At 39.8% G+C, this 72,089-nt stretch overlaps 3 protein-coding genes across 18 annotated transcripts; 2 read left to right on the top strand and 1 right to left on the bottom strand.

The window, feature by feature from the left end:
- The first annotated feature begins 18,926 nt into the window (after positions 1–18,926).
- Positions 18,927–23,511, top strand: ARMCX2 (armadillo repeat containing X-linked 2). 9 transcript variants are annotated; one of them, XM_032257846.1, is made up of 6 exons: positions 18,927–19,058; positions 19,306–19,383; positions 19,664–19,723; positions 20,276–20,339; positions 20,650–20,722; positions 21,083–23,511. In XM_032257846.1, the coding sequence occupies exon 6, from the start codon at positions 21,210–21,212 to the stop codon at positions 23,100–23,102; it is 1,893 nt and encodes a 630-aa protein (XP_032113737.1). In that variant the 5' UTR covers positions 18,927–19,058; positions 19,306–19,383; positions 19,664–19,723; positions 20,276–20,339; positions 20,650–20,722; positions 21,083–21,209; the 3' UTR covers positions 23,103–23,511. The 9 variants fall into 9 exon arrangements, with proteins under 9 accessions (XP_032113737.1, XP_032113730.1, XP_032113734.1 ...); XM_032257839.1 differs by having other exon boundaries at positions 20,232–20,339; XM_032257843.1 differs by having other exon boundaries at positions 20,188–20,339.
- A 25,331-nt stretch (positions 23,512–48,842) lies between these two features.
- On the bottom strand, positions 48,843–53,616 carry ARMCX3 (armadillo repeat containing X-linked 3). 6 transcript variants are annotated; one of them, XM_032257830.1, is made up of 5 exons: positions 53,429–53,616; positions 52,811–52,890; positions 52,486–52,546; positions 52,154–52,224; positions 48,843–51,859 (listed from the first exon to the last, which is right to left on the bottom strand). In XM_032257830.1, the coding sequence occupies exon 5, from the start codon at positions 51,711–51,713 to the stop codon at positions 50,574–50,576; it is 1,140 nt and encodes a 379-aa protein (XP_032113721.1). In that variant the 5' UTR covers positions 51,714–51,859; positions 52,154–52,224; positions 52,486–52,546; positions 52,811–52,890; positions 53,429–53,616; the 3' UTR covers positions 48,843–50,573. The 6 variants fall into 6 exon arrangements, with proteins under 6 accessions (XP_032113721.1, XP_032113722.1, XP_032113724.1 ...); XM_032257831.1 differs by having other exon boundaries at positions 52,811–52,918; positions 53,429–53,588; XM_032257833.1 differs by having other exon boundaries at positions 52,811–52,918; positions 53,275–53,587.
- A 5,043-nt stretch (positions 53,617–58,659) lies between these two features.
- On the top strand, positions 58,660–61,580 carry LOC116536160 (protein ARMCX6). 3 transcript variants are annotated; one of them, XR_004262503.1, is made up of 5 exons: positions 58,660–58,795; positions 59,130–59,223; positions 59,566–59,649; positions 59,934–60,028; positions 60,940–61,580. XR_004262503.1 is itself a non-coding variant. In XM_032257837.1 (4 exons), the coding sequence occupies exon 4, from the start codon at positions 60,080–60,082 to the stop codon at positions 60,980–60,982; it is 903 nt and encodes a 300-aa protein (XP_032113728.1). In that variant the 5' UTR covers positions 58,660–58,795; positions 59,130–59,211; positions 59,566–59,649; positions 59,934–60,079; the 3' UTR covers positions 60,983–61,580. The 3 variants fall into 3 exon arrangements, 2 of the variants coding, with proteins under 2 accessions (XP_032113728.1, XP_032113727.1); XM_032257837.1 differs by having other exon boundaries at positions 59,130–59,211; positions 59,934–61,580; XM_032257836.1 differs by having other exon boundaries at positions 59,934–61,580.
- The last annotated feature ends 10,509 nt before the right edge of the window (positions 61,581–72,089 follow it).

Genomic DNA, 72,089 nt, shown 5'->3' with positions numbered 1-72,089 from the left:
TTCCACATCCTCACCAACAAAGGTTGTCTTTCATCTTTTGGATAATAGCCAACTCTAACCGGTGTGAGGTGATATCTCATTTTGTAGTTTTAATTTGTGTTTCACTGATAATTAGGGATGTTTCACATATCTACTGGCTATTTGTATGTCTTCTTTTGAGAAATGTCTTCAGATTCTTTGCCAATTTTAAATCAGGTTATTTGTTTTCTTGCTATGCGGTTGTTTGAGTTCCTTATATATTTTGTATATTAGCCCCTTAGATGCATGGGTTAATTAATATTTTCTCCCATTTTGTGGATTGACTCTTCATTTTGTTAACTTCATTTTGTTTTCCTTGCTGTGCAGAAATTTTTAGCAACCCCACTTGTCTAAAGAGTAATTTTTCAAGTATATTATTGACATAGTATATTGTTTTTAAAAGTCAAGCAAAAATATGGTATTTTCAACATAATTTCAATGTCATGAAAATATGTGTGGCAGGTAAGTATATTGAGGGATCAATTTATTATTTTGTGTTGTGTTCACTGTATTTTTCTTCTCTTTCCAATTTCCACCCCCAATTCCAACAAAATAATCAGGCCCATTGTACTCCTTTGCCACTAGGGAAGTTGGTGCTATAGGGCTGAAAATAGATGTTGTCTGCCAACAAACTCCCTTCCTGGCTTTTGTTTTCTAAAAGCCAGAGTTCCTAGGGAAAATTATGCTTCAGGGAAAGGGAGAGGAATGATCAAGAGAAAGAGGGAAAGCAGCCAGATGGGGAGGGCTTCCAAGATTGTGAAAAAGGATAGAAGCCTGCAGAACCTTTGTTAAGTGAAAATTCTACTCCCAACTAGTGCCCAAGGGAGATAGCAGGAGCTCAGAAGAGAAATCTCTATGATACAGTTAAACAGGTTAGATCTCAAACATCAAAACTTCCAGTCTCAGCAGAATCCTGGAACCAGTCTTCACACAAAACCAGTACAACTCCCTGCTTTCCAGGCTTGGACAATGAACATAGCCCCGGCGACCACAGGGCCCCATTTTGTGGGCACTCTTCAAATCGGTGACACAAAATAACCAACTAAGACTGAATTTTCCACCACTCAAGTGGGATGGAAGCTTGAAGTCAGATTTAATTTTGATATTTAAAAACTAACAATGTTGCATTTCTTACACACCCAAGTTCCTGAAGTGGAATTCATATCTGCTACAATGTATATATGAACTGAAACAATTCTGAAAAGTTAAACACCAAAATAATTATAATAACTATCTCTGGGAAATGAGGTGTTTGCATTTTTTCCAATTTGCTTATCTTTATTTCCTAGCTTTTTGTAATGAATAATTAATTACTTCTATAGATTTATATTCTAATTATACAGAAAATCATGTTTAGCAAAATCATGCTTATACTTTTCTTTACATTTTATATTTATATTTATTCTCTACATGTGTATTTATATGAGTCTTGTTTCCTAAATGGCTAAGAGCAGAAAACTGGACAAACTAGCCAAGATCATGGACCTAAAACTAATACAGCACCAAGTTTCACATAGAACTCCACAACTTACTACCTGTCTCAGGTCATGTGTGCTGGAAGCAAACCTGACATAAATATTCATGTGCAAGTAATTTTTTAAGGAAGTCCTACCAAGGGAAATCAGAAAGAGGGTGGTTTTTAAAGCAGGACAGAGAAAAGTAAGAAGCCAAGCATGGGTAAGATTTCGAACAAAGTGGAAGCCTCAGCCTGATTTTGAAGGACACTTTGAAGTGTAAATTATGCCTCAGAGTTTTGGCCTACCTTGAAGCAAGGGAGCTAGGCTTTCTTAAAATTTCCAAACCAGTCAGTCACTCCCTATGGGGCCACCTTGGGGGACAAAAACTTCCAGGATTTCTGGCTTTCTGTACAGGCAAGTGAAACAGCTCCAGTACCCAAAGGGCAGAAGGGTCACAGGCATCAGCCATTAGAAGCAAAATACAATCTTGGGACAGATGCACAGAGCCATTAGGGATGAGAGGAGATCTGGGTGTAGCAATAACCGCTTCCTCTCTACTACCTGAGGGCTTTTGCCCTGTCTGTTGCTTCTACCTGGAATCTTTCTTTACCCACTTATCTACATAGCTTAATCAGTCTCCTTTTTCAAATCTTTGAATAAATCTCTACTTCTCAATGAAGTCTACTCTTTTCTTTTAAATTTGCAATCCCTTCCTAACCTTCCAATCCCTCTAAGATATTCCATTTTTATTTCATAGTTCTTATCATCTTCTAATATATTCTATAATGTTCTTATTCATTATATTTGCTGTTTAATGTATGTCTTCCCAAACTACAATGTAAAGCTCCATGAGGGCACAGATTTTTGTGTTTTGTTCCCTATGCATCTTCAGCACCTACAATGATGCCTAGGACATAGGAGGCACTAAAAAAATTTTGTTTAATGAATTTGTGGATGAATCTAAGAATTTATCCTTAAAAATAATTAACAATTTAGAAAATCCAAAGTGCACAATGAATACCTGCAAATCTGTCACTGGATAAATGTGGTTTGGTTGACATCTATCAATATTGATATACCTATTATTAACTTCCTATTCATGAAGAATAGGCAGTGATTAAAAAAAATAATAATCCCACAAAATAAAGTGGTGTTCAAGCTTTTATATCCTTACTGATCTATTTTGTAAGCAGGGGGAGGGTCTGCCTGTACTATCAATTACTAAAAAGCATATTAAAATCTCTCACTATTATTGTGGATTTGAGTATTTTTTATTATGCATCTGTCAAGTTTTGCCTATACTTTTTAAGGTTATATTATTAAATGCAAACAAATTTTAAATTTTTATTTAAACATGGTGAGTTGAATCTGTTATTCTTATGAATGTTCTTCTGTATCTCCAGTAATTTTTGTTTTAAAGTCTACTTTGCTGATAGTAATATGAAGTTTTTCAACTACAAGTTGTTAGATGTTTGGGTTGCAAATTTCATGAAGGGAACATCCCAAAGTCTGCAACATCCTAAGAACCTCTCATCTCTTCAGTGCCAAGGCAACCCTAGTTGGAATGGGAAAGATCACCCTTCATACTTTTAGCAACACCGCTTTATTGGCAGATGTCTCCTTTGAGGCTATTCAACTGCTCATGGCAAGCAGATTCTGAACTTTGTCTTCTGTCCCTCAATCCTCACTAGCCCATGAAAATTTGAGTTACAGTTCACCAGTTTGGTAAATACCCTCACAGTAAAAAGAGTTTCTGTGCTTTACCTATTGGGTTTTTGCTTTCACTTAGATTTTGGCCTGGCAATTTCTTAAAATATTATCAACTCTTTAATACATTTTTAAATAGTTTAAAAATATTTTATCCAGCATTTTTCATTGTTTTTAGCCAAGAGTAGTCTGAATAATTGGAAATTAAACTCCACCATATCTCTTTCTTTGGCACAAACTTGAATTTTTAGAATATCAGAGAAACCCCAAGTGCAACAATGAAATAGCAGGAAGAAAAAAAAAAACAGGAAGTTGTCTAAACAGAACATTTTTTCCTGTCAGTTATATAGCACCTCCCCAGGGATTACAATAAAATTTGATTTGGAAGTATGTACAAATGTATGTTAAGAACTTTGCACTTGGCATTGGAGGCTTTGAAGAGCAAGAAGACAGTACAGTGTTTCAGAGATTAGGAAAGTGAATTAACTAGGGAACTGCAGTAGGATGGCCATGCAGTGTTCATTGACCACTTGCCAAAATTTAAAAGAGGGAACAGTTAGTAGAATTGTGTAATTTTAGCTGGCCAGTAACAGAAAAAAAAGTAAGAAGAGAGTTAGCTTTAATGAAGGTCCAGATTTACCCAGATATGTAAAGACGGAGGTAAAGAGAGATAATGGAATATGCAACAGTGATTATGGAATCAGACCGTAGATATAAACTGGCTATGGAGGGAAGCATAAGTAAGAGGAAGGTGATGAAGAGTGAAACACAGTACTGGGGTCAATGGATTAAAGTTGGGGGGTAAGGATAGAAGAGCAAGTAACATGGAAAAATAGAACTGCTGATTGGAGAAGGAAATCTTGAAATCAGTATTTCAAAGACAGTGTCATTAGTGGTTGTAATAAGATCTGCAAGTATGACAAACAGGAGTAGTTAGGGGACGTGGAGTGGAGGATAAGACCCATGGAGATGAGACGTGTTTGACGGACTGCTTACCATAAGTTGAAGTCACTAAGAATGAAAACAAAATTAATATTGTAGAGAAAAGCAGACAGTGAACCAGTTGCTAAAGTCTTCAGTGAATGAGAAGTAACAACCAGTATAATTACAGATGAGTAAAATGAAAAGGGGTAGTAGGTGGTTTGGTTGAATAGCTTAGGATTCAAAGGAGCTAGGATGAGTAAACTATGAGAAGAGATATTGTCTGAAAATGTTAAGAAATAGCAAATAAAGAAAAATAGCTTGCCTCCAGGCCTGGTAATGCCATGGGAGTAGGAGGTAAAAAACAGAAAAAATTGCTATAATTCTTTCGCTGTTTTATTTATTCATTTAACAATGTACTTACTAGCTACTATATGATAAGTGATTTTCCAGATCACAGGGGGTTAATGAGACAAAGACACAGTGATAATTGGCCAATGACTATATCTAATAGAAGCTAAAACTGATTCTCCTTTTGTGAACAAATAATTTGGTCTAGCCCACATGCTATCATGCCTGGTTGAGTTGTCTCTGGATTTAAAATATTGCTGCCTAAGGATAAAAATAAGAATGGATTTGGCAACTGTTCAGTCATAAAGAAAAGCAAGTAAGTTATCGTCATTAAGCACAGCTGAACCTGATTTTAAAATTTAACTATACAGATACAGTAACCAAAATAATGTGAGGTTGGTATAAGTATGGAACATATTAGAGAATCCAGAAATGAAAACACACTTACATGGTCAATTGATTTTCCACAAAATTGTGAAAATAATTCCATGAAGGACAAGATTTCTTTTCAAAAAGTTATGCTAGAACAATTGAAAATCCATATGCAAAAAAACAGCACCTTGACCTTCATTTTATACCATACTTAAAAAGTCAACTCAAAATGGATCACAGATCTAAATGTAAAATATAGATTCTAAAATTCATAGAAGAAGAGAAAATATAGAAAAAAGTATCGACTTTGGGTTGGATAAAACATTCTTAGACATGACACCAAAATTATGCAATTCATTTAAAAATTGATAAATTTTACTTTATCAAATTTTAAAACTAAACGACTATAATTACAAGACTACCAATACTAAATGTCAGAAAGGAAAGGGAGCAACTTGAATCCTTATTCACTGCTGATGGGAATATACAATGGTGCAACTGCTGTGGAATACAATTTGGCAGTCCTTTAAAATGTTAAACATAGAGTTACTATATGATTTAGCAGTTCTACCCTAAATATATACCCAAGAGAAATAAAAACGTATGTTCACAACACAAAAACCTGTCCACTAATATTTATAGCAGCATTATTTACAATAGTAAAAAAGTAGAAGCAACTCAAATGTTCATCAGTTGAATGGATAAACAAAAATATGGCATATCCACATAATTGAATATTACTTGACAAAAAAAAGGAATAAAGTACTAATAGAGGCTAAACACAGAAGAACTTTGAAACATCATGCTAAGTGAAAGAAGTTGGGCACAAAAGGCATTGTATTGTATGATTCATTTGTATTAAATATGCAGAATAAGCCAATCAATACAGAAAGAAATTAGATTGGTGGTCACATAGAGTTGGAGGGTGGAGGTGGGAGAGAAATGGGGAGTGACTGCTAATGGGTTCCTTTTGGGGTAATGGAAATATTTTATATCTTGATTGTGGTAGTCTTTATATGACTGGATACATTTGTTGAAGTTTATCAAACTGTATATTTAAAGATGGCTAACTTCACTGTAAGTAAATTATACCTGATTACTTTTTTTAAATGATTCAAAAGTAACCCACTTTAACTAATAAATAATGGCCCATCATTTTGCATGACAGCTTTTTACTACACACATCACAAACCACCTTAGAGAATAAAATGAATTGGGCTATGGCATTTTTTTCACATCTACTGGAATATTCTCCAAAAGACTACCACCTTTTTCATCATTTGGCCCTCTTTCTAAGAAACAAAATATTTGTCCCTCAGGAAGCAGTAATTGGAGAATTTGAACTAATTGTAATCTCCCAGTGGGAAAACCAATGAATGCTATTGAGGCATATTTTGAATGAATAAAGACATCTTTTCACAGTATGATATTATCATTTCTACCTATCTAAATAGTGGTTACATGTGGTTCAATCTAGTAGTTTTGAAATGTCAGTGTAACTGGAAATATACCATTCAACTTATAATTTAGAGAAATTAGAACTCCAATTTGGTAAAATGTGGCCTTGGAATTTTAATAACTACTAGTGGTACTACTACTTGCTACATTTGTTTGGAGGGCAAATAACTGTAAACCCATCAACCTGAGAACAAACTTATATTACAGCTGGAAGCTGATAGGATAGATAAGGCCTTCTATTTGAGTAAGTTTAACAATCATTTGCTTGAGTACATCTAGCCTCCGTTAGTTTGATTTCCAAAATTAACTCATTATTAAGGACTTTTCAATATGCTGAGGGTCTTACTATCTGGTAAATTAGAATAATTATTTGTCATAGGCAATGAAAATTTTTAATTGCAAGTTTTAGTATGAGGCCCAAAAGTCAATGTTAATGAAACAGTTTTATTATGAGTTTAATTAATAATGTAGAGCTGTGATACTAATCATGTACTGATGAATTAATTATATGTGCAGTTCATCAGGCAAGATTTGATATGGTATGCTTTGGGCTATGAAAACTCCAGAATTTATGAAAGGTGGATGAGAACATTCAGTGGAAAACATTGAACACTTTATTCAGAGAGACTTCAATTCCTTCTAGCCTGTAGTGTCTGACAATACGGCAAATTGCTGTATCTTAGCATATGCAAGTCTGCTGGCTAATATTCTAAGTCAGTAGTTTCCAAATGTTTTTTTATTATGGGCCCCTACTGGAAAAAAAAATAGTACTTATATCAATGTATGTATACAGTATTTATGTCTTCAAAAATAATAAAAATATAACATTGTACTAATATGATATGTACATTATAAAACAGGAAACTTAATCATCTGAAAGGTGAGAATAAAAAATAAAAGCATACATCTATTAGGGACTATGCAGCTCACTTGGAAGAACACTGCTTCTAAATAAGAGAAGTACATAGAGTTATCCTTGCTTGGGAGCAAGAGACAGGCATTAGTCCATGTGGAGAGACAACACAGAATTTAACATCAAATCTGGAAAATGAGGAAAACAAATATTTAGATTTGAATTAAGCAATCACCAAAGAAATAATGCACTTTAATCAGAACTAAGAGAACCAGTATATTAATCAGAATAGTGTTTTATTGGCTTGCGAAACCAAAACATTCTGTTTAGCACCATCTAAAGCAGATAAGGATATAATTGCAGATAAAGAATGAATTAACTGGGATTTGACCTGAAAATAAATATTTAAGAGGTGGAATTTAACTGGTAGCCAGCCTAAGATGGCACCAAACTTGCTTTATGAATGTGAAAAACTACAGAAACATAAAGATGAATTTGTGCTTAATAGCATTTCCAACACGAAAATCAGATTCATAAATGATGTCATGTGTTTAGCAAGGTATCTGAAAGAGGAGACTCCTGCTTGAGTACCTATTGGAAAGCAAAAAAGAAGGGGGTTCAGACATAAAAATAAAAAGCTACACAAAGATGCAACGATCAAAGCTTCTAAAGGTAAAATTGCAGAAAAAAAAAAAAAAAAAACAGCATGAGTTCTTTAAAAGTGACGTCAGCTGGAGAAAGCGGCATCCAGGCTGACAATGTTGATACAGTGCAGGCATGAGTTATTAGATCTTACCATCCCCTTGAGTATCAATAATAACCAGTAATGAGAAAGCACACTGAATAATTAAAGGAATCCTTGCACGAAGACAACGAACTAAAATCTGCCTCTGGCAATAAATTACAAAATCATTTTCTCACCTAGTTTGCTAGGACAGATGATACACCTGCAGTCAATTTTTTAAGAACAGAAAGTAGATGTATAACTTTGGTAGATAGGAGTTTCAGTGAGACACACACACACACACACACACACACACACACACACACACATACACACACACACACTTCAAGAATTTAGAAATAGGATTTTCCTCTGAAAGTTAAACCAGTAAAAGCCAGCCACAATGGATGTCACAATTGGATTGTAGGACACAATCAAAGGACCGCCTGTTCAGGTATGACAGCAAAATATGCACACAGCCAACACACCAGTCAAGGTTGAGCAGGGGCATGACCTTTCTTCCCTTTCCTGATGAAAAAGAAACACAACATATGCAAAAGCTAGGAGGTAAGAGAGGGAGAGCAGTATGTATTCTGAGATGTTAGAAAAGTTCAGTAGGGTCAAAGCAGAGAAGATAGAGAGGTAGGCAGGGGCAGGGCAGTGGAAGGTCTTGTCTGCCACATTAAGGTTGATTGGACCTTGTCCCCAGTACAGTGGGAAGCCAGACATTGAGATGTTCTCAGTCAGACATGGAAGCACTCAGATTTTAGGAAGTTCTCATTGATGGCAGTGTATCAAAGCTGTCCCCACTCCCACCCCACAGCAGAGGAGACTGCTGCAGATATCCAGAAGGGAGATGGTCTGGCCAAGGTAGGCAGGAGTGGCATCTGGTAGGAGTGGACTGATGAGAGATATCTCAGAGGTACATGGATGCTGTCTTAGTCTGCTGAGGCTGCTATAACAAAATGCCTTAGACTGGGTAATTTATAAACAACAGAAACATATTACTCACAGTTCTAGAGGCTGGGAAGTCCAAGACCAAGGCACCAGCAAATGCACTATCTGGTGAGGGTTCCCCTACTTCATACATGGTGCCTTGTTACCGTGCCCTCACATGGCAGGAGGGGGTAAGGGAGCTTGCTCCAGCCTCTCTTCTAAGGGCACTCATCCCATTCATGAGAGTGGAGCCTTCATCTGACTTAACCACTTCTCAGAGGCCTCATCTCTTAATACAATCACGCTGGTTATTAGGTTCCAGCATATGAATTTTGGGGAAGCACCAACCTTCAGACCATAGCAGATAGAATGTGGGGGTGACACAAAGAAGAGAGTCTAGCTTGGGCAGTGAGGTGCACTGATGGTGTCTTTCATGGAGAGTGAGAACTCTTTGAGGAGGAGCAGGAAGAAGAGGAGGAGGAGGAAGAGAAACAGGTATTTGAGAGAAAGTGGAGGAGTTCAGGTTGAGAAAAGTTGAGTTGTGGGAGGTGTGAGTTACCCAAAGGGCGCTCTTCAGTGACCAGCTGATCATATGGACCTGGAGTTTGGGTGTGAGGCCTGCACTGGGAGATGAAGATGTGAATGTCATCAGCCTTCAGAACCGCGAGGGAGGATCAGCTGGTTACAGAAAACCCAATCATGAAAATGGAGAAGAGAAATGAGAAACAGGGAAAACTGTGAGGCACAGACAGCAGATGCTTAAAGTTTATCACATGGTGTGGAAAAGATGGGGGAAGTAATCCCTCAGAGGCAATATTATTTCTTTCGTTACTGTGGTGGTTTCCTGCTAAATGTGTGTCTGTGTTTCTGGGGGTCTAGGAGTTGCCATTCTTTACTACCTTTGTATTCTTTAGGCCTTTGAGGGCTCTTGGCCTTAACAGGCAGCATAATCCAGTGGTGAAGAGCACAGTTCAGACTACCTCCACTAATTTCTAGCTATATGCACACTGGCAAAGTTGTTTAACTTCTTTGCATCTCCATTTCCTCATCTCTAAACTAATACCTATTTCCAATTACATTTTGTGAAGATTGAAATAGATAGCTCATAGAAAGCTTCATCCCATTTGTTATTATTATTATTATTATTATTCATGCTCAAAAAGAATGTGGAGGCTGCAACCCTAGGGTTTTATGCCAGGCATTTAGAGTAAAGAAGAGTGCCTAAGAATCATACTGTCTCCCTGATTTATAACAAATATTGTACTTTCTAGATGAGTGGGAAGCCACAGGGTTAGTGTGAGATTGATGAGGCATTTCTGGGTGTTGATACCGGTGGTCGAAGGTAAGAGTTCCCTTTCCCAAGATACCATCTGATCTACTGCAACATATAACATGGGAAGTTCATCCATTACAAGAGATTGGTTTGAAGTCCCCAAATTCTTCTTGATTTGATTTTTATTGTATCATCAGGCAGTGAACCAATTCTAGACTCACCCCTTAAAGTAAAACTAAAAGAGGTGAAAAACATGTTTATGGATTCTCAAATTCCTTGGGGGCTGTAGATCTAGATAACAGAAATGCACTTCTCCACATAGTAGTCAGGATTGTCATGGTTACTTAATGGTTCACATGATTCACAAATATACCCTGCTGTCCTCTAAGGCAGTATTTGCACTTCAAAGAAACCGACATTTTTTTAATTCCCATCTAAAAACATGTTTCAGTTGAGAAAATGGAATTAAGGTCTAGAGAAGTTGAAACTTGCAATAGCAAAGTTATATTTCCTGCAGAAATTTCAATAATAAAGGTTTTATTAGAGCTCTAAGTATATAACTGTAAAATAGACTTCAGTGAACAAATTCAGAAATATTTGTTCAGGAGTGATGTCTTTTATTTTCCTTATCACCACAAGCTCTATAACTAACACAAAGCTTCTTACACATTCTTATCAATTTTTTCCACCTTTATAACCCACTGTAAGGATAAACAAAACTGAAAGGCATCTTGTGGTGTGTCTCAAGGTTGTTTTATTTAAAGGCAAGTGATAATGGCTTCTGGTTTTAATGACATTATTACCAACTACTCTTTGCACAATGTGAACTACGTTTTCTAATTGATCAATTACACTGTATCCAGTTTGAATTGTGAAAACATGGTTGTGAAAGAAATGCTCATATTGAATAAAGTCGACAATTAGCTGAGAATTGTAAACCTTTGTTATGGAAACTTTTTATTATATTTTAAGTTATGGGGTACATGTGCAGATCATGCAGGATTGTTACATAGGTGTATACACATGCCATGGTGGTTTGCTGCATGGAAGGATAACATTAGGAGACATTTTCTATAGACTCTCACATTGTATCCTATAATGTTCTATAATATTTAATTATATTATGACATTAGAAGGTATAACTTAATTATAAATGAAACTGGTTGGGGACAGGAGAGGAAAGTAAATTGAATAATAGTACTATTTCTCAGTATTTAATTATTTTAACTGGATACATACTTTTAAAATGAGAAAAATCTTATTTAATGACCCACCACTGTCTATAGAGTCTTGGTTAATTTATTTATTCTCTTCTGGCCTTATCTGTGAAGTTGAGCAAGATAACTTGTGTTTTAAAAGACAGGAATTTCTCCCCTGTTAAAAAAAAAAAAAAAAAAAAAAAAAACTCCTCTGTTCTGGGAACGTATTAGTGAGGATAGAGCAATGGAGGGCTCCTGAATAAGGAGATACCTGTGCCCTACTCCAACAGTGTCTCAAAGATGTTGCAAGCCCCAGACAGGACAGCCATGAAATGCACCAGGTAGACTGGATCCTAAGCCTAGCAACTCCAGCTTTGACAAAGATTGCTGTTCCTTTAGCATAGCACAGAAGCACCAGAACCATTAAGCCTGAAATTAATTTGCAATCTGGGACAATATGTGTCTCAGCAATAACCTTTGTGGAGGGGTTTGCTTTTCTGATATCTTGGCTCCCAAATTTTGACAACACTCAATGAGCGAGGGAACCACAAAAATAAATAAGGCTAATTTTTCTTCATATTAGCAATATGGAGGCTCAAAGTTTATATTTCTCCAAGGCACCTTCTATCCCCAAGAGCCCACGGTTACTATATGGATGTTAGATTAATGGGCAGTCCATTTATCAGGGTGGCAAGCTCCCTTTGCCCTGATACCCTTCCATCTTTGCTTGGCTCACCTTGAATTGTATAAGTGAATGATGCCTGCCTTTCCTTTAACAACTTCTCTACTAATTTAATGAAATTCAGAGGCAAGTTGTATGGTGGTCACTTTAACATTTGCTAAAATCTGTTTTAAATTATACAGAGCCAATCATCCTATGTCTAAATTTCCTTCAAACTTTGCACCGGCCATTAATCTTATTACAAGCAGAACACATTTTCACTAGGTGCTAAATTACATGTTATGTAGTCCCTTTCTGAAATGTAACACTGAAGGAGAAGATTTGATTATAGGTTAAAAAGAGAAAACTAGCCTCTGAGGGTAGTGTTTTTGAGACAACCACTAGAAGATTAGAGAAGCACAAGCATTCTCTTTTCTTTTGTTAATGGAGAAGTTGGTCATTTCCTAGTAGACTGAACACACGAAGAGATTATACAGCTAGTAATGCTACAATTAAGTCCTTCTGGTGGGAGATGGGACACATAGATCGGAAGTACATTTTCATTGCAAGAATTCAGATGGGCGAGTTACAGTGGTCGCTATTGATGGCCTGTCCAGATTTCATTTACTGGGCCAGTGCATCCATCCCTTAGCTGCCCTTGTCAGATCCACTATGTCTAAAAAACCTGAGGAATTAAAACCGCTCTCCTCTCACCTCCCCCCTACCCACTCATGCATCCTGTCTTGCAATCAGTGGATATAAAAGCCTGGCACCCTGGTATCAAGGTGCGTTCTTTTGCTGGTGCCCTTCACATTCCACAGTCCCCTGGGCTCAGGTTGAGGCTAGTCTTCAGCTGGATTATAACTATGCTAAGTTTCTTCCCCTGTTCTATGCTGCTCCCTTCACTTCCATATAGGTTTCATCTAATGATAGTCCCTCAATAAAACACTTTCACAAGAATCTCCATTCCTAGTTCTGCTTCTGGGGAACCCCACTTAAGACACCAAGGTACTAATTTATATTTCATCTCTGTGTCTGTTTATGCTTTCCACTTTCCCTTTCTCAGCCAAGCTAAATCTGTACTTCCTTGCCTCAGAGAAAATTTGTCAGGACTTCCCAGAGTTTCTTCCCCAGAAACCCAAGTCCATTGTGAAGAACAGAGTTAGAGGAATGAAAGATTTCTCTCACACTAAAAAGAAAATGCCCCACCACCACCACTGAAGGGGAAAAGAAAGCGGTCTTTGAATTCCTTGAGCAAATGGGACCTCTGGCCTACTCCCCAGCAATCCAGAGAATACAGGAGCAATTCAATGCTGATGGCCATGTGATATACCTTGGAGGCTGAGTCCTATCCAGGATGCCCAGTCTTACCAAATTCCTGTCCCCTCTATGCCAAGCATGTCACCCAAGGTGCTTAACTGTCCGATCAAAAGGCTCATGAAAACCTGGATGACCCGTATCACAGTTATAACAAGCATTGAAAGACATCCCCCTATACCTTGGTAATGGATAATCCCAGGGACCTGGCATCACCCCCAAATCCCTGTGATAGGATATTCTGCCATCCTGGAATCTACAGGGGACTGGGTTTTTTAAGAAAATAAAGATGTTTAATAATTCTTTCACACAAGTTAAATTTCATACCTGCTTTATGAAAGGCAGCAAAAGGGTAAGGTTATGATTATTATGTTTTGTTATTATGAAACATTCATTAATATAATGTTTATGAAGCATTTTCATTAACTAATAAAAGTAACACCTTTCGATGCACCTGAAAAAAAATAAGTTCAGGGCAACATATACAGTATGACTGCAATAATGTTAAATACACATATCCACATTCTTACACAGGCAAGGAATGGTAATTATTGGTGGCTTATTTTTATTTTGTTTCTTATAGTTTTCTGTATTTTCAAAACGTTTGTAGACATGATTAATGTTTTTCAAAGCAGCTGGTCTCTTCATTTTCTGCTGTTTACCACAGGCCAGTCAGTATATGTTGTACAAGGCACCAGCCAAGTCACCAGTTCCACTGCCATCAAGTCCAAGTTCTAAGCTCAGCCCATGCAACAGCACTGTGAATGTCTCAGGGGTGCTCCCTTAGGCAAGTAAGAACACGTTGAGGGCAGGATTTTGAAGCTGCAGTCAAGTTGGATGTAGGGACTGAGTGTTTAGGGGGAGGGGATGGAAGAAGGAAATGATGCTTTGAGCTTCTCCTCCTTTTGCATGGCCAACCCACCACTGATGGACAGAGCAGCAGACACAGACAGACAAAAACAAAAACCAGACAGGGACAAAGAGGAGACAATTTGGACTTAGTGCTCAGTGGCTGTGCCAACATCTGAATGTGGGTCCAGAACCAGACCTTTCCCTGTTCAGAGTCCATGTTGTCAAGCCTGTCTCTTATTTCACAGTCCTCCATTGCTCTGCTACATGATAACCAATTTCTCCCCTCCACCTTGTCATGTCACCAATGTCAACTATTTCTGCTGCTGACACTGCCCTGCCTTTGACAAGTCACAAAATGAGAACAAACCTGGGTTCGGGTATCCCCTTGGAGAAACAGAGAAGTGCCTCCTAACTTTAAAATTGTGAAAAAAAAAAGAAAAAAGAAAAAGAAAAAGAAAATTGTGTTGCTACCCTCCACCTGGACTTCAGGAGTCTCCAGTCAACACCCACCTTCACACCAACCTACAAAGATCTATACAGGTTTCCTCCCTGTCCTTTTCCACCTTCTTTGGCCACAGTCACACGGCCTTTAAGGAAGTAGGGAGCTGGTAGCTGATCAGGAACTGCTAATTGGACCAACACACCAGCTCGTGGTCACATGAAGCCACATCACTGGTGAGCCTGGGTCCCAAATTTCCCCTCCCATTATTTGCAGAGCGTTTAACTCCCTGCCTTCCATCCCACCACCTCCACCATTCAAGGAACTGTCACTCATGTTGTTTTTCATCTTTGTGAACACAACAGAAGTGTCATCTTTCTGATTACCATAAGAAACAGTATCTTCTCCTGAGCTACTAGTCATTTCTACTTCTCTGGGAAACAGACTTATCATCTTCTCTGCTCCTTCCACCACTTCTGTTTGGAATCACTAATGTTCATCTCTACAGTCCTGAAAATACCTGGAAAGGAGGATGGGGGAGGGAGGGCCAGGAAAGGAAACAGTAGGAATGGATTATGTTACTTTCTTGTTAACACTTTTCTATTCTTTGTTATACAAACATGTATTTTTATCATTGAAAAATGTTATAGAACTATTTTCATTCAAGAAGAAATGATTCACTTTTATTAAATGGCATATATCACAAACAACAATTCTCACTGCATAATGAGTTCTACACATGTCACTCAAAGCAATCTTAAGTTTTCTGCATCTTTTCCCATGACAACATCCTGATTAGGTAATCGCTTATTTGAGAGTTTACAAATCTGATGATATGCCACAACCAGCTAGGTTTATTTCTCTAGTGTAAAGGTGGTTCAGCTTTAGAAAACCATTCATTCATTTATTCATTTATTCAACACATGTACTGAGCACCCTACATGCCATGCATTGTTCCTGATGCTGTGGTTACAGTCATGAATAGAGCTGACCTAAATTTCTAATCTCATAGTTCTTACATTCTAGTGAAAGAGACAAGCAACCAACAAAATAAAACATATAGTATATTGTTTTTAATAAGTACTAAAGAAAGAATAAATGGCAGGAAAGAGGATATGAAAAGTCAAGATAGGGTAAATTTTTAGAATGGGTGACCAATGAAGCACTCGATAAAAACGTGACCTTTGAGTAAAGATCTGAAGTCAGTGAGGGATCTAAGTGTGGTGATATGGGGTGGGGGTGAGGAGAATACATCCCAGGCAATGAGACAAGCAACTGCAAAGGTTCTGTAAAGGGAACATGTCCAGTATATTCCAAGAACATCAAGAAAGCCAAGATGATGGAGTAGAGTGAGCTAGATAGAGAGAGATAAGTAGATTAGGCAGAAAAGTGGTAAGATTGAATAGGGTAGGGCTTTGTCAGAGGTAATAAGGACTTTTGTATTTCCTCTAAACAACACAGGAAGTAGGTGGGGAGTTTGAACAAGGGACATGTGTCTGGACTTGTTGAGAACAAACTATAGGAAGATAAGAGTGACAGGGAGACTGGCTTGTCTACATCATTCATGGCAACAGCAAACCAAAGAAGAAAAGAAACCTCACATGAAAGCATTTTATAAAATATATCACCATTTATAATTTTTATAAAACCATTAGTAAAATAGGAATAGGAATAGGAGGAAACTTCATTTGTGTAACAAAGAATTATATGTAATTCAGTTAGTCGTTCTTGGATGAATTAAATTAGATTTAAAAGAAAACATCCTTAACCTGATGAAGAGGATATTAGAAGCTCGTCTGATCTGGCAAACTCATCCTCTCTCTGGTCTATCAAGATTACAGAACTTAATGACTTGCCTCCATTCACTGATAGTATTTCTTTGTACTACGTGTGGTGGTGGGGGGGGGGGGGTGGTGCATGCACCTGTGCGCACAACAGACAGAGAGAAAGAGAGAGATTGGCAAACATAAGTTAAATTAGCCTTGAAAAAAAAGAGAATATATCAGTCACAAACAAAAGTTATATTAAATAATGAAACAAAAGAGGCATTCCCATTGACTTCAAGAACAAGATCAGGAGGCTCTTAAGGACATTCTAGTCAATGCCAGTCATTAAGTTCTGTGATCTTGGTAGACCACAGAGAAGGACAAATCTGCCAGATCAGAAGAGCTTCTGATATATTCTTCATCAGGTTAAGGATATTTTCTTTTATGTCTACAGTAATTTAACCGAGAATGACTCATACAGAAGAAGAAAGAAAAGGGGGCATAATTGTTGGAAAGGAAGAAATGAAAAATCATCATTTACAAATGATTATATATAATACCTAGATAAACCAAAGGTATCACCTTAAATTAGAATTAATAAGACAGATCACAAAAATTTGGAACTTGATTAATAAGCATAAGTGCACTTACTACTATGCGTGTAAAAAGAAAGTTTAAAACTGTTGACAGTGGCTGGGAGCAGAAAAGATAAAACAAGGTTCTTTCCCTTCTACTTTATATATTTCGTTATTGTTTTGAATATTTTTAACCAATAGTATATATTACTTGTATTACCAGAACAAAATGAAAGATTCCTAATCTGGACTATTATATATATAACACAGACCCTCTTGGCCATTGTATTAGTGCTTAACTTTGGGGGGTGAGTTACAGATCCCTTGAGAAACTGAGGAGGTCAATGATCTCTGTTCCTGAAAAAAAAAATGCATTTAACCACACATATAATCCCCAACAAAACTTTGCAGATGAATACAATTTCAGGTGGTCCACAGAGTTGAGCAGGTGAGAATACCTACTGTGGGTTCATCAGCAGGGATTGTTCCCTGGGCATACATTTCATTGAGAGGGCGCCAAGGCAGATGTGTACTGGCAGGCAGTAACCTTGCAGCAAAGCTAGATTCTTCCTGGGTTCCCTGGAGCTAAGGAGGCCAGAGGTGAGAGGCCTAGGAGGCTGCATCTCTTAGTCCAGGTGGTAGTAGCAGACAGTGTTTGGAGCAAGGTTCACTGGTAACCACGAATAAGGATAGACAGCAGTCAGGCCTGGGAGCTTCCCCCAACAATCACTTCTTCAGGCTTCACAAATCCTCAGCTGCAGGGACAGATGAGAACAGCAATCCTTTCTATGCATCAGTGGGTTACCTTTGAGAACCTGGGGAAGGAAAAGAAGTAACCAAAGACATTTAACCAGGTCTGCATCTTGGTCACTGTTCCAGATATATTTTGAGAGTGAGCAACTAACCCAGGTGCTGGAATGAAGGAGATGAGGCAGCAGCTCTGGCATATGAGGGAGTAGAGGGACAGCACCTGCCTTCTCCTCCTGACAGGGCAGGGAGGATTTGACCACCCTTCACCTGCCACAGTTTCCTTGGCCTCACAGCTCTTCTTTGGCCCAGAGCTGAATCATTAACTGGAACCTAATGCAAGGACAGGTGTTCAAAACTGTCATGGTTACAGCCATTAAAGTACAGGAGGTTCACACACAGCAGTTAGCAGTGGTTTGAGAATATTAAATAAATGTGTTTCTCTAACAGGACAAGACAGGATCATTTATTCATGCAACTTAAAAGCTGTCCCAGAAGGAGAAAAAAGTAGCATATTATTTGCCCAAAATAAATAAGATTGGACAACTGAACATCTCTCTGTGGATCAATTTACAGATCATATGGAAATATGCTTATCTTATTGAGAAATATTCCATTTTAGATATTCAAATACCTTAGCATATTTAAAAAACTATTTCCTATGTGGCCAAAAGAATTCATTTTCTATTCGGTAAAAATTAACCAAAATTAATGGTGCATTCCAATGGACGCAGGAAGTCGTTTTTCTTTACAAAACATGCCCACCCATTTTCGTTGCTATTTCCCACATTGAATTCTTGTTTTACTGAATTTTCTTACTATAAAAATAAAGCATGATGATAGTTTTAAAAACAAAACAGGAGTATTCGAGAAGTACAGACCCCACTCCCAATCCTTATCTCCTTTCTGACACTCTGCCCCTTAGCTATATTGGAACAGGGAATCAACTGCAGTGAAAATCCTGGGGGCTGAGGAACTAGAGGTGGAGCAAGGGAAGAGTGTCCAGTAGCCCAGGAAAGGATGAAACAATTCCCCAACAAAAAAGTAAACATTTTCAATAGCTCTCGGAGAAGATGCAGCCCCTCCCCGGTAACCAGAGAAAGGCAATTCTGAAAGCAGGGAGAAGGGGCTGCTTTGGGCCTACAGGACTGCAAAGACAAAAAAATGAGTGACAGAACCTGATGTGGTGGGGTGAGATGGGAGTGAGGGTAAAGGAGGGGGCTCGTAGTCTTGGTGGGAGTGGAAATTGGGGACCCAAGCTTACTGGCGATGCAAACCTCACGTGACCAGGAGCTGACGTTGGCAAAGGTACTTAAAGCCCTGACCGCCGTTCTCCGTCCTCCTCTGGGTACCAACTCTATTGCGCAGCTCGCTGCCCTGTGATTAACCCAGGCGAGGAGGAGAAGGAGAAAATATCCCCAGATCCGGGCAGGTGGGTGTGAGGGTGGGCATAGCTTGGGACCCCTAAATAGGGGTAATCTAGGGATGCGGGAGCCCGAAGCCGCGGGTGCCTCCGTGTCTCCCACTCCTGGCCGGCTTTACAGACCTGAGGTGCTCAGACGCGCCTCATTCTGGTGGGCGGCGGGGAAAGGGGGAGGGGAAAACGAAAAGACAGAGTTTACGAAGAATCCGCTGACTTTCTTTCCAGGTAATGTTTTTTGGTTTTGTTTGTAACACAGGCCCGACCCCACATCCAGTCCTGCGTTGTGAGAGGAGGGAAGAGAAATAAACGTGGCAGCGGACAGGCCAGCGGGGAGGTTGGGAAAGGGGGCGGGGGTGGGGCATGCAATTTAGTAACAATCTGATCCGTTCATTCCTACCCTGACCTCCCCCACCACCACCCCCGCACCCTCCCTTCCCCCAGCCGGGCCCTCTGTGCTTTGGGGGTGCTGGGAAATGGGTGTACTAGCTGCTGTTGGAGAGATGGCGGGTTTGGCGCTATCTGGGCTTCACGGGGAGGCGGGGGGGGGGGGGGGGGGGGGAACCTGAGAGAATCTGGTATTAAACCACCTTGTTAACTCGCAGACTGCTTTCCAGACACCTCCGGCCCACACAGCTGTTCACCCCCGTCTTTTCAGTCCTGGAAAAGGAATTCGGGTATGCAGGCGGGAGAAATGGCGGTTATTGGGGGGATTTGGTTGGGAAGTGGGAGGTAGAGCCCATAGCAGAGACATCGGGGAAAATGTACGACCCTGAACCCGAAAAGGCAGACATTGAGGCCCCTCTTCTGCAAGCTAATGCTAAGCCTAGGGGCTGGGGAGTGAAAGACGGGTGCTCCTAGGAGGGGAACACTAGATTTTTTGGCAGGAATCCCCCATGCAGCGTCCCATCCTGCTTTTACTGCACCCTCGCCCCGCTCCCCTCCCTCTTGGAGCCAGGAGAAGGGGTGTGGCGGTTTGTCCCGGAGAAATGGCGGACGGGGCGGGGCAAAGCGAAAGGAGGGATTGAATGCTTGCGGAGCTTGCGCCGGAGGAGGATTGAGTTGGGAGGGGTGGGATGAAAAGAGTTGAAAGAACTGAGAGGTAGGATCATTTTACATTCTGGTATGCGAACACGGAAAGGCTATTACTGAGACGCTTGTTCTGGGTGCTGATCCATCCACCAGGCTTTCACTGTCTAAAATCAGCAGTCTACATTTCTGCTCTGCAGTCCGTCCTTAGGATGAAGCTCTAACTGAACTGAAGTAAGGAGAAACAGCCTTGAATCCTTGGAGGTCAGTGTTGGGATTGAAATCCTCTGGGGCCCCGTGGTGTGAGTGTGGCAGAGACCAGAGCAGAGTATGGGAACAGAGGCTCCTCCTGAGTCTTCTCTCTAAAATACACCCTTCCCCTGGGCCCTTTCTTTTTGGTGCAGAGAAAGGGGCGTGGCATCTGCCTTAGTTAATATTTGAGGGAGGAAAGGCTGAGGAGGAAAAGAGGATACCTTAGAGGGGAAAACTTTTGACTCACGGGGGTTCAAATCAAGAAAGGAACCAGAATTCGTCCACCAAAGGCTCAAAAACGCCCTTTCTGATCTGTCCTCAGGTCTGTCTTCCTTTTGGCCTCTGTGAAACTACAGCTACAGTGGGAAAAAGCAAACCGATCTTGATCCCAGGAGGTTGGTGTATGCGTGGGCACCGTCTAGGGACCTTGGGGGTAGGGGTGGGCATCATAGCCAAATCTAAGATCACTACTGTTTTTCCAGCTCTCCGCCAGCTTTGCCGATGTCTGTACTGACTCTCATCCCCTCGTTTAGATGCTGGGAAGTTGTAGGCATTGGTAGAGCAGGCTAAGGTTGAAGATATAGATATAAAATATTAAACTAGGTCTGTGAATCAGCAAACGCAGGCCTTGACACCCGTGTCTGGGTGCCAGCCCACCCACCAAGCATTGTGTCCCTAAACTCTTCCCTAAGTAGGACTGGTTAGACATAAAGTGAACCAGAGCCCTAAGCTTCATTTTTATCCTTTACCCCTAGGCCCTGCCTAAGCCTCAGCAGAACTTGTAAGCCTAAACTGAAGAGCCTCATCCGGAGGAGCAGGCATCCCTTAACCTTAACCAAGCCAGTTCCACCCTCTGGATCAGTGAATAACCCCAGCTGCACAATGAGCCGCGTTCGGGATGCTGGCTGTGTAGCGGCAGGGATAGTGATCGGGGCTGGTGCCTGGTACTGTGTCTACAAATACACCAGGGGAAGAGACCAGACCAAGAAGAGAATGGCCAAGCCCAAAAACCGGGCTGTGGCTGGGACTGGAGCCAGGGCTAGAGCCGGCCTAAGAGCCGGATTCACAATTGACCTTGGGCCAGGATTCAGTCCCCCAACCCCAGTCCGCGCTGAAGCAGAGGACAGGGCCCAGGATGAAGCCTCTGCTCTGGACACAGCTGGAGCTGAGGCAGTGGCCCCAGCTACATCCGGCGCTGAGGCTCAGAGTGGGACAGGAAGTCAAGCCCAAGAGGCAGATGGAGTCGGGGTTGGGCCTAAGTCCGAATCAGTAGTTGGGGCTGCAGTGACTTCTACAATAGCACCACCTCCCGTGGTGACAGAGGCCCTTGCAGCTTCAGAAGCCCCTGCAGTGGCAGGGGCTCCCAAAGTGGCAGAAGCCCCCATAGAAGTGGAGACTCCCAGGGCAGCAGTGCCTCCTGGGACAGTGGTGCCTACCGAGGCAGCCGCACCCACTGAGGTGACCGAGGGTCCTGGGGTAGCAGCACCTACCAAGGTAGATGAAGCTCCCAGGGTGGCATCGCCTACCAAAGCGGCTGAGGCTTCTGTGCCCCCAACGCCTACTGCAGCTGCAGCGCCTGCTGGAGCTGCAGAGGCTCCTGGAACTTCTGGTTCCCCTAGAGCAGCCGCAGTTCCTGGAACAACCGCTGCCAAGAAAGCAACCCCTGGGGCTCACACTGGGGCTATACCTAAAGCCACATCAGCGACTGGAGCTGTACCCAAAGGTGGAGCCAAGGCCAGGTCCCGGAATGGGGGCAAGGGCAAGGGCAAGAAAAGCAAGGTTGAAGTAGACGAATTGGGGATGGGCTTCCGTCCTGGAGATGGGGCTGCGGCAGCTGCTGCGGCCTCTGCTAATGGTGGACAGGCTTTCCTGGCAGAGGTCCCTGATTCTGAGGAAGGGGAGTCTGGGTGGACTGACACAGAGTCAGATTCAGACTCTGAGCCTGAGATTCAGCACAGAGGAAGGGGAAAAAGACCCGTTGCCATGCAGAAGCGCCCCTTTCCTTATGAAATTGATGAGATTCTGGGTGTCCGCGATCTCAGAAAGGTCCTTGCCTTGCTTCAGAAATCTGATGATCCTTTCATCCAACAGGTAGCTTTGCTCACTCTGAGCAACAATGCCAATTATTCATGCAATCAGGAGACAATCCGCAAATTGGGAGGCCTCCCAATTATTGCAAACATGATTAACAAAACTGATCCCCACATTAAGGAAAAAGCCTTAATGGCCATGAATAACCTGAGTGAGAATTATGAAAATCAGGGCCGGCTTCAGGTGTACATGAATAAAGTGATGGATGATATCATGGCCTCTAACCTGAACTCAGCAGTTCAAGTAGTTGGACTAAAATTTCTAACAAACATGACTATTACTAATGACTACCAGCACCTGCTTGTCAATTCCATTGCAAACTTTTTCCGTTTGTTATCTCAGGGCGGTGGAAAAATCAAGGTTGAAATTTTGAAAATACTTTCAAATTTTGCTGAAAATCCAGATATGTTGAAGAAACTGCTCAGTACCCAAGTGCCAGCCTCATTTAGTTCCCTCTATAATTCTTATGTGGAATCAGAAATCCTTATTAATGCCCTTACTCTATTTGAGATCATCTATGACAATCTCAGAGCAGAAGTGTTTAACTATAGAGAATTCAATAAAGGTTCCCTTTTTTACTTATGCACTGCATCTGGAGTGTGTGTTAAAAAAATTAGAGCCTTAGCAAATCACCATGACCTCTTAGTGAAAGTGAAAGTTATAAAGCTAGTGAACAAATTCTGATTGGCTATGTGCTGTCAAAAGACTTCAAGAAATTTCTTGGTTTTGCAGTCTGGAAGCATTGAAAATTGAAAGTTACTGCTTTTCCACTTGCTCATATACTAAAGGAATCCTTTCAGCTGCCAGTTTTGAATAATGTATCATCCAGAGTGATGTTGTCCGTGACAGTCACCAGCTTTAACCTGAACCATTTTATAAATACCAAATAAATAGACCTCTTGTACTGAAAACATATTTGTGACTTTAATTGTGCTGCTTGGATGGAAATATTTTTACTGGTTCCTCTGAATTGACAGTAAACCTGTTCATTATGAATGGCCTACTGTTCTATTATTTGTTTTGACTTGAATTTATCCACCAAAGACTTCATTTGTGTATCATCAATAAAATTGTATGTTTCAACTGACAAAAAGTTGTTCTAATGCTTGAATTTAAAATCCAGCTGGAGAGATAAGGTACATAAATACAAAAAGTTGTATACAAAGATCTGTGAAAAATAATAATAATAAATACAAAAGGATAATTAACAGTATCTGGGTTTATGCTCTTTGTCAAATATACACTATCTGTTTAAATGAAGCAGTGGTTGCTGAGAAAGCTTCAAGGAGTAAGGGCACATTTAAAATGAGCCCCGAATGACAACATAGAAGGGCATTCCAGGAGGGGGAAATGCTTTGGAGAAAGACATGGAAGTGAGAAGTCTGTTCCTGTGATAGTAGGTAGCCAATTTGCTTGGAATGGAAGCCATGGAAAGAGGAATGATGAGAGATAAATGTGAAAATTCAGAGTGAGGAAAATTTGAGGAAGATCCTGAACTCCAAACCAAAATACTGAAATAATATCCTGTCATATTATTTGAGTTGCTGAACATTTTTGACAAAAGGAGAAATAATATGATGGCAATATGAAAGATGGATTGGAGCTATGTTGGAGACTGGACATTTATTAGAAATTTAGAATAAACCAAGCAAGAGATAATGAGGGGTGAAATGCGGTGGTGACTAAAGGAACTGTTAGTGTATGATGGTAATAAGAGACAAAACAAAGCAAGAAAGACGAAGATCTGCTGCGTGACGCCGGTCTGTGGATCAACAAAGAGGGAAGATTGTATAACCTCATGCAGGTCCTGACAGGGAAGAGCCCTCTTTTGGGGGCCGCTGTGGAGACAGCACAATGACAAAGTAAGTCACCATTTGGGGTGAGAAAAAAAGCACTGTGGCAGAAAGAATGACTCTTGGCACAGACCAGTGGTTGGCTTCCTAGGGTTAAAGGGTCAGGTCTGCTCTCTTTTATATAAGAGGGGCAGTGGTGAGGCCCTGATGTGGGGCCCCATCCCCACTCTCAAGTTCACTTATCAGCAGGTATAACTTTCTCCCTCCCCTCCCTGGCCCAGTGAAGCAATTAGACAATGGGAGGTTCCCAGAGATTTTTCCAAACCCAGCCTGCTTTTCTGACACCCTTTATAGTCAATAACACTATATTGTTAACTTGAAAATTGCAGAAAGAATAGATTTTAAGTGTTCTAACCACAGAAGATAACTATATGGGGCAGATGCATATGTTAATTAGCTTGGTTTAGCCATTCCACAATGTATACATATATCAAAATGTCATGTTTACCCCTAAATATATACAATTCTTATTTATCTATTAAAAATAATTTTTAAAACTCTGATATACTTCTATATTGGCATGAAAAGACATTAACTACATGTAAGAGCCTGTGTCATCAGTTAAAATGTCCACACAATTAAAACTGGGTGAAAATTTTTTCAGATGTTTATTATATACATCCCTGTGTATTTTTTTCATTCAATTGGAATCATATTGTATGTCAGCAGTTCTCAACGTATAGTCCATGGACTACTGCAGTTCCCTGAAACTGTAAGGTCAAAAATCTTTTCAAAACAATAGTAACATGTTATTTGCTGTTTTCACCAGGTTGACATTTGCACTGATGGTGCAAAAGCAATGGTAAAACTGCTGGGGCCTTAGCATGGATTATGGCAGTGTCCCCAAACTATACTAATAGTGAGTGCATTCTTTAGAACCACACGCTCAAAATTTTTTAAATCCAAATTCATTTTAAAATGTCTTTAATACAGTTCTTATTTACAAAAATTATATATGATAAAATCTCAGTGATTGAGTGCATGTCTTTTTAATACTTCGTGTGATGAAATAGGAAGTACGCACAAAGCACATCTGCTGCATAGCTTAGGACAATGGTTGTCTCTAAGGTAAATATTTGCATAATGATTTGAGTTGTGCACTGAATTAGCTGCTTTTTTCATGGAACGTTATTTTTACTTGAAGAATGACTGGCAGAAAAACTACGGGTTTTCAGACTTGGGTATTTAGCCGAGATTTTTTTGAAAATAAATGAAGTAAGGCTTCAAGAAAAGCTATTGACAGGGTTCGTCACCAATAATAAAATTTGAGCTTTTAAGCAAAATTAGAATTTTGAAAAACTTGTATCCACAAATGCAAGCTTGACAGCTTCTAATACTTGAAAACTTTTTAAAGAGATCAGTAGTGATAATAATGGCGGAGATGGCATTTTTCCTTTTTCTCCTTCTTGGAGAGACTTGATGAAGGACCCTAGAGCCTAATGTTGATCTTACCCAGTTTTACTGTGATCATTGTAACCCATATGACATTGAACCCATGGCTATTTAATAAATAATATCATTGCTGTGGTAACAACATAACCCTGAGTGAGGTTAGACCCAAGAATTTTTGAACTCTTACTATGGAGAACCTGAAAATATGTCATGCCTGGAAAAGGACTTCTTCTGGGTAAGATAGAGGTAGTATTTGAGTTCATATATGGAAGATGGATGCATTAGCATTTCCTGGCTTGATCCTTACTATTCAGGTAGTCCAACCAGCTTCATCTGCTCTGATTAACAGTGGAAACTTCCATAACCTTCAGGTGAAACCTGTTACAATACGGAGATGTGTGGTCTGGCCTAATGAATAAGCTACAAATCACACAATAGGGAAGTATTTTATTTCCTAAGGTCAGGGTTTTTGTGCCTTAAATCACATCACATGTGAAAGTACGAGCGTAGTTCAGGTGTGGCTAAATCTTAAAAGAGTAGTTCTTTGAAAGATTTAACTTAGTAAAATTATAACAATAGGTACCAGGAATTGAGCATCAGCTATGTAGTATTCTATTATTCCTGAAATGTGACTGTTGAAACATTTCTTAAATATTCTGTACTATTTTTATTATCTTTTATATTGTGTGTCCAGGACTTGAATGAAGAAATACGGTTCTAATAACTGTTTGCACTGAATATTCCTGCTTTCCTTGCTTTAATTTGTTAATCTGGGTAAACAGTCGGGTCAAGAACATTCACGTTCTCTCTTTTTAGGAATACGGCCTAATAAATGCAAGGACTGAGGATATAGGGCTGTCATTTTAGTGGCAGAGCGCAATGATAAAGTGATACAAACTCTTACTCTTGGAGTTCTAGGAGCTGCATTTGTTTTCACCCTTTATCAGGGTGGAAACCTGATATATGTATATATAAAGAAAAATGTTACGGAACTATAAAAAGAAATGAACAAATCAATAATCACATGGAAGAATTCAATATACTTCTCTAAAGTATTTAAAGAATAAGGAAAACAAAATTCTATTAATATATCTTGATAGTAAAGATAGAGGATAGTGAGCAATTTGGTCAACAATCTGATTTAATGGACATATGCAGAATTCTGCACCAAATAATAGGAGAATACACTTTCTTCTCAAGTATAAGGGACTGTTTATAATAATGATCATGAATTTGGCCATAAAAAAGATCACAACAATTTCCAAGAATCAGTGTCATAATAATCACTTTATTTGACCAAAATGCAATTAGAAAATAAATAACAAGATAATGTTTTTTTAAATCATGTGTTTAAAATTTATTTAATTAATTTATTTATTATTTTGATATGGGTTCTCACTCTGTCGCTCAGTCTGGAGGGCAGTAGCATGATCATAGCTCACTGCAACCTCTGCCTCCCAGGCTCAATCAATCATACCGCCTCAGCCACTCAAGTAGCTAGGACTACAGGTGCACACCACGTTGCATGGCTAATTTTTTGTATTTTTGGTAGAGATGGGTTTCTCCATGTTGCCCAGGCTGGTCTCTAACTCCTAACCTTATGTGATCCTTCTGCCTCAGCCTCCCAAAGTGCTGGAATTACAGGCGTGAGCCACCACCTCTAGTCGTTTTGGGAAATTTTTTTTTTTAATCATTTTTTGTAGGTTATGGGTTGAAAAAGGAAGCATAATAGAAATTTTGAAACACTGAAAACTGAATAATAACAAAAACACTAAATATCAACATTTGTAGGATTCAGTAAAAACACTATTACTATATTTTCTTTTTTTTTTTTTTTGTTTCTTCTAAAAGAAAAAAATGGGATATACATGCAGAATGTGCCATAGTGGTTTGCTGCACCTATTGACCCATCCTCTAAGATCTCTCCCCTCACCTCCCACCCTCCAACAGGCCTGGGTGTATATTGCTTCCCTCTCTGTGTCCATGTGTTCTCAATAAAAACAGTATTTCAAAGGAAATTTATGGTCTTAAGTTTTTATGTTATATGAAATGTCTAGAACAGACAAATCTATAGAGACAAAGTTAAGTGATAGTTGAAAGGAGTGGCAGAGGCAACATGAAGAGTGACAACTCATAGGTGTAAGGTTTCTGTTTGGAGTGATGAAAATATTCTACAATTCATTGTGGCGATGGTTGCACAACTCTGGAAGCATACTACAGAAGGTTAAATTGTACACTTTAAGTAGGTGAATTGTTTAGATGAATTATATCTCATAGAACTGTTTTAAAAATCTTAGACTAGAAAAAAAGGTAAGCATTAATGAGCTAAGCATCCAAATCAAAAGTTAGAGATAGATCAATAGAATAAACGTAAAGATAATAAAATGAAAAATACAAGCGGAAATAGAGAAAATAGAAAAAAAATATTTGATAGAATTTTAAAAAGCCAAAAGTTGATCCTCAAAAGATATAATTTAAAAAGCAAATCTTTGGTAAGACTAATCAAGAAAAAAGGTAAAAATAAACAATATTGGCAATGAACAAGAGGACATGAAATGAATAAGCAGTGATTTTAACAGATAAGAGAATACCATAATTAACTTTATGACAATGAATTTGAAAATGTGGATGAAATAGATACATCTTTTTGAAAAATAAAACTTGCCAAAATTGGCTCAGAAAGAAACAGAGAATCCAAAGGGCCCTACAACCACTGAAAAAATTAAATCATTAGTTTAAAAGTTTCCTGCCCCTCTCCTCAAAAAAATAGATCCAGATGGAACAGATAAAGTCCAATCTTGTACAAACTCTTCTACAGCGTAGAAACAAGAAATGTTCTCCATGCATTTTATGAGACAAATATCTTTTATATTAAAACTGACAAGATCAGTATAAAAATGAAATTACAAACAAGTCTCAAAATATAGATGTGAAAATCTTAAACAAAATACCAGCAAGTAGAATCCAGCAATGTATTTTAAAAAGTCATGATCAGAATGGTAACACTGAGTTTGCTTAACATTTTTTCAAATCTATCAAAATTTAGTTGATACATTCTAACACTATATGGAAATATAAAGATCTAACAAGAGCTACATCAATTTGAAAGGGAAGGATAGAGTGGAGACTTACTCTACTGGATAGTAAGATACGCTATATGTGTCAGTCAGGGTAACAATAGGCTACGCTGAAGTAGCAAACGAACCTCAAAATCTCAGTGAAGTAAACAAAGGCTTATTTCCTATTTACATAAAATTTAATGATTAGGCAGCTCTCCAGTCTTCCATGCAGTTACTCAGGAACCTAGCTAAGGCTTCTTGCATCTTGTGGTTCCTCCATCTAAACACATAGCCTTTTACACCAGTTTTTAATAACTTTGACCAGTAATAATAAACATTGCTTTGTTTGTAGTACCTAGTTCAAATAGTCATATGACCTCAATCTAACTGCAAGGCAAGCTAGGAAAGTAACAACAAAAATCACTTGGTGAATACCAGCTATCCCTGTCATATCATAGTAACAAAAGTAATATGGAAGAGATAAATAGATAAATGGAGGAGAGAGATCCAAGATGGCTGATCACCAGCAGCTCGGGATTGTAGCTCCCACTGAAAGCGCAGAGAACCAGAGGATGCCACACTTTCAGATCAATTTTTGTTGCTCACGCACCAGGAGATTCCCAGCGGAGGAGCCCCACGGGTCGCCAGCACGACTCTTGAGGCCGGTGAGGCGGTTTTGCTGCTGCCTTGGTGCGGTGGTTCTTGGTACAGAGTCAGAAAAGCACCATCAATCTTAAAGCTGCTGTTTTGGCCGGCGCAGTGGGTTGCTCAGATTTTAGCGCCGGGAATCAACAAGTTGGACGTCCATTCAGAAACCCAACTATAAAGACGGTAATTATAAAGACCACAGATGGATAAATCTATAACGAAGGGAAGAAACCAGCCTAAAAAGGCTGAGAATACCCAAAATCAGAACGCCTCTCCCTCTACAGGGGATCACAGTTCCTCATCAGCAACGGAACAAGGACTGATGGAGAAAGACTGTGTTCCATTAGTAGAAGCAGGCTTTAAAAAGTAGATGATAAGAAACTTCTGGGAATTAAAAGAACTTGTTCTAACCCAATGCAAAGAAACTAAGAACCTTGAAAAAAGGTTTGACGAAATGTTAACAATAACACACAATTTAGAGAGGAATATAAGTGAATTAATGATGCTGAAAAACACAACACGAGAACTTCGCGAACTGTGCACAAGTTTTAACAGCCGAATTGGTCAAGCAGAAGAAAAGATATCAGAGGCCGAAGACCAACTTAATGAAATAAAACTAAAAGACAAGATTAGAGAAAAAAGGATAAAAAGGAACGAGCAAAGTCTCCAAGAAATATGGAACCATGTGAAAAGACCTAATCTACGTTTGATAGGTGTACCTGAATGTGACGAAGAGAATCAATCCAAGCTGGAAAATACGCTTCAGGATATTATTCAGGAAAACTTTCCCAACCTAGCAAGGCAGGACAATATTCAACTCCAGGTTACACAGAGAACACCACAAAGATATTCCTCAAGAAAACCAACCTCAAGGCACATAATTGCCAGATTCACCAGGGTTGAAATGAAAGAGAAAATACTGAGGGCAGCCAGAGAGAAAGGTCAGGTTACCCATAAAGGGAAGCCTATCAGACTCACAGCAGATCTCTCAGCAGAAACCCTACAAGCCAGAAGAGAGTGGGGGCCAATATTCAACATCCTTAAAGAAAAGAACTTTCAACCCAGAATTTTACATCCAGCCAAACTAGGCTTCATAAGCAAAGGAAAAATAAAATCTTTTGTGAACAAGCAAGCACTCAGAGATTTCATCACCCCCAGGCCTGCTTTACAAGAGCTTCTGGAAGAACCACTAGAAATAGAAAGGAACAACCAGTATCAGCCTCTCTAAAAAATACCAAAATATAAAGAACGTCAGCATAATTAAAAACTTGCATCAAATAATGGGCAAAACAGCCAGCTAACATTAAATGGCAATATCAAACTCACATATATTGTTATTAATTCTAAATTTAAATCGACTAAATTCCCCAAGCCAAAGACACAGACAGGCAAAAAAAGCCAAGACCCATTGGTATGCTACATCCAGATCCATCTCACATGCAAGGATACACAACGACTCAAAACAAAGGGATGGAGAAAATTTTACCAACCAAATGGAGAGCAAAAATAAATAAATAGAAAGCAGGAGTTGCAATTTTTGCTGATAAAATAGACTTTAAAGCAACAAAGATCAAAAGAAGCAAAGAAGGATATTACATAATGATATAAGGATCAATGTAACAAGAAGAGCTAAAGATCCTAAATATATACGCACCCAATACAGAAATACCCAGATATATAAGACTTATAAAGAGACTTGGACTCCCACACAATAATAGTGGGAGACTTCAACATCAATATTAGACAGATCAATGAGACTGAAAGTTAACATCAATATCCAGGACTTGAACTCAGATCTGGAACAAGTAGACTTAATTAACATTTATAGAACTCTCCACTTTAAATACACAAAATATACACTCTTATCAGTACCACATCACACCTATTTATAGGTTTAAATGAAATATTGGTTGGCTGCTTGTTAGTTATTTTCTTTCCTCATTTTTTTTATTTTTTATTTTTTTTTTATGTCTCTATTATTAAACACAATTACAGGCATACCCATCCTTAGACTGCATTCTAGCCCGGGCAATAAAGCAACATCCCTGTTCCCTCTCCCACTTCCTCTTCCTCTTTCTTCCTCTCCTTCATTCTTTTTTTTCTTTTCTTTTCTTTTTTATTATTTCTCTTTCTTTCTTTCTCTCTTTCTTCCTCTAAAAAAAAAAAATAGATAAATGGAAAGGCTTAGAGACTGATTTAAGAAGATACAGAAACTTAATATGCTGTAAAATTGTCACCACAAATCAATGGAGAAAGGATGGACTGTTTAATATACGGTATTGAAAAGATTCGCTCACTATTTGAAGAAAAATAAAGCTGGAATCCCCCTTAGCACAAAGCGTAAATCCAGACTACAGATAATAAAATGAATACGAAAGCTAAAATTATGAAGTTAATAGATGATAATATAGGAGAATATATTTGCGGCCTAGAATTAGATAACAATTTCTTAAACAAAACTTCAGAAGTAGATGCCATAAGACACAAAAAATTACTAGATTTGATTACATAAAAAAATAAGAATTTCTATTCAATAACGGGCATCATAAAGTTAATAGATGACAGCGAAAAGTTATATGCAGTACCTTTAACAAAGGATTAATAGCTAGCATATACAAAGTACTTCTGCAAATCCAAAAGAAAAGGACAGGAATACACTGCCCTAAAGAGACAGAAGAGGACAGATGAGGTGGCTCCTGCCTGTAATGCCAGCGGTTTGGGAGGCCAAGGCAGGTGGATAGCTTGAGGCCACGAGTTGAAGACCAGCTTAGACAACATGGCAAGATCCTGTCTCTAAAAGAAAAATTATTTTTAAAAATATTAGCTGAGTGTGGTGGTGCATGCCTCTGGTCCCAACTACTTGGAGCAGCTAGGCAGAAAGGATTGCTTGAGCCCAGGAGGTCAAGACTGCAGTGAGCCATGTTCATGCCACTGCACTCCAGCCTTGGTGACAGAGTGAACCCTATCTCAAAAAATAAAATAAAATAAACTGAGAAAACATGACAAATATACCCAGAGAAGAGGAAAACCAAAATGTTCAGAAATACATGAAGAGATGTTCAAACTCATTATTAATCAGTTAATTGCTAATAAAATTCAATTATAAATCCATTTATACCTATTTGGCTAGCAAAAAATTTAAAACTGGGACATTCCAATTGTTAGTGAGGGTACAGAGATAGAGGAATTCTAACACACACAGCTGTTTAGAGTTTAGACTGGAGCTGCTATTCCAAAGGGCAATCTGACATACATAAATGAATTATACATATGCTGTGTGGCTCAACAATTCCATTTATTATATATATATTCCAGAATACTTTTCACATAGGTCCATAAGGGGACATGCATGAGAAAACAGAATGTTGGAAGCAGTCTAGATTTTATTTCCAGGAAAATGAGGAAGTAAGTTAGAGTGGATGAACACCATGGCACATTACGCAACAGTGTGAAACTACAGACAATGTACACAGAGTGACATAGATGGATCTTTCAAAAAATATTACTGATTGGGGGAAAAAGCCAGAATGAGATCCACAGCACCATACTACTCTCTAAATTCATGCATACAAAATAATGTAAGTTTTTAAAAGAACTCAAACAAATAAAAATATACACATCAAATATATTAGAATGGTTTGCCTTTGGGGAGGAGCTGGAAGTAAAGAATAGAGAAGAAAGGAAACAAATAAAGTAGTAAATGAATTAATAAAGAAAAAAATGAGTTTTGATTAGACCAATGTAGATGGTATGCTACAAAGGGAGGAATATGGTAAGTATAATCCTTATCACTTAAGGTCCAAAAACAAGGAAACAAAGAAATCTATTAATGTTGTAGTAGTATAAAAGTTTAAACTGTTGTAATGAAAGATTCAAAAATTGTATGACTTAAAAAATATACTTCTCATTACCAAAAGAGTCTGAGGTTAATGTTCCAGGTCAGCTGAGAGGCTCTGCTACATGTGGCCATTCAGGGTCCTAGGCTCATTCCATCTTGTAGCTCCAACCTTCTCTAGGTACACAAAGTTCTCTCCATTCAGCTGATAGATGGGAAAAGAGAGAGCACAGTCAAGCATAAGGAAGTTTTATGAGGGAAAATCTGGAACACATCACTCCTGCCACAATCCATTGGCCAGAACTTAGTATCATGGTTGCACCCAATCATAAGGAACAATGATAACTATAGCTAGACCACTATTGACCAGTCTAGCTGATTCCATGGAGGAAGCAGAAAAGATGGATATTGGGGAGCACTAACAGCCTCTACCACAGTTTGCAAGAGCTTTGTTGAGGGAGTTATACAATGTTTTTAAAAGATATTAATCATCCACAATGCTGGTCTCAGTGCCTGCTTCCTGGACAATGGTTTACAAATGTTTTCAACCTCATTGGTACATTTCGCAGGGCTAATTTGATGCCCAAGTTTCTCTCTCCACCCTCGATGTCCATGATCAGTAATGTCTTCCATTTCCCCTGCAAATATGTCCATCCCCCAAAATGTGAGGGTGGAGAGGCAAGCAGGGATTGGAATTAGCGAATGGACAGGATGTCAGTAACAGAGGCAGAGAATGAACATGAGATTTGTACTTCCTCATGTTTTCATTTCCTCATGTACTGTTACAGTCTTAAAAAATAAGCATCAGTGGCCAGACATGGTGGCTCACGCCTGCAATCTCAGCACTTTGGGAGGCCGAGGCAGGTGGATCACTTGAGGACAGGAGTTCAAGACCCTCCTGGCCAACATGGTGAAACCCTGTCTCTTCTAAATATAAAAAAATTAGCCAGGCATGGTGGTGCATGCCTGTAATCCCAGCTGAGGCAGAAGAATCACTTGAACCTAGGAGTTTGCAGAAAGCCAAAATTGCACCACTATACTCTAGCCTGGGCAACAGAGTGGGTGAAACCCAGTCTCAAAAAATTTTTTTAAAAAGCCAACTTAGGCCGGGCGCAGTGGCTCAAGCCTGTAATCCCAGCACTTTGGGAGGCCGAGGCGGGTGGATCACGAGGTCAAGAGATCGAAACCATCCTGGGCAACATGGTGAAACCCCATCTCTACTAAAAAAAATACAAAACATTAGCTGGGCATGGTGGCGCGTGCCTGTAATCCCAGCTACTGAGGAGGTTGAGGCAGGAGAATTGCCTGAACCCAGGAGACAGAGGTTGCGGTGAGCTGAGATCGCGCCATTGCACTCCAGCCTGGGTAACAAGAGTGAAACTCGGTCTCAAAAAAAAAAAAAAAAAAAAAGCCAACTTAAGAGAGAGGCAGTGCTTTAGCCCAATTAAGTTTTATGAATGTATTGCTTTTCTGAAGAAGAAGAAGAGTTTATAAACATGCTAAGGTATTTAATAAGGTAATTGGTACGGTTTTTGATAAAGTATTTAGAAGGATTAGACTGAATCCTTCTAAACAATGAGATTTCACTCTAGGCAAATGGAAAAGCTGTGAGATTGATGCTGAGAGGTATTAGGAATGCAGAGATTGTCCTATCCTTTCTGCCATAGGGTGAAGGTGCTGCCCCCCATCCCTTCTCATATTTCAAAACTTCTCATCTCCTTCATATGGGCACCTGACTCTTGCTGACTCCAAAAATATACTTGGACAGGTGACCAAGGTGGTGATTTGAGTGAATGCTTTTGGACACTTCCTTCCTCCCTCCCTTAAATTCCCATAGGGTTAACCCAGCCCCAGCTAAGAAATGTGTCACTGGAAACCAGAACACATGCCTTCTAGACCACTGCAGCTGAGGGTGTCCATAAGGCCTGGAGAAGTGATTGCTGGGAGAGTGTCCCCAGCCATCTGCCCACTCTCTGCCCTTATTCACAGTGCCTGAATGTAAGCCTCCCTGGACTCTATCTGCTGCCTCCCACCTATCCCGAGCAATGCAGTCTAATGGGCCTTTCATGCCCAAACTCTGCATCTCCAGGGAACCTAGGGAATCTAGCCTTACTGCAGGGTTGCTGCCTGCCAGTCATCTTCCTGTCCCTCAGCCAGGCTGAGGACAGTGTCCAAGAAACTCTCACTGGCTGACCATACTGATTAACCTAGACCAAGTGTTCTCAACTGGACAAGTCTGTAAATTCCTGGAAATTGTATACGAGGCTGTGTATTGGGAGTGAGGGGAAGTGCATGTGAGTTTTGCAGGTGAGAAGCTATAAGCTATATTATTAACATGTTTTTAATTGGAAGTATAACCCAAAATATATTAAACACCACAGTCCCAGAAAGTTTATATTTGTTCTAAATAGGATGATTTTTATTTTTTAACAGTAAAACTAATATAGTCATTGTAAAAATTTCAAACAATGCAGATAGATATTGTATACATTCATTCACTTAGCAAGTCTTTATTGAGCGCCTAGGTCTTTATATTCATGAAGCTCACAGACTAATGGGGTATATACATTAATCAAATAATCACATGAGTGTACAAATAATTATAATTCCACATAAGTACAAAGAAGGAATGGAACACAGGTATGTATATAAGAGTATATAGCAGAAGATCAAGACATGCTCTGAGGGGCTAAAGAGGGAACAAAGAAAACTTCCCTAAGGAATTAAAATTTGAGAGGAAATAAGGAAAAGTATAATTAACTAGGCAAAGAGGATTCATAAATGTCTTGTAATCACACATCCTGCACAATGCCATAGCTAACACATACATGTAACTGGAATAAATCACAGTCCACAAACTCAAGTGTATAAAACATCCAGCTTTTATTTTCTGTAGCAATACTCATAATTTATATTTTGTCTTCCTATCCCATTGTGATGCTGAAATGGAAACAATTTAGGATCTGCTGTATTTTCCGTGGTGTGTCTAAGTTCAAAGATGCTTATGAAGCACCTTAGAGTTCTTGGAAGAGGTCCAAGTGATTCTAGTATTATCGTTCTACATAATTCACCATTCTCATTCCTGCCTCATGACCCCTTCAGATATTGCGGCTTTCTATTTTGTTTGTGTCAACCTTGAATGATCAAGACTTTCTGTGCTGCTTCCCTGCCTTTGCTATGCTGAGATACAGAAAACCTGGTTAGACTCTATACTGTATGTCTGGAAGCAATATAAGGCAGTCATGCTTCAGGTATCTCTTAACAGGTATAACATGTCACCTACACAATCTAATCCAACAAAACTGTCCAGCAAACTTCCAGTCAATAGCAGACTGAACTGACTTAGAAAGTTTCCCCCTCCCCACTTGAAACTCACAAATATGATAGAATGCTCACCTAATCTAAAAACAGTAATATCGTCAATATTTACATTTCACAATCATGAAATGTAAATCTCCAAAAAACAAAGAAGGAGCTAGCAACAATAAGCTAGAGATAAAGACAGATGGCTATTGGCTTTAAGATCAAGAGACCAGGATTTAATCCCACATGGGGACAGAAAACCATGCCTTTAGGCAATGGAAGACAGGAAGCTGGTACTGAGCTGCTATCTAAATCTAGACTCCACAGAAACACAACCAGTACATGAAATGATAACTAGAAAACTTTATCCCAAGCAAAGAAACATGAAAAGAAAGTTCATCTTTTATGGGAGGTCATGGGTGAATACAGAGTCCCCTGGGAGCAATCAGAATCCAGGCCAGCTCCGTTCATAGGCTGAATTCATAATCTGTACATGTGAGAAAACCCAAAGGACATGCCCTAATATAAAACTTAATCTGGCACTGGTGAAACTTTTATATCCCTATCAAAGACAAACTTAAAAGCAAGGAGAAAATTAGGACATTCAAATACAGATCTCAATAAATCACCCAGAATGCAGCACACAAAGATAAAACAGTACAAAATATGAATGAGAAGCTAGAAGACATGGAAGAAAAAGGGAAAGTTTCAAAATATACCTAGAATGAAGTCCATAAAGAGAGTCTACAGAAAATGAGGAACAGGCAATATTTGAAAAGATAGTGGCATGAAGTTTTCAACAACTGATGCAAGACATGAATCCTTGACAAGCATAAATAGAAATAAAGCCATAGTTTGATACATCTTAGTGAGAGCACCAACTATACCTAACATGATATCTTCATGAGTTTAGGTTTGAGAAATCAAAAAGCCCTTCCACAAACCTTTCCTGAAGCAAGGAATGGGAAAATGGAAAAGTAAGAAACATGGGAAAAATAAGAACATAAGTTTACATATAAATCATACTACTCTGTCACATATGCACATGTGTAAATATTTACAATCTCCAATGAAATGGTAAATCTCTTTTTAAGAAAAAGTAAGAAACTTGACGTGATTACTGTCAGGTGTTTACTGTTAAAAAAAAAAAAAATAAGAAACTATCTTCAAGGAAAGGAAGATATAGCATTCTCTTTCCAGGATTCCAGTCAGAGGGTACGTGGCAATGTTTAACAGTTTTCTGTATCTGTCATCCCATTCCTCTGGAAATCATTGTACATTTTCTTCCTTCTGACTATTCAGAGGTTTCCCTTGGGGACATATACAAAATGATCCCATTGAGAAATGGTATCTGCTGTTAGTCAAACCAGTCTCTACTCAACTTAATTGCTTGTATCCTGCTTTCTCCTGACACTAAATTCTGAGCATAGTTATTTTTAAGCTGCAACTAAAGTAGTCAAAATACAATAATGGTAGCTGGATCAACATGCCAATGTGAAATATCAGAGACTGCTAGGCTTGGTGGCTCACACTTGTAATCCCAGAACTTTTGGAGGCCAAGGTGGGTGGATCACCTGAGATCAGAAGTTTAAGACCAGCCTGGCCAACATGGTGAAACCCCGTCTCTACTAAAAACACGAAAATTAGCTGGGCATAGTGGCAGTGCCTGTAATCCCAGCTACTCGGGAGGCTGAGGCAGGAGAATCACTTGAACCCAGGAGGCAGAGGTTGCAGTGAGCCGAGATCGCACCATTGCACTTCACCCTGAGCAACAAGAGAAAAAACTCCATCTAAAAAAAAAAAAAAAAAATTGAAAAGAAAAAAGAAACATCAGAAACTTGGAAGAGATGGGGAAGACAAATTGAGAGAGTAAGTATATTATGAATTACATTCTAAAGATACTTTCTGAAAATCTTTAATCAATAACAGGCAGGCCTCTCTAGGTACATCTAAGAAACAGTATATGAAGTAAAACGTTGATAGAGTGAAAAAATACAGAATCACAAAATTGATTTCAATCAATGCCAGTTCTGCCTATCCCCCAAAAGACCTTCCTTGGAGTTTTCCATTTTCCAAATTTCTCCAGTCTCTTGTAGTATTTCCATAGGTGACAATTCATATCCATTGTCTGTGCATTTCAAAATTTATATTATTTCTGACTGAAATAGAACTATAGAAAGAGTCAAATATCATATTTAGCAAAAAAATAATAACACTGAAAGACATACAATTAAAACAGGAAAAATAATTTCTGGAATTGAGAAACATGATTTTCAAATTTAAAAACTCAGACTAAATGAAAGAGAGAGCATCACTGTTGAAAAAAAATAAACAGCCAAGATAATCAAGTGAAAATCTAAATAATAAATGAAAATGATGAAGGAAAAAACAAATCTTGGAGGATGGATCCAAAAGGTCCAATACATTAATGAATTTCTAGGATGAAGAAAACAAACAGATGGAGAAGTGACAGGTAAAGAAATTATGAAGAAAAATTTCTCTAAAGAAAATCTTGAGGCAGAACAATCAAAAGATACCCCAAGTTCCAGACAGCATTAATTTTTAAAACTCCAAATGCCTAGAAGTATTATTATAAAATTCAAAACTTCCAACGATAGATAATATTATAAAAAAGTTACATAAAAAAGAAAAATATCCGAATAGTAAATTATTTTTACTTGCCGTTCTGGAGGTAAGAAAACAAGGAAATACCATACACACACTACTAAAAGGAAAGAGTAGTAACCCCAAAATCGTGTGTCCAACCTAGATAATCATCAGAAGTCGAGGTGAAGTAAGATATATTCAAGCATGCAAAAATTCAGAAAGACTACAATCCATGTCTAAATTATCACAAGTAGCATTTATTGAGCACTTAGTACTTGTCAGGTGCTGCTCTAAGCACTTGACATAACAGCTCAACAACCTTATTAAGAGATAATACAATTCTTAGCTTCATTTTCACATAAGGAAATTGAGATAATGATTTAAAACTCACCTGAGAAAATACAGCTTTTAAATAAATACCTTTTAACTCAGCCACTATAATTCTGATCACAAATTTAACCACTATGTACTGAATGCTACTTGGACTTTGTATAAACGTTTCTAAAGGTTTCCTATTGTTGGAGTTAGGGAGCAGTGGGAAAATAAGGTGTCTCGACAGGTGGTATAATTATCTCATTTGGATTCAACAGTAGAGAAATATTGTTTGATTTTGAGTGCTAGCCCCCATGGAACAAAGTGTGCAGAAAAACATAGTAAATTTTCCAAATTAACAATATAATAAACGTGTAAGAGTAGAAGTTTGAATAAACTAAAAAAGTAAGAAACAGGAAAATGGGGCTCAACAAAATAAAATTAATAGTAAAAATAATAGGAACATAAAACAAAGTGAAGAGAATCAAATCAAGGGTATTAACTGTTGCACTAAAGGTAAAAGGGCACAGACCATGATAGTGAATTAAAAATTCAGCTTATCTGTTCTTTACAAGAAACACACCTACAACATAGCAACAAAGAAATGTTGAAACAAATCAACGAGCAAGGAGATATCAGGCATATGCAAGCAAAAAGAAAACATGATTGTAAATATTAATATAAGCCAAAGGAAGCTCTAAAGAACACAGTTTAAATCATTATTTGTATGATTTAAAAAGGCAAAACTTAAAAAGAACTTATAAGTAATAATCTTGTATGTACCAAACAGCATTGCAACTAAACAGATAAAATCTCTTCCAATTACAAGGAGAACTTTAATACACCTCTATCGAAATTTGACCAACTCATTAAATGAAAAGATAATCAAAGACCTAGAGGATCTAAATAATCAACCAACAATATTAACTCAATAGAAAGAAATTTGCATGATATAAGGAGAGAATGTGCATTTTTTTTACATGTATAAAACTTTTAAAAAATTAATCATGTCCTCAACAACATAAAAATACATTAATAAATTCTAAAAAGAAGAGAATATATAGGCATATCCTCTTATCTTAACAAAATAAAATTAGAAATAAATAATAAAAATGACCATAAAAAGTAACTGCCTGATAATATAGCAATATTCTCCAAAATAACCCCTATGTCAAAAAGAAAATTAAAAATAAAATTGCAAGTTATATGGAAAGCAGAGAAAAAGAGAACACATCATATCAAACCCTATTGTGCCATTGCTAAAGATATACTCAGAGAAAAATCCATAGTCATAATTACCATTATTATTCAATAAAACCATAAATAAAAGAAATAAGCACTCTTCTTGAAAAAATTAGAAAGCACGATAGACATAATCCAAAGACAGTAGAAGAAATTAGTAAAATTGAAGTTCAAAATAATGAACAAAAAAAGCCAATTGTAAAAATGACAAATAAAAAAGATGTTTTTTAAAATCACCAATAAAATACATAAACTTATCATGAGTATGACTAAGAAAACACAGAGAAAGAAGAAGCATACAAATTTTTATTAAAGGGTTGAACCACAAAAATAGATGTGATTAAAATTATGGTTTTACACACAAACCTATGATATCAAAATTGAAAATCTAAAAGTAGCATATAATTTCCTAATAGAATAGAAGTCATCAATATTAACCCAAGAAATAGAAAATTTTACTAGATCAATTACTACAGATGAGATTGGAAATGTGTTTGTAGATTTACCATTGTAAAACAAACCAAAGGAGATCATTTTTCAGTTGAGTTCTATCTAACCTTTAAGGAAAAGATAATACCAGTGTTATGTAAACTCTACCAGAAAACAGGAAAAAGTTCACTGATAAATTTTATAAAGCTAACAAAGCTAAGACCAAAATCTGTTAAAGATAGTACATAAAAAGATAACTATAAGCAGTTATCAATAATAAATATAAAACAACAAAATAAAATACTAACAAACTATAAAATATGTAGACAAATAGATCTCAGAAGTATGGCAAGAAAAAAATTATACTATTACCTGAGAGGTAATAGTATATATATATATATAGGAATATATCTATAAAGGCAAAAATAAATAGTCAAACACCAAATTCTTTTGAGACAGGGTCTCACTCTGTCACCAAAGCTGGAGTACAGTGGCACAATCATGGCTCCCTGTAGCCTCGACCTCTCAGGCTCAGCTTCTCAGATAGCTGGGACTAGAAGCTGAATTCTCTTTTCTAAAAAATTCTTTAAAAATGTTTTTCTATGTATGTTTTGAGACAGATAATGTCTTTTTTCCCCCAAGAATTCTATCAAAATAATTAACTACATAAAAAAATAAAGGAGAAAAAGTGCATGATTCCGTTAATAGATGTTGAAAAGGCACTAGAGAAAACATCAGCAGCTAATCCTAACAGACACTAATAGAAATAGAAGGGAATGACTTAAATATTAAAAGTACTTTTTATCAACAGGCAAGAGCAATCCTCATTCAAACCATGAAATGCCAAAGTAATTCCCACTAAAACCAGAAACAAGTCACTGTTACTCACAATCTCCATTTTCATTCAAGTGTTTTTGAGATTATAACTATTGCAATAAGATAAAAAAAGAAATAATTAGTATAAAATTGGGAAAAGATTAAATTAATTTATATTTACAACTGATAATGATTACATTCTTCTAAAAAACAAGGGACTATTTAAAAGTTAAAAAATAAATAAGCAAATCAGAAAATGTGGTGCATATTTTAAAAGTCAACAGCTTTTCTCCATTCTAGCAAGTTTTTAGGGAGTATTATACTATATAGCCTATGTGTTAACATTATTCTCTTATTTCTTTTGATTAAAAGAACATATGTCACTAGTAAATGGCTACCATCTATCTATGAAACTTACTGAACTGGTGCATAGAATGATTGCATCAATTGCTAGTTCAACCAATTGTGTCAGTCTCAATGTCCCTCTTATGCTTATTTCATTTTTTTCATTATTCTATTATATGATTTACTATTTTTTCCATTTGTACCCAAGTTAATTTTATAAATTTAAATCTGTATTTTACCATTTTTGATAAGCATATTACTTTATCTTGTAAGTGTCCACCAAAATATCTTAGCTCATAGTGCCTAAACCCTCTAGATCTGACAACTCATTCTATGCTTCAAAAACATCAGTTTCTTATCTTTGGTTCCAAGTACATATGATAATATATAATAACTGTCTTGTTGGAAGAATGGAATAGCCAGCAGACTTTCAAACTCTCAAGTACACTGATTAGATTATTCATTGTCATATGTTCTAGGACAACATTAAGATTGTTTTCTTAACTTTAATTTTTATTAATTTTGGGGGTACATAGTGTGTATATTTATGGAGTACATGTAATGTTTTAATACAGGCATGCAATATGAAACAAGCACATCATGGAGAATGAGATGTCCATCCCTTCAACCATTTATCCTTTAAGTTACAAGCAATCCAATTACAGTCTTTGCGTTATTTTAGGGTATACAATGATTATTGACTATAGTTGGAAAAATCTAAGATTGCTTTCAATGAAGTGTTGTCACATTCACTTAAGCCACTTATTAGACTACCTTGTACAAACTGTGAGTTTGTCTATTTGAACACAATATAAAAATTATTTTTAAATTGTGGTGTGGAAAAGGCCTAAGCACAACCCAAAACCTAGAAGTCATAAAGGAAAAGGCTGAGGGATATGACTACATGAAAATGTAGATCATCTGCAGAGAATGACATCATGAACACAGTTAAATGAGGTAAGATATGCATGGCAGAATATACATGATGTATTTTAAGTGAAAAAAAATGGTTACAGGATAGAACACTATATGGAGTAAGAGTTCATTTTCTATTAAAAAATACATGTATAATAACTATGTATATGCATGGACAACATCAAATTGGTTATAGTAGATAACTCTGTAAAGATGGATGGGAAGAGGGCAATTTGTATATTTTACTTTATATATTTACCTGTTTTAATTTTAATAGGCATTTGTTATTTCTATGGTCTAAGAAAACACAATAAAGAAGATTAAAATACAGCTCATTGTGAAAAATAATCTCTCAGAGTGCTGGTAACCCCCAAATATTTCTCCAAGTGGTAGTCAAATGGCTAGTTCAATGCAAAATCCTGTCCTCTGATGCAGAGACTAATTTATAGTCTTTGTTACCATACGCTAATTTTTTCTCTTTCTACACTGAAACATACATATATATATTAAATATATATCATTTTTTTCTCTTTCTACACTGAAACATATATATATGTCTCTACACTGAGACTTCTATCAGTACTTTAAAAAAAATAGCTGAAAAACAGGTATGAGCTGAGAAGCGTAAAAACAATTTTTTTTAATAGCTGAAAAACAATTCCAAGGTCTTAGTGATACCATAATATTTCCTCAGTTATAACCATAGTCACCTAAACAAATGATATCTATATGTGCCATATATTTATAGACATTCACAAGTTATGACATTCATAATATAAGGGTTTACTTTTATATTAGAAGAAAAGCAGCCAGAATTCATTGAATTTTCATGAATGACATGATGCTGTTTAACACTTCCAACATTTGGCTATAGATTATATGAACCAACTTAAGAAGAGGTGATAATTGATAGTGATTAATAACAGATTTTAAAGAATCATTCTCCAAGTCCAATGGATCAAAGACTTATAAAATGTTTTAAATGTTGTTTTATTCGGTCTTCTTTATATTCCATCATTTCTAATATCAAAAAGGGAGACCATTTGAACTCATTTTCAATGATGGAAGATAATACAAATTAAAAGTTTTGTTTTATGAATCCATTTAATTTGGTCTGGATTTTCATTATAGCTTATTGTAAGGAGGCCACAACAATTAACATGAAAATAGTCAAAATCATAATTTAGTGAACAGAGGACTGAAAATGGGAAAAAAATTAAGAAGGAACAATTTTGCTCAGATTTCAAAAACATTTAGTAACTAGGTATTATTTCCCATTAAAAAAAATCCAGAGAATTAAGAAATCAATCAACATGTAAGGGAGAATGCATTGCAAACACTGCAGTCTACTCCTGCTGTAAAAGCATATATCATTCAGAAAACAGGATAAAAACTCCACAAAATTGGTCTGGTCAATAATTTCTTGGACATGACAACCAAAGCACAGGCAACAACAGCAGAAAAAGATAAATGGGATTATCTCCAACAAAAATGTTTCTGCACAGCAAAGGAAACAATTAACAGAGCAAAGAGATAACCCACAAATTGGGAGAAAATATTGGCAAATCACATATCTGGTAAGGGGCTAATATCCAAAATATATAAGGAACTCAAACAACTCAATACTAAGAAAACAAGGAACTCAATTATAAATAGGCAAAGGATCTGAAAAAACATTTATCAAAAGAGACAAACAAATGGCCAACAGATATGAGAAAAAAAAATGCTCAACATCTTTAATTATCTGGAAATGCAAATTAAACCACAATGAGCTATCACCTCACACATGTTAGGGATACCTATTATCAAAAAGATAAAAGACAATCTTTTTTGGTAAGAATGTGGAGAATAGGAAACCCTCGAACATTGTTGGTGGGAATGTAAATTAGTACAGCCATTTCAGAAAAAAGTATAGAGGCCACTCAAAAAGCTAAAATTATAATTACCATATGATCCAGCAATCCCACTTCTGCATATATATTCAAAGTAATTGAAATCAGTATGTCAAAGAGATAGCTTCACTCCCATGTTCACTGCAGCATTATTCACAATAGCGAATTCATGGAATCAACCTAAGTGTCCATCATTGGATGGTAAAGAAAATGTGGTAGATGCAAATGGAAATACAGTGGAAACAATTCAGCCTTTAAAATGCCGGGCGCGGTGGCTCAAGCCTGTAATCCCAGCACTGTGGGAGGCCGAGGCGGGTGGATCACGAGGTCAAGAGATCGAGACCATCCTGGTCAACATGGTGAAACCCCGTCTCTACTAAAATACAAAAAATTAGCTGGGCATGGTGGCGCGTGCCTGTAATCCCAGCTACTCAGGAGGCTGAGGCAGGAGAATTGCCCGAACCCAGGAGGCGGAGGTTGCGGTGAGCCGAGATCGCACCATTGCACTCCAGCCTGGGTAACGAGAGCGAAACTCCCTCTCAAAAAAATAAAAAAATAAAAAAATAAATAAAAAAATAAAAAATAAAAAAAAAGATTTTAAAATGAAGAAAATTCTAGCCAGCCAGGAATAGTGGCACTGATCTGTAGTCCTAGCTACTTCAGAGGCTGGGGTGGGAGGATCACTTGAGCCCAGGAGTTTGACAGCAGCCTGTGCAACATAATGAGACTCTGTCTCTTTAAAAAAAAAAAAAAAATTGTCAGTTGCAACATTTGCAATAACGTGTTAACCTAGAAAACATTGTACTAGGTGAAATACATCAGGCACAAAAAGACAAATGATGCATGATCTCGCTTATATTTGGAATCTTAAAAAGTTGAATTCATAGAAGTAAAGTAGAATGGTAGTTACCAGGGGATGAGGGTAAGGGGAGGCACTAGGAGAGGAGAGATGTTCCTTAAAGGGTACAAAGTTTCAACTAGACAAGAGGAATAAGTTCTAGTAGTCTCTTTCACTGCGTGGGCACTATACTTAATAATATTTCAAAATTGCTTAAAAAGTAGATTTAAAATGTTACCACCACAAATGATTAATATGTAAGGTGATGTATATGTTAATAGGCCTGTTTTAATCATTCCACAATGTATTCATGTATCATAACTGTACCCCATATATAGATACACACTTTTATCATTTGTCATTATAAAAACTAAAATTTTAAAAAGTAAATCACATTCCTAAAAACAGTATACATCTCTTAAACTCTGACAGCCAATTTGATCATATATGTTAGTAGTCATAAAACTACCACCTAGTGATGCTCTGCCTCTGCTAGAGGGGCATTTGGGAAGACGAAATTTATAATTGTGTCCAGGGAGAAATGTGCTGCAGCTCTTGAATATAAGGACTGGATTTCAGCAACAACTTTATCCTCACAGCAGAGATGGATACACCAGGTTCTCCTACTTTGAGGGCACCCTGTCAGAATAAAGTTACCTCTCTCATAAGGCTTCCTTCACACCCCTCTTCCTTCTCCCTCCTCTCCCACCTATCCCTGAAAGCATATATTGCCCAAGCCCTTAGTACAATACCTGAGAGAGCCCCAGGGGAAAGGGTCAAGCACAGAGCTATACCACTCAGATAAGTAAACATTACTTATCCTGCTAATACCACACCCTCAGAGCGGTGCAGATCAGGAACCTCAGGATGATGGTGAAACAGCTCTGGCTTAAAAGCAAGGAAGAGCCATGATTTAAACAGAGAAACCAAAGAAAACCTTCAGCCTGGGATGCGATGCAAAATTAATGTAAAAAGCTAGCATTGAAAATAGTATGAATCATTATCTGAAAAGCCATTCTCGAGGGAACCTAGCAAAGAAATTAATGAAAGAGCCATAAACATAAAATTTGCCTGAACCACATCAATTTGCTAAGCCTACACTTGAAATCTGTTTTGAAATGAGACAGGTAAAATGTGAATTTTTCAAAAAAGAAAATCCATTTCCTGAGTCTTGAATTATTATGTATATTGGGTGACAATTTATAACACAACAACACTCTGCTTTTGTAAAATCGCCTTTGAACATATTTGCACTGGGATAGACCCACTTACATTCCTAAAACTGTTAGATGAGAACAAAATCAAAATAGCAGGACATCCTCTGGGTTTCTGGTTTCCTTGGTTTTCCAGGAACTGTCATATTGCCTCCTCACTGCCCCAATGGGCTGCCACAATCAGCTACAATCCTAGAACTCTGTCCCTCCCAAAAGGATTGAGGGTGACAATCTCCTATGTGAAAACGTTGGGACATCAGCATGTGATTGGTATGACTGGACCAGGTAGTCACACATCTGTCTCATACACCTTTCCCAAGACTCCGGGTTATTTAGTCTAAATAAGATCAAATGCAGGACATCAAAAATGCATGCAGTGCACGTGTGACCGTGCCAAGCTAAGATTAGTTCCTTCTCAGTCTCTGTTCTGTCCAAGAAAGGTTCCAAAAATTCTTGGCATCCAGTCACACTCAGAGTCACCTTGTGACCAGAGCAATGACAGTAATTATTCTGTATTAAATGCCCACTGATACATGGCATGGTGTTATGGGAATTGAAGGGTCAGAGAAGCCCGGAGAGGCTACCACCAATGATATCCCAGAAGGAGGAAATAAAGACAAGTAAGAGGGAAGAAGTGGAAAGAAGAATGAGAAGGAACAAGGGAAAGGGGAAAGGAGCAGATGGATGCTAGTCAGGCCTGTACCTGCCTCACTGGGGCTTTTTACTACCCGAGTTAGCCTCATTTTCACCCCAGGTGTAAAACTCACTCCACACCTCAAGTTCAACATGACTTGATCTGGATTTTTTTATATGTTCAAGCTACATATCTGGATCAAGGCACAAGTTTGTACTCATCAACTCTATTTTTTCAAGTAGTATATCTCCAATGAATATTATTGTTTTTTGAGGAGAAAGGTTTTAAATCAGGCACGGAAAATTTATCAATAGTATGATCCAATTTGATGTAAAGAATATATAAGTATATGAACAGTAAAAGTATCTGGAAGGGTATACATTGTTTCAATTCTATACTTCTCTCCCCAGTTGCCCATAGTCCCTTACAATTCTTTTGCAGCCCTTTACTCTTTGACTCTGCAGCTTCTCTCTGGAGGATCACATCTACTTCCACGTGCTCAGTTATCATCCATCCTCCAGTGGCTCTCAAATCCTTATTTGTAGCCCATTCATCGCCTCTGAACACCAGATCAATACATTCAAGTGACAATAGGATATCCCCATCTGAATGTCACACAGGTACATCAAACTGAATTTATTTTAAAGGAATTAATCCTCCCCACCCCATCACCTCACAAATCTTTTTTCTCTCATCTAACAATAGGAGCAAGGAAAAATGTTAGCTCACTTTTCCATCACCCCACTTTTAAAACTGGTGCTAAATGAGTTGCTGCATATGCATGATTTAGTAGGTTTACCATACTCAGCAACTTTAAGCCAACCTGATTTTGTTTCTACTACAAACATGACAATACATACAGGGAAACCTGGGTCTAAAACCAGGTAAGTGAATAGAGGATTTTACCCTTTTCTGGCCTCATATATAAAGTAGGATAACATCCCCCAAACAACTAGAAATATATTGCAGAGGCTGGTGTGATCATGTCTGAGGAAACACTTTGAATTTTCAGAAAAAAAAAGAAAACTCTAACCTGTGAGAAATTATTTTAACAGTTGCCTTGCAGGAATGACAGAACTTTACACAGTAGTCACTTAATAAATGTTAACTTTTATTGTTACTATCATTTTTTAAATGACACTAAAACATGGCAGAATGCCCCAGCAAAACAAAAGTCAACCAGAAAAACTACCAACCCTGCATTCTAGGTAATTAAGGGTGCCCAATTTTCTTAATGAACTACTAGGTGCGAGAACATTGTAAGTACTTTGCATATATTATCTCATTTAATCCTCACAATAAGCCCCATCTTCACCATTTATCTATCATTTCAGAGAAGAAACTTCAACCTACCTCATTTTTAATCTAAATATTTCTTCCATTCAGTACGTGTTCCAATCAATCACTTGCTTCATTCCCAACACTTTTCTTTTTCAAAAACTTCCTAAAAATCAATACCCATTTTGGATAAATAAGAAAACATAAATGAATAAAAAGTAAAAAAGTAAAGATCACTCATTATCCTTCTACCCAAAGATAACTACTGTTCCTATCTGGATATCTATAACTCCAGTTTTTTGTGTCCTTTTAAACATATGTTTTATTAGTCTCAAAAAAAATGGAAGTCTACTTCGAATACTTCTATGTAGCCTTTTTTTCTTTCTCACTTCACCATGTATAATGAATAGCTTTTCCTGGCAATACAGATTTCCTTCAGCATACATATAATATCCTACTGTGTGAACACTCCTTACTTTATAACCAATCCAGTGTGCTAGATAATTAAATTGTTTCCAATTTTTACTAGCTTAGGCAGTGCTGGGATGAACAGCCTTGTACATAAAATCTTTGGGCAATTATTCAGTTACTTCCTTAGGACAAAGGGTTTACACATTTTAAGGCTTATGATCTGTATTACCAAATGGCCACCCCTACGGTGTGAAAGGCTCCATTTTGCCACATCTTCACTGACACTGCACAGTAATACAGACTTTCACATGGACCCCAATTATTTTCTAGTAAAAAAGATTTAGTGGCTCTGGGTGTTCAATGGGATAATATTTAAACAGCTCTCCACAACTGGCTTCACTCAGCTTTCCAAAATTGTTTACTCCCACTTGCCACACTCTCCACTCTAAGCAGAATGATGTCCTGACTGTTTTAGGAAAAGGGCTCCTACCTCCATGCCTTGCTCACAACATTCCCCTCTCGTCTTGCCTCATGGAATGCCCTAACCACCCTACCCCATTCAGGACTCATTTTCAATTGCCACCTCCTCTGCGAAGCTTTAGCTGACTAGCACATCCCACAGAAGCTTTTGCCTCCTCTGTGCTCTCAGAGGGAACATCTGACAATGAGTATAAGCTCCAGATATTCCGTTATCTTTTGGTTTGTATGTTTCTTATCTCTCCAACTAGGTAATAAAGTGAAGAACAGGGACGGTTTCTTTCTTTCTTCTTTTTTTTCTTTCCAGCATTAACATACAACTTTATTTATGATATACAAATTAAATCAATGAAAATGACAGAAGGGAGCTTACTTATGATGAATTGGTTCACTGTCACTTATGCAGAAGAAATAGCAAAATATTTCAATCTAGGCAGTGAGATAAAAAGCAAAACATGTTTTCAGAACAAGTAGAGATATTCATTCATCCATCTTAAACCTAAAGACAAACTCGGTTAAATATCAGCATTGATGATACAATATGATATTCATTATTCAAAACTGGCAGCTTAAAGGATTCCTTTACCATATAAACAAGGTGGAGAAAAGGAATAGTTTACAATGTGTGTTGCTTCTAAACTACAAAATAAAGGAGTTATTCCTGGCTCTTTGGGAACATATGTTCAGCCAGTTTGGCCATGAATTTTCCAACTTTTACTTTCACCAAAAAATCATGATGGCTTTCTATTCCCAGAACCTTATCAGCACACACTTGAAATTCTTTTAAAAAGAAAAAAAGTGAACCTTCACCAAATTGATTCTGAGTAGGTTCATTTTCTTCCCATTTGAAATTATCATTTATGTTCTCAAATATGACCAGAAGTTTAAGAATAACTTCTTTGTCCTCCTTCTTATTAAAGAGAGAGCCCAGTGAAGATGGTACTTGGGCCCTGAGCAGTTCCCTAGTCATAGCTGGATTTTCAGCCAAATTCAAAAGGAGTTTCAGAACCTGAAGTTTGGTTTCTTCATTTCCCGCTGAAAATAAACGAAAAAAGTCAGAAATGGAATTAGCAAGCATGTGCTGATACTCGTTAGTAACAGTCATATTTGTAAGCAATCTTAGTCCAGCCAGCTGCACAGATGAGTTCAAGCGAGAAGTGATTGTGTCGTCACACACTTGATTCATGTATACCTTAAGCCTGCGCTGATTTTCAGCATTCACACTCAAGTTATTAAGGACAATCAAAGCCTTTTCTTTAACTATGGGATCTCGAGTATTGAGAATCTTTGCAACAATTGGGAGACCACCCAGGTCACGAATAATATCTCTGTTAAATGCATAAGCAGCATTGTTACCCAGAGCAATTAAAGCTGCTTCAAGAATATAAGGCTTTTCAGACATCTCAACCAAGCAAAGAACCTTTTGTAGCTCTTGAGGGGACAAAACGGTATCATCTGAATTGGGGGAAGCCCGTTTCTGTACAGCCCGACGTGCCCGGGTAGCCCTGGCCCTTGCCCTGGCCCTAGCTCTGGTTCCAGCTTCAGTCCCAATCCGGGCCCAAGGTGGGTACCATACTATACTCTTGCTCTCATTGCTGTCATCATCATCATCAGACCAGTCATTATACCTGGCCCCAGAACAGTCCCCAGCATCATCCACATCCCCAGACCCACCCTCAGCCATTTTTTCCTTGTTCTGTTTTCTTCCCCTAGTCAGTCTATAAATGCAATAGCAGGCGCCAGCCCCAATCACCAGGCCTGCAGTCACCCAGCCTACTTTCCTGGCGTAGCCCATGCAATCGTCCCTGACAATAGCAGGGACCAAGGAATAGAGTAGTCACTCAGGCTAGGGGAGGAAGGCTGTGGGACTGGGTGCAAGCCTGTGGAGGGTAATCGTCTTCAGCCACTTCAAGGCCACAACAGCCGATTCTGGAGGTTGACCTAGGAGTGGGAGAAGAAAATCAGATTTGAGTTTCTCTTCTGCTTGTGTTGCCTGCCCTATGCAGGGAGTTGCGCAGAGGGACAAGATAATAATAATTGATTGCTGGGTAAGAAATGTAAATTTTTGACAAAATCTCTATGTCTGTCATTTCAGCCTTTCCCTCCCCATCCCAGTTCATTCCGCCCAAAGCCTAAATAATGCCAACGGAATCCACAGACTGAGACTTCTGCTGGGGTATCAGTCATCACAACCTCAGATATCCCCAGGGACCTGACTAGAACGCTTGCACTAACCTCTTCAAGACAAGCAGTTCGCCCCTTCTTCTTTCCCCTGGTGGTGTGCCACGCCCAACAACCTTTCCAATCTGCAGAGAGACCAGAGCCAGTGAGAACGGAGGACTTCATGAATTGACTGTTCAATTGTTGCTTTCCTGATTCACCATCCCGGTTATCAGGTTTGTTTTTAACCTCTTTATGCCATCCCAAACATGCACAGGTCTGCCCCCTCCCTAGCCTGAAATGGGAGGGAGGTAAGGAAAATAAAGCAGGATTGGATAAGCCTCTCCAAAGTGCGGCCGATTTCTAACCCCTCCCCCATTCCAGGCAGCCCCCACGCCCACACCGACCTCTATTGATCAGAGGAAACTTCCTCCCTCGCTTCAAGCGAAGCCACCTGCTACAGCAGACCTGCAGGATGACAGATCGAAAACAAGGGGAGAAAGTGCTGTTGAGAGAGGAGGATTACGAACAAACTATCCAATAGGTTTCCCTGCTGTCATTTCCCCTACTTCCCCCCCACCACACACACACAAAGCACGCCATTTCGCCACAGTTCGGGGAGTGCGAGAAACACATTCGGACTCAGACCTGTACCTAAATTATTACCTTCTCTGGCTTCTCCCCGCCCCCGCCGCCACCCCTGCCCCTCCTAGGGTCCCCAGATGGTCTTACCCTCAAAACGACCTTCACCGATTGGGATTAATTTCTTTCCTCTTCTCTTGCCTGGCGTTGTGCCGCAACCTACAGAAAGACTGGCCACCCGGGAGAGGCTTGGACCCACTAGATACAGAGCCATGGTCACTAAGACACAGCCACAGGCAGAAAGACGGGAAACTGCCGCTACTGAGTGTTTGGTGGACGGAGTAGTCCCCAGAACACAAAACTCTTTTCTAATTCGGAGGCCTGGTTGTCAGAGGTTTCCCACCCCTACTACCTCTCCTTGGGGTTCTGCTGACATATCACGTTGCATTTCAGCACCCCCGCCCCCATATCCAGCCATTCCCCTCCCGCACTTTCCTGGCGGAGTAGGGGCCAACACCTAGGCCACAGCTCCCTTTCCGGATTGCGGGCCTAGGCTCCCAGCAGTCTCCCATCTCCCAATCTCTGAGCCCCTCCCCAAACACCCCCCAGCTCACCGTTTCGCAGCATCGAAATGGGCTGCAGGCGGGAAATATGTCTTGGAAAGCGGGCGGCGAGTGGGAGAGACGACGGAGGCGCCTCAGTACCCGCGACGGTCTCGGCCCTACGCCCTCAAGCACCCCGACTTTATGGAATCTCCCAGGCACTGACCTGCAGGGATCCGAGACAACTTCCTACTCCTCTTCCTTTTACCCTCCGCTGCAGGCCCGCCCGCCCTCAGGGCAATGGGGAGCTGGTACTCAGACGGGAACAACGACCAGAACAAGAAGGACTTCTGCACACGTCAGCTCTTGGTCACGTGAGAGCTACGTCATCCACCAACTCTGGTCCCCAATTTCCCCTCCCACCAGCAGTGCGGCAGAAGAGGGCCCGCCCCCCTTCCTTCCCTCCCCCACACCAGGCCTCTTTCTTATTCGATAATCTCATCACCTTGTAGTTGTGTTTCCCTTCCTCCGGTTACCAGAAAGGGACAGCATCTTCCCCTGGGGCTACGGGCCACTTGTACTCTTTTGAAAAATTACCTCTTCCTTCCCTAGGCTCCTGGGACAGCAGCCTCTCCCTTCACCTCCCCTCCCCTAAGCTATTAAAAGTCTACCATTTCCTCTGAAATCTAGTCCCAGATCTGAACGGAACAAGTGATTAGAAAAGAAAATCTGGAATGAGAGTGTGGCTTTTACTTTCTTAATATTCTGCTATTTTTGTTCCCTCCCTCCCCCACCGCCAGCCTGCATTCTTTTTATGAGAAAAAAATACTATAAAGCTATTTCCATTTTAGAAGAAATGAGTGGAGATTGGAGAATGATGTTGAGTGATGGCCTTCAAAATTCCCACATTTTCTTACTTGGTGAAGAGTGTTACACACTTCACTCAAAGCAATCTTAATGTCTTCTGGGGTCTAGCACACAGCACAGCCCTGAATGAGCTAAGCAGTGTGTCTGACAGTATGTAAATCTTCTGACTAGGCCAGTCTTCTGAATAGGAGAGCTACAGACTTTCACCTGCATCCATTAGCAAGGATGAGGCATTGAAGCCACAAAAGCCAGTAAAGCAGAGAAAACAAAACTAAGGAACAAACATAAGTGCACAGTAGGTATCTGTAAGATAAAAGCATGCACACTGACAAAGTGGGTGTGCATACAGAGAACATTACAAAATATACTTGGACAAACTAGAGAATATCGTCTATAAACAAAGTAAGTAGTAAAGGAACACACACAAAGACAAAATTGGCTGAAATTGGAACCTAGCAATTAGGATGAAACTGTTTTACTCACTGGTTTGACAAACTGAATAATTCACACATCATCAATGATTTAACTTTTTTAAAGTAGGAAAAGGAATAAAATAATTACATCTCCTCATTGTTTAAGTTAACTAGATTTGGTCTCAGTTGCTTGCAACCGAAAACCTTAACTAAAGCACAATATAAAAACACTGGTAATAATACAAAAAGTAATATAGCTTTTCAGAACATGGAGTCTTCAGTTAGATATTACCTAATAGTTTGAAGAAAAGGTTGTTATTTGAGTATAGCTTTTAAAATACATAGACAATATGGGAGTAAATCAAGAGACTGAGGAGGTTGAGAACATGCAATCCCCCAGGAAAATTCATATCTATGTAATTTCTGAAAGGCAGTACAAGAATGTGATTGAAATTTATTTAGTAAACAGAAACCAAATCAACTATATGATCCTGCATTTAGGGAAAGATCATTTGTAGCAAAGGGGCTTATTCGAGCATAGAAATATATGAAAAGGACAGAGGAAAGTGTTGGTATTTCCCACACAAGCACTGTCTGGAGGAAAAAGAGTGTTAGCTAAGGAGAATGGGACTTTTCACTTTCCCTGGCAGAGTCATGCCCATGATATGTAATAGTACTTCATGCTTCCTCAGCTGAAACCCACTTCTTAAGATGAAGGAATACCCTTGCTCTGATTGCAGGCTTACCAAACAACTTTCTAAGTTGTGGTTTCCCAAGTAGTAGCTTGTGTACAGGGAAAGAATGGGCAGGTAAGACTGACAGAAACCTCCAGTACCCCCTGACAATTGCATTTCTCAGGGCAAATTAATTCAGTTGTCACTCCTGTTGAGACAGCTTCCCTTGTAGTTTACTTATGAAGAAAGAATGCAGAGATCCATAGGTTTGAGCATTCAGATCTAGATTTATATATAAGTCTCTATGAATGGGAATCTTTCCTCCAGAGGCAACTCTTCTCAGCATACAAACAAAATCAGGATTTGATCACGTAGTGCTGAGGCAGAGACCCTGAACTGTAGATGCAACCTTGTGGAAATCCTGTGGGAGAATCCCAGTGGCCTTGGCTCAAAGAACAGCCTTGTGCATCACCATTTCATAACTATATCTTTCTAATGTTTAGTCAATGGTGGAAATTACAACTAAGATACTCTGTGGCAGATTATGCCCCCACCATCAGTTATAGACAAACAAAGAGTTAATTTCCAATGAGGTTAAAGGACTCCTGCAAATCAACAACAACAGCTGAAACAGTTTACATTTCTCCCTGGGAAAAGAAAGGAAGTGCGTTTTACATTTTATATACCCTATTGTTTTTTCCTCAGCAAAAGGGTGTGGTATTGTGCCCAAGACAGACTAACCAAAAGCTGTCTTACTAAAATTTCAATCTTCATCAGAGAGATGGACTTACGGCATCCTGAAAAGATATCTTTCAATTCCTCCTACCTAACCCCTCAGAGACGAACCTAGTCTTCAACATTCCCTCCTTGTCCAAGTTAACCAGGCTTGTTCTCTGTTGTTTGCAACCAAACAACCTTAAGTTAGACATAATATCAAAATTACACAATACAAAAAGTAATGTAACTTTTCAAAATAACAAGCTTCTATAATTTATTTTTTTCACCCTCCACAATTCAAGTAGTGTCACCATTTGCTGATTCTTTCTCTTTTCCTGGTACTTTGTAAGTTACATATCACATGTGAACTGATCTAAGCCAAAAGGTTCATTTTGCCAGTGGTTTCATCATTTTTTTTGCAGGCTCAGGTGCTTTTAACAGTCCTGTCTGAGGACTTCCTTAAGCATTTTCCTTCCTCACTTTTGAACAGTATGTGAGCCTTGTAACATGTCCTTACGTAAATGTTTGTTGGTAGATGTATAATGGAGAGCAAAGCAGTTTTTAAATGTCAGTCTCCAGGTAGGAAATGGTAGAATTGTTCATCAGAAGAACAAAGAGGTAAGGGAATTGAAAGGGTGTTATAACCATGGGGTTTCAGGAAGTTTTAGACAGGGAGTTGATTCAAACCAGGAAAGGTCTGGCATATGGCGAGAATGGTAGTAAGAAGTTATATATTGGACTAATTGGAGGATATACCAAAAGGGCGTAGATATTTTATGCTAGTGAGGAGAGGTAGGAGTAAAGTTTTTGTCCTTGAAGTCTGGCTAAGTGTTGTGAAAGTGAGTCCTTATTGTAAAGCTACGTCTGTGACACCAAGTCATCTGTCTTTATTAAGTCTTACATACTCCTTAGTTTTTTCTAATGTATATATTCAAAACAAACAAAAACCACTTACACAATTACCTACCTAGCAGCCAAACGCTGAATGACGGACAGTTGAATCTGAGAGCTCTGTTAGTAAGGCTTCATAAGTATAATTCATTTGTCTAGGGGTACTTAATAAAGAGTCATGAAAAATAAACAGTATAAGGAAATGATGGTGAAACAAATGAGGTAAAAACGGAGAGAGATAGGGTATGATATTGGTGAGTTTGGACTATAAAAGAGGAAGACCTGAAAGCTGTGACATATTGACTTCTGAACATTCACCAGCAAGGCACTAGGACTCCCTAACTAGCCTCCTGAAAGGGCCTCCTCCACAGCAGGGGCCCCTCAATGGGGAGCCCCTCCCTCTGGGGTGTCATATTTAAATGTTGTAAGAAAGATGCTGCCTGGAGTGTCTATATTTAGAGTATGTCTCCTCAGTGGGGACAGGTGGATGCGTGGGGACTAATTTCTGCATACTTGATCCCTCAGTTTTGGGAATATTCTGAGTGGCTTGTACGGGTGGCTCAGTGAAGTTGTAACAAAAGGCAGGAAATGAAAAGGCCTCTTTTTTCTGGCAACTGCTTGAGATCCTGTGCATTGCCCTTCAACTTGTGAGGGGGAAAAAAACGACACAGATATCAAGGGTGTTGCAGTGATTCCCAGTCACCCACAGACCCTCACCAGCATCCCCACTGGAAAATGCTGAACACTCGCCACTGCTAGAGTAGCATACAATACATGAATGGCAGACACCAGAGAGATCGCAACAGTGTCATGATGAAATGAAAATTACCTCTTTCAAGTCTCATTTTCATCAACGGGGAAACAGGGAATTCTCCAATTTCTGGGTGATTTATGGGTTGTACCATAAAACTCCAAAATAGATTTTAAATAAAACCCTGTGAATGAAAGGCAGGCTAATCTGTGAAGTCACTAATCTGTAAAGTTCATCTGAAGATGTAAGATTCATCTGAAGATATAAGATTCATCTGAAGTTGGGATCTGCATAAAATCTGTCCTTTGAAGTCAGAGTGAAAGCCACCCAGCAATCATCTATGAAGATCTTAGACATCTGACACCTAATGCTATGAGCTGAGCCAGGAGAAAGAGACAATAATTCACTTACCTAAAAGGTCAAAATTAGAACACTGACCTTCTCAGTACAGATTTATCCATCAATTTATAAATCACATTTAAAGCACAACTGGTTGGTTGTAAGGGTATGTTTTTACATTTTAATATGTTGTTTCAACTTGATATTTTCAATTTAAACTAACTTCACCAAATCAATGAGGCCTCCCTATTAACTGGGAAATCTTGCTTATGTTATATACATTTTTTAAAAAATTTTTTTGAATTGTTTCTTCTCCAAGAGGGAAAAGCTTTATTGGTTTTTGGTTTTTTTTTGTTTTTTTGTTTTTCTGATTACAAAATAGTGTAGTTCAAGTCAATAAAAAAGAAAGGACAAAATAGAACCTAAATGTTATCAAAATACTCATTTAAATCTCACCACTACCTGGACTTCCGTTTCTGCCCCTCCCCCAATGTTGGTGCAGAGACTGAACATGGAAAAGGGTAGAAATTTAAGAAAGGGTCTGCAGGAGTTTCAGAGCCCAGGAAAAAATGAGAAGATTTCCCAAGAAGTGTAAGTGAAGAGTAGACCCAGGAAAAGATGCTGCCCCTTCTTGGAATAACAGAAACACAAATTCAGACACCAGAAAGGCAGGGCCACTTCTGGTTTCTGGTATTGTTACGGAGGAAAAAAGTGACAGGGCCCCACTGTGGGGGTTGAGGGGGAGATACAGGGCAGGCTGGCGCCTGCCGCACTGCTTGTGGGAGTGGAAATTGGGGGCCAGAGCGCACTAGTGACGTGGCCGTCACGTGACCAAGAGCCGCCTAGAGCTCAAGTCCTGCTAGTCGTCTCCGTCTGGGTACCAGCCCCCTATTACTCTGCAGGCGTGTGAAGAAAGAAGGAAACTAGCTCGGACTGTGCAGGTAGGTGCGAGGGTGGACGCTGCTTGAAAGGAGGTAGGGGTGGAAGAGGGCCAAGAACGCCGCAGATCCGAGTTCAGGCCGATCACGGCTGGGTCCCTTTCTCGCCTACTTTCTAAATACTGCCTCCCACCCCCACCCCACCCCACCCCGTGCTCATTTTAGTAGAGAGAAGTGGCGGGCTACGGGTGGGTTGGGGTGAGGGGAGTGAATGGCGTTTCCAGAGACTCCGAGGAAAGAAATCCACAATCAGGGTTCCACAATCGGGGTTCCAGTGTCCTGGGTGCCGGTCCGTCTACCAAGCACTCCGTCCCCTCGGTCCCTTGTCTGTTTGCAGGTTTGTAGGTCTGCTGGCCTGTAAGGCTCGGCGCAAGTCTCAGCGAGAGAAGGAGAAAACTGCCTTGGTTGGAACCTTGCAGGTCAGTGTGAAGGTAGGATTAGCCCAGAACCAAGGGTGGGGGTGGCGGAGCACGGGGACTGGGATATGAGAGGGCCGGGTCCGAGTCGCCCTCTCCTGGCCCCTTCTTTCTCCACACCCCCTCCCATTTCGGTACAGGGAAAGGGGTGTGGCGGCCTTTGCTGGGGAAATGGCGGACAACAAGGGGGGCGGGGGAGGCCCGCTTCGGGAAAGTCAGGAGAGTATGAGAAATCTTTTAAACTCAAGTGCCTAAAATTCACAAAAGCAGAAATTGGGAACTGTGTCCTCACTCCATCCACTACACTTTCACATCTCCATTGCCGTCTACCTGTCTTTGCATTTGTCCTTCTGCCAGACTCTTATCTGACTATCACCGTGGAAGGACCACTGACAACAGAAGACAAGGGAAAACGAAGGAATTTATCCGACTTTGGTAGAGGTTAGTGAGAGAAACTGCCCTTAACCTTTGGGGATGGAGGTCCGGTGAAGGACACTAACTGAGAGTTACTCACCCTGTTACCCTCCTAGCTGACCAATCTCCTGCTCTTCCTATGGGTCCAGGAAGAGAAATGTGGGATCCTGAGGGTCGATAGAGGAAGATAGAAAAGAACAAAGAAATTGTTTCCTGTTAATCTGCCTTTCTCACCAACTCGAAATCCGGCCTCTCTGTGACGCACAAAGCCAAACATAGCTCCGAGCCTTAATACTCTATTTTACCCATAGATTCATCACAAGAGAGCTACAGGAGCCTGGAATAAGCTGAAGACTGCTACCCTCCACCATTACTCATCCTGGACCTAACAGACCTCTTCAATCAGGTGGAGCAAGGCCCTCTCCTGTCCTGCCCCAAGGCTGGAACGGACTTGAGCATGGGCCGGGCTCGGGAAGTGGGTTGGATGGCGGCAGGACTGATGATTGGGGCTGGTGCCTGCTACTGTGTTTACAAATTGACCATAGGAAGAGATGACAGTGACAAGCTGGAGGAGGAGGAGGAAGAGGAGTGGGATGATGACCAGGAGCTGGATGAGGAGGAGCCTGATGTTTGGTTTGATTTTGAAACTATGGCTCGGCCCTGGAGTGAGGATGGAGATTGGACTGAACCTGGGGCACCAGGTGGCACTGAGGACAGGCCCTCAGGGGGAGGCAAGGCCAACCGAGCACACCCAATAAAACAGCGGCCCTTCCCCTATGAACATAAAAATACTTGGAGTGCTCAAAACTGTAAAAATGGCAGTTGTGTTCTTGACCTCTCCAAGTGTCTTTTCATTCAGGGAAAACTGTTGTTTGCCGAGACCAAAGAGGAGGTATTTCCATTTAGCCAGAATATCAACAGCCATTTGGCCAGCCTCTCAATGCTCAGACACACGATCCCCACTCCAGACCCGGCAGCTAGAGAGGCTTTGTGTGCCCCAGATAACTTAAATGCGAGTATTGAAAGTCAGGGCCAGATTAAGATGTACATCAATGGAGTGTGTCGGGAGACTGTGTCACGTTGCTGCAACTCATTTCTGCAGCAGGCCGGATTAAATTTGTTAATAAGCATGACAGTTATTAATAACATGCTTGCCAAGTCCGTTTCAGACTTGAAGTTTCCTTTGATATCAGAGGAAAGTGGATGTGCTAAGGTTCAGGTTTTGAAACCGCTGACGGGTTTGTCTGAAAAGCCAGTCTTGGCGGGGGAGTTAGTCGGTGCCCAGATGCTCTTCTCATTCATGTCCCTCTTTATCAGAAATGGAAACAGAGAGATTCTCCTGGAAACCCCTGCCCCATAAAGGGCCCTCTCGAACACACTGGGACCGATTCCACTCAAAACGCGCTTGGTTTGCAGATGTCAAAGAATCTGCAGAGGGTGTCACTGAAGATCCAGCCTTAGCCAATCACCGCCTCATTGGGTGAAAGTTCCAGCGCTCAATCCAGGACCACGCTCTTATTGGCCAGGCAGGGGCTCCCACCGAGCTTTGAGTAACTTCTTGGTTGTGCAGGCTGCAGGCAATGTTGGCATTGTAAATTCCTCCCTGGCAGCCTCCTTCACGAGGTGAGGGGATCACTTCGGCTGCCTGCTGTGGACAAAGAACATCAAATTACAGCATCACGAGTGCTATTGTTGCCTGTGGTGGTCTCCCTGCCCAAGTGGGACCGCTTTGCAGAGACCAGACGCGTATCGCAGCTTGAGCTGAAAATGCATTTGTTGCAGCTTAGGTTGAATTATTTTTCGTTTACCCTTTCTTCTACACGCGCCTGATGGTTGGTGAACCTAATCATCAAAAAAGTGTACTGCTCTTCTGTCTATTGTACTGACTTAACCTCTTCCACCCAAGCCGGCATCTGTGTGTATCATCAATAAAGTTGTGTGCTTTGATTGGCAGAAAAGAGCCATGGTCCTTGTCCTTGAGTTTACAGTCTGCACGGAGAGAAGGACAAAAAAGGCACGGGTAAACGCCAGCTGACTGGGATGTCTGCTCCCTGGCAAATGCAGGCTTCTCAGTGCTCACAGGAGGCAGGGATAGAGAGGGCTGCACGCAGCGCTCAGAATAAATTTCAAGAAGAGGCTGGGGGCGGAGGTGGGGGGAGGTGAGGGGCACGATGGGGGAAGTTGGTGGAATTAAGGTGGATTGTTGAGAGGACTGAAAGAGAGGACACCCTTGGAGCAGGTAGCACCGTGCCCGGCACAGAGAAATCCCTTCTTAATGTGTTTTCCTTGACTGCTGGCCTGGAAAGAAAGATCAGAGGCCCTGGCCTTTTCCTTTGTCTGCGCATCCCGACGTCGGGGTGGGGACCGGGGTGGGGTGGGTATGGACGCTCTCCCAGACAGCGGGTCGCGTTTATTGCGCAATGATCGCGATGAACGCTGCGGCTTGCCCAGCACCTACCCCGTGTAGTTCTACGCCTCCTGCGAAGCCACGGGGAAACCTGCTTCCAGCCGTACTTCTCTCTTCCTTGGGATCCCCAGCGTTACTTCCTGGCAGAGTGAGACGATTGGCCGCTGCTCCCTTTGGAGGAAGCTCCTTTCTGCCGTATCCCCACTACCTTTGGCAGGACCCAGGAAGGGGACAGAGGAGCCCTCCATCAACTCCCCGCGGGGGTGAGAGGGCAGATGCTGAGGGTACTTGGCATGGCCATGGCCACTCCATCCATCCGTAGACACCTGCACACCCTCCATCTGAAGTCCCGGCACCTTGCCAGGAAAGGATGAGCCCCTGGGCGCAGAAGCACTCCATGGGTCAGGGCAGCTCGTTCTGCCCCGCCCCCACTTTCAACATGACCAGATCCCACCCAGCAGGTTTAGCCCCTGAATCAGCAAAGCCAGGTTCCCTGCACTTTTGTGATGTGTGTGTGTGTCAAGAGGTGGTCCCCTTCCCCCAATTCATGACGAATCCATTAAGCACATCTGCTTCCCTTGGGCAGGGCTGCTGCTGCGCCCTGTGTCCTCTCAGTCTCCCAGGGCTGCTCCTGTGGGTCACTGTGCCCTGGGCAGCGGCGATCTCTATGTGCTGGGTGTTCTGCTTGTTCTCTTTCACACAGAACAAAGCTTTCTTTTCTTGTCTTATTCTCCCCTCCCCCTGCAGCTTGGTTTCCAGGTGGGTTACAACTTTCCTGCTTGTACCATCTGCCCGGCAGTCCATGCCGGTCAGAGGGCCTGAGTGCCTGCTAGGTCCCCCAACCAACTCTGGGAAATCCTCCCACCTGGAATGGGGACCAGGCCTCTTCCCAGGCCCTGGTGCCTGGGATGGCCAACAAGTGACTTGCAGTTGCTGTGACACCCACCCCCCCTCCCCCACTGCTGGGGCTTCCTTGGCTGGCTGGCTCTGGGAGCCCTGTCTTGGTTCCTAAGAGCTGTCAGTCAGAAGGACCACCCTTTCTCCCAAGCCAATCACAGTTTGGCTGGGCAATCTGATTTCAAAGGGGATTTCCCTGCAAACAGCTCCTCATCCACCTTTTTTTTTTTTTTTGCAGTTGTGCTCCATCTCTGAGGCACTTGACACAGTGAGGCCACAGCTGAGTCCTAACTCAGGGAGCACCCCAGAGGCTTTCTGCTCATCCCCTGAGCAAGCTCTGTCACAGGAAAGTCCAGCAGCATCCAAGTGTCTCCACGGCATGGTCTTGGCCCAAGTCAAAACCCTGCTGTCCATTTTCTGGCACTGCCCTCTCGAAAGCGCTCACACACAGCCCTTCTGTCCTGCCCGTCATCCCTTGACTGTCAGGAGCATGCCTGCCTCCCAGGCATGCATGGCAAAAACACCTCCCCTTGTCCTTCCGTCTCAGCACTGGCAAGAGCACCGGTGCCCCCATTCCGTATGTAACGCAAACATAAATACAGCCCTGAGCTGTCAATCACAATACATACCTGCCTGCTGCAACCCAAAGACAGTCTTTCTGGGCTTTCCCGGGGCAAACATTGAGAAAGGTCAGCAAGGCTGAGCTTGCCACCTTCTGTGGGGAGTGCCCTGCCTTGATGGTGCTGCCCCAGCCTCAGCCCGTCTCTTGTGTCAGTCTGGAACTGCCACCACAGGCTATCTTCCACTTCCAGAAAGGGCCCTGGGCTTTGCTTCTCAGCTATCTCATGAGCCCGTTTCCATTTGGTGCCTGTAGGCACTGACTGACTTCCAGACCAACTTCAGGTGCCCTCCCCAGCCTGCTGCCTCTCCTAGGGATTTTATGGTTTGCCACCCCCACCCCACCCCTGCTCCAGGTGAGTGCACACAAGGTTGCAGACATCCAGCTTCCCGGCAGGCATGTCCAGTCTCAGACACTGCATCCTCACCGGGGCGCCATGTGTCACTCTCAAAGCAGTGTCCACCCCAATCCCCTTAGTTTTAAGGGCCACCCTGGACCCGAACAGCCCTCACCCAATCTGTCCGTCTGACGATGCGCAGCTCGGCTAAGAGTTAAGCAGCTGTGGCAAGGGGCTGCTCTTGCCTCTCTTCTGAGGGACACTGGCTGTTCTATGATGCAGATGGGCACCGCACCAGAGGCCAGCAGAGTGCTGCAGAGGGCCGGCCTTTGCCCCGCCTGTTACAGATGCCAGATGTGTCTTCTCACTGCTGCCACTTCCCTCCTCTCTCTGCTCATGGCCTCCTTTCCATCCCAGAAGTGGGTCCGTTTTTCCTTACTGCCTCTTGTTTTCGTGTGAGGCTTAGGACAGCCTTTCCCACTTTCCCATGAACACAGTCTCCTTGGCAGTTTTGTCATTCTTTCACACCTTTCTGTTCAGAGATTTGTCTCATGGATGTGCCTGGAATCTACTTTTGTGCAAGGTGAGAGACACATCCCTTTCCCTCAGGAATCTCTAACTGACTTGGAGCCTCTCCCTCGGCTCACTAGGTGGCCAATGGCAGATGGGGTGTGTGTGTGTGTGTGTGTGTGTGTGTGTGTGTGTGTGTGTGTGTTTGTTGGTGGGGAGGGCTGTGTTGGTGCTTGTGAGCTGGCCTCTGTTCCAGGTATGTTCTCAGGACATATTCTGGCCCACAGGAAACTTAGAAACTCTCATCCTGCTGACCTTTGCACCATGGCAAACTGGGCACTGTTCTCTGTCCTCTCCCAAATTAGCATATATGTGCAAGACAAAGCAATTTCATTTTGTAAGTATGGACTTGTTGTACTGACCCATATGGTAGTCATTAGCCACACTTGAAATAAGAGCCTTGTCACATGTTGCAACCATTGAAAATGGTTTCACTTACCCCATCTCTTGATATTTTTGTGTATGTGTGATTTATTTGATCACTCAGGAGATTTGAGTTTTCTTTTTATGTCAATATTTTCTTTTTAGGACTTCTATGTGTTCTGATTTTTGCTTCCCCTCCCTCCCTCCCTCCCTCCCTCCCTTCCTTCCTTCCTTCCTTCCTTCCTTTTTTTTTTTTTTTCCATGACAGCCTTTCCTTTTCAAAGTTATAAGAAAAACCTTTGCTTATTTTGTTAGGAATACAAACAGGCTATCTTTTTTAGAGTTAGCTTTATTGTTAACCTACTAGTAGAGTGTGTGTGTGATGTGTGTTTGTGTATGTATGTATGTGTATGTGAGTATGTTTGTGCCTGTCTGTATATACAGTTTGAGGTAGATTTTCTATCTTAATTTTCTCTAAATATATTATTAATTACACTAATGTCATTTATTGTACAACCCACCATTTATGTTTTGATTGAATTATATTAACTTTATGGATCACGTTGGGAAGGATTGGCATCTTAGAATTTTATCTATGTGCAACTATTTAGACTTTTTTGTCACTTGTGGTATTTTCTTTATAAAGTTCATTCACATTTCTTTTTCGGCTATTCCTAAGGATTTATCTGTTTTTCTGTGTGGACATGGTCTTTACCTTGTCCTATAGTACTATGCTATTTTGATTCTGCTGTCCTCATCCTACACGCCAGCATGCAGGTCGTATCTTTGACTTCTACTGCTTTGAGAACAGCAATGAAAAAATTGGACAGTCAAGTGCCTCACCATTGCTACTCTCAAAGAGGAAGGAAGGAAGAAAAACAAAGCATTTGGACCTAGTGTTCTACAAATGCTTCTTTCCCAGAAATCTTTCTAAAGACCCTTTCTCTGCCTTCATTTTATTTTTATGTTTTCTTTCTCCCCCATTCCCCTGTCAGTGGAGTAGTCCAAACTAGTTCTTCTGGTTCATTCAATCATGTTTCTTTCAATCCTGGCAAGGTCTTGATTAAGTCTAGCCGTCAGTATTTTATTGTTCTTTGTTCTTAAATATCTGAACATGGGATAATTTTGAAGGAAGGAAAGGCAATTTGATGGCTCAACCTATTACCACAATTAAGCACTCCAAATAACCATATCCTTCCTCTGAATAAATATTTGCATCTCACAAAGACCGATTGTCAATGTGTAGATCTATATCCAGAGTTCTGCATTTTTAATTATCCAGTCCTTTGAACTGGGTAGTAGATGAAGTTGGGAACTTCCCCTCTCCCCTGGGGTTGGAGCACGGAGGTAAGGGAAATGATGGGAGACGTTATCTCTCACAGGCTTTTCTAGCCTACCACTTGAGCTGTCCCATGTTAAACTCAACATTTTTTCAGCTTGTTCCCATGGAAGTGAAGAAACTAACCCCAATACTCTTCAATTTTCCAGTAACTTATCTGGTCATACCTGATACCCACCACTCTCTACAGTTTCAATTTGGGAATTGATTTGAACCAGGAGACATGAGATTGGCTGTTTTTCCTTCGTCTCTCCTCCCTCCTTTCCACAAAGTTTCTTTCTGATAAACATTTCCTTTAGGTCCTGAATCCTCACTGCCTTTGGCTTATATTAAAGATCTTTGGTCAGAATCTCCCAGGACTGCTTCCCAATATGTAATAGCAGCTTTTGGAATTTAGGAAAACTTGAAATTTATGGCTACTAATTTTTTAAATTAGCTTTGAAAACTCAAAGGTTCTTTTTTTGTTGTTTTTTTTTTTGTTTTTTAATATGTTAATTATCTTCATTTAATCATTCCACATTGTATAGATACATTAAAACATTACATGTACTCCATAAATATATACAATTATGACATGCAAATTTAAAAATTTGCATTTATTTGACAACTTATTGGTTCCATACTTTCTAGTATTGGACAGTTTGTTTTTTCCTTTTCAAAGAATGTATGTTCATGTCTGTGAACCTTTGAAGATGGAAAACTCAAAGGTTCTTGAGCAAGGTACTGGCTGTACCTTGCTTCTCAGGGGCAGACTCAACTTCAATGTTACCAACCGAACAGACTGCTTTCTGCAAATATGACCTGTCTGTGTAATTTCTTTATCCCAATCTCTTTCTGCTTCTTATAATCCATAGGGTCCATTGAGGTGCTATCAACTTGTGCATGCTTCTTATTTTTGAGAAATGTGCAAACAGAGAAATATCCTAATTATTTAGTCTTGATGGTGAATAATGAAAATGAGAAGGGACACAGGGGCAAGCTGGCAAGTAGGACATTGCCCTGTACCCTTTGCCTCAGTTTTAAGGAGGACAGGACAAAGATAGACTTATGTGGAATGAGGAAACTCTACAAAACATATATTAGGCATTTCACATGATATCTACAAGGCTGGGCAAAGACCAATTAGCCAACTCTTTAGATTTTATCTTATTATCATTATTACGTTTTTGAGATGGAGTCTCACTGTCTCCCAGGCTGGAGTGCAGTGGCAAAATCTCCGCTCATTGCAACCTCCACCTCTCAGGTTCAAGTGATTCTCCTACCTCAGCCTCCTGAGTAACTGGGACTACAGGCGCCCACCACCACACCCAGCTAATTTTTCTATTTTTAGTAGAGATGGTGTTTCGCCATGTTAGTCAGGCTAGTCTTAAACTCCTGACCTCAGGTGATCCACCCACCTTGGCCTCCCAAAATGCTGGGATTACAGGTATGAGCCACTGCGCCCAGCCATATTTTATCTTATTTTTAAACTTAATTTGTTTTTAAAAATGGATAACATATCCTAGTGGTTCAAAATTCAAAAGATAACAAAGCGTATACATTTAAAAATCTTTTAACTCCCTCTTAAAAGTTATGTAACAACTACTTGCTTCTTTCCCACCAGAGGCAGTTTCTTATGCATTATTCTAGAGACATTATACAGACACACCTAAACACACACACACGCACACATACACGCACACACAAACACACACAGCAATATGTGAATAACCTTGTCAATCCTCCATTATCACTAGATTAAAATTTTGCTGGCCGGGCGTGGTGGTTCACACCTGTAATCACAATACTTTGGGAGGCTGAGGTGGGTAGATTACGAGGTCAGGAATTCAAGGCCAGCCTGGCCAACATAGTGAAACCCTGTCTCTACTAAAAACTCAAAAATTAGCTGCGCATGGTGGCATGTGCCTGTAATCCCAGCTACTCAGGAGGCTGAGGCAGGAGAATTGCTTGAACTGGGACCTGTGAGGCGGAGGTTGCAGTGAGCCGGGATTGTGCCACTGCACTCCAGTCTGGGGCCACAGAGTGAGACTCCGTCTCAAAAAAAAAAAAAAAATGCTTTTCACTTTCTAGCTAAATAGTATTTTATTGCATGAATGTGTCATAATTACTTAGTCTCCTGTTTGTGAATATTTGGGTTTTTTTTTCATTTTTCAAGCTATTATGAAAAATGCTTTAATGATTAACTTTATACACATTTAGTACTCTACCCTGCTTCCTTTCTTATTTTAATGCAATTTTAGTTGATTAGATATTTCTTACTGTTTATCTTTATACTATTCAGTATACTTATACGTGTATCACCATATTTGTCTGATTTAGTTGGTATCTTTATACCTCAGTCATTAAGGATAACAAAGTCAACATATTTACATTACCTCCCACCTTGTTTTTCTTTCCTCTTCCACTTGTTGTTCATTGTATAATTGCTACTCCATCTGAGTGGATTACCATTACATTCATTCTGTAAACATAATCACCACATTTGTTTTAGTCTTAGTCCTTAATGTACATACATTTGACACTAGTTACTATGCTTTTGCCATAGTTTCTCACTTCCTTGTGCTTCTGCCATTTTTTGCCTTCATCTCTGTGATTGTTAAATTTCTTTTCTCACATTCTTCACAGAAGCCTCACAGATCACACTTCCTCTCATTCTTATTTTGCCATCCCTTTCTTGAGCTATTGCTTGCTTTATTAAAACTTTCAAATTCGTATGAAATATTTGGTGAAAATTTTCATCTACTTTATGGTAACATTTTTCAGATGAGTTTTCATCACCTGCCATTTAGTTTTCATGTCCCTTTTCTCTCTTGTATATGTATTATTTGTGTTTATCTCATATGCCAGTTTCATTTTAATTCACTATACTTAACAAATATCAGGTTTTCTCAAACCAGTTATTTGCAGATAGTTCTTCTAAGATTGGAACCAGCATTGCCTTCCTTAATGTCAACAATTTTCCTTGTGGCCCAAGCCATTACAGAGAGAGATCTGGGGCTGTTGCAAGACAGTAGGGGCTCTCTCCTGCTACTCAGGGGCAGGGTCAACTTCAGTATTACCAAGGGAACAGATTGCTTTCTGCAAATATGACCTGTCTCTGTGATTTCTTTAGCTCAATCTCTTTCTGCTTCTTATAACCCATAGGGTCCATTGAGGTGCTGTCAACTCGTGCATGCTTCTTATTTTTGAGAAATATACTGTCTCTCCTCTTTTTTGGAATTTGATGTTGCTGGGTAGCTGACTCGAGAGTGCAGCTAGGGAGTTTCCGGAAAATTACCTGAACAGATTATAAAATACAAAACCAATTTACAAATCCAATGAGACACTCTGTGAAGGAGTCAGAACCCCAAATACTGAGAAGCTTGGTTTGGACAGAACCTCTAGTAAGGCCCAGAATGGCAAAAAGCTCTGTTCTCTGCCATCCTTCCTGAACGTTCTTACTACACGGTACAGGGAGCAAAGGAACTCAACAGTTTCTTCCTTTTCTTGCAACTGAGCTCATGCCAAGTAAGGGGAAAATGGAGGACGTTGAAGATGCTTTAATCACACCCCACTACATCTGTAGCTGAAGTGGATTTCCATTATTGATTTTTATAGCATTCATCACACTCTATTGTAAATTCTTGTTTTCTTTAACTATGTTTTCTACTAGATGATAAGCTCTACGAACACAAGAATGGTGTCTGTTTTCTTTACTATTGAATCTCTATCTGCCTGGCACATAATTAGTGCTCAATGCCTACTCAGTTTGATCGTCGAGGCCTGAAGCTGCAGTTCTGGTTCTGGACAGTAGTTTTGTGCTTATCTACATATTTTTAAAGTGGCTTCAATAAATGTGCATTATTTTTCCAAAGATATAACTTGTTTTTAAAAAATCTTAAACCATATTCACAATATCATCCTAATTAATTTAAAAATTAAGATGCATAAAAAGACTAAAATATTTCACACTCAGTATCTTTCTGTTCTGTGGGGTCCTGTTCTCAAGTCCATTCTCTTTCCAGGAATCTCATCCACTGCCATTATTTCAATTATCATCTATATGTTAATAACTCACACATCTATATATACTGAGTCAAGATTAATGTATTTGATGCCTACGGCTTGACTATCTCACAGATATTTCATGTTCAACACATTTGAAATTGGAGCCATTATTCTCTGCTCCTACAAGAAAACTATTCCCCTGCCTGTATTCCCTGTCTCCGTGAAAAAAACCATCATCCACCCAGTTGCACATGACAGAACCCTAATCATTATTGACTCTTCCTTCTTTCTCACTCTATATTGCCAGCTTGCCACAAAGCCCCGTTGATTCTACCTCATTAACGTTTTTGAGTAAATATTAACGTGTATCAGAATAATGCATACACTTAACAAGAACTCTATAGTATAGAGTTTATAATAAAAATGGCTTTCCCTTTTGCACTTGCCTAGACTCAGTATCACTTTCTAGAATGCCAAACTTTTCTTAACTTTTCTGATTTTAACTCCTTATGATGCAGTGTTTCTCAACTAGGAGTGATATTGCTCTCTAGGGAATATTTGTCACTGTTCAAAGACATTTTTGGTTGTTACAACTTCAGGAAAGGGTGCTAGTGGCATCTTGTGGGTAGAGACCAGGGATCCTACAATGCACAGGCCGGTCCCTGACTTAAATGTTGATAGTGCCTGGGAAACCTTGTTCTTGTGGTTATCTTTTAGATTCCAAAAACACACTTGTACCCCTAATGAATTTTTGATATGAAAATAAGACACTTTAGCTCATTTATATTATCATACTGTCTCCCCACTCTTATTCACAACTTTTATAGTATTATTTTAGTTTAATCATGCAGTCCACAGATATTTTTTGAGCACCATTGTGTGCCGTGCGCTATTCAAAACATTTGAAATTTGGTAGTGAACAAGGCTGAGGTAGCCTTTATTAAGCTTGCTTTCTTGTTAAAGAAGTAGGCAATAAAAATAAAATACATAAAGTAGCTAAATTTAACTTTAAACATTATACATAAAACTTTATTTTATTTCATAAACTTCCACTAGTATCCCTTCACTTTGCACATTGTAAAATGAGGGTATCCATTCCACTATTTTTTTCTTCTGCCTTGTATCATCTTCTATATCCCACATTCTGTCAGCTACACTGAGTCTCATGTCTACTTAAAATCTCATCCCCACAGGTGATATGTGAATCGTTTTCTAAAACTATGCAAGATGGGTTCAAGTTCTAGGACACTAGTTGGCCTACCAATGAGCAGCATTTATATAGTAATAATAATCTAAACAAACTTCATGGTTTTCAATATCTAGAGTTGAAAGCAGAAAGCTTTAATGGGAGAGAGACTTGGTTGTTACAGAACAGAATATAAAAGTAAACTGGAACTTAGCTGCATGCAGATGGTTATATAAAGCAGGAAGCCCAATTGCATTCTCTCCATTAGAAAGGCAAGCTGCCCTTGATTTTATGACCCCATTAAGGTACGCTTTTGAGGATAATATCACTTGGCTAGTGTTGACATATCTCAGATACTTTCACAACTTCAAACTAAGCCTTTCTTGGGATGTAGGAGGGTTGCCTTTATAACCATTTAGTCACTTCAGACTTCTTGGGGAGCCAGCCTGGGCAACAGAGTGACACTCTGTCTCAAAAAAAAAAAAAAAAAAAAAAAAAAAGTCCAGCTCAAGGCTCTTGAGAATTCTTTCTAGGATTCTTCAACTGGAGCAGTTCATCTCTTTTCTACGTGGTGAAAAGAGGCAGCTCTTTTCAGCTGCCTCCACACGTGGTGGTTTCAGAACAGAAGGAGTGCAGGCCTCACTGAAAATGCTCTGTCCAGGCCTCCTTTTTTGTCATGTTTCCTAACAAACTGGCCAAAGCAAACCACATGGCCAAGCCCAGAGTCAATGTGGGAGGGAACTATACAATGGCATGAATGCA

The sequence above is a fragment of the Sapajus apella genome, unplaced genomic scaffold, assembly GCF_009761245.1.
Source record: "Sapajus apella isolate SASKATOON/1434 unplaced genomic scaffold, GSC_monkey_1.0 scaffold98, whole genome shotgun sequence".
In the NCBI taxonomy this organism is placed as follows: domain Eukaryota; kingdom Metazoa; phylum Chordata; class Mammalia; order Primates; family Cebidae; genus Sapajus; species Sapajus apella.
The sequence above is the reverse complement of the archived record's forward strand: the minus strand, read 5'-3'. Positions and strand labels throughout refer to the sequence as shown.

Coding starts and splice junctions, on each gene's coding strand:
- ARMCX2 (XM_032257846.1), top strand. CDS start 21,210: ATGAGCCGCGTTCGGGATGCTGGCTGTGTAGCGGCAGGGATAGTGATC.
- ARMCX3 (XM_032257830.1), bottom strand. CDS start 51,713: ATGGGCTACGCCAGGAAAGTAGGCTGGGTGACTGCAGGCCTGGTGATT.
- LOC116536160 (XM_032257837.1), top strand. CDS start 60,080: ATGGGCCGGGCTCGGGAAGTGGGTTGGATGGCGGCAGGACTGATGATT.